The sequence below is a fragment of the Manacus vitellinus genome, unplaced genomic scaffold (assembly GCF_001715985.3).
Source record: "Manacus vitellinus isolate BGI_N305 unplaced genomic scaffold, ASM171598v3 scaffold_26_pilon, whole genome shotgun sequence".
Taxonomy (NCBI): Eukaryota; Metazoa; Chordata; class Aves; order Passeriformes; family Pipridae; genus Manacus; species Manacus vitellinus.
In genome coordinates this window covers 8,751,392-8,819,576 of record NW_021939960.1, presented here as the reverse complement: position 1 = coordinate 8,819,576, position 68,185 = coordinate 8,751,392, and the positions used below count along the sequence as shown (strand labels likewise).

Sequence of the window (68,185 nt, the reverse complement as noted above, 5' to 3'; positions counted from 1 at the left end):
GGCTCCGTTTACTGCTGCCTTTTCTGTCCAGTGAAATTGCTTTCGCATGAGAGCCTCCTCCTTCTTCTCCTCCTCCTCCTTCTCCTCCTCCTCCCCCACTTCGAAGCACTGGTTCTCCTGGCGTGGAACACTTCTGCTGGTGCTGCTCCTCCCGCAGCATTCGCTGCTCCAGCATTGCTTTCCTTGGATGCTTTCCATCCCGCCCGGGGCGATGTGCTCCCCTCCCTGCCACCATCACCAGTGGCACCCACCTGGGCTCGGAGGGGCAGCTGAACTCTCCCATCCTGGTTTGCAAATGGCCGCAGTGCCCAGTCCTTGCCCTGTGTCCCTGGTGTCCCACGGCTGTGTTGGGCCACCCAGCAGGAGCTCAGCTTCCCTCTCACTTTTCCTTGGCAGGTCCAACCGATCTCAGCATGAAAGGTGGGGCCTCCAGCACGGCCCCCTCCAACAGCACCAGCCGGGGCATGCAGGCGGCCCAGCTCAGCCCCACGGAGATCAGCGCCGTGCGGCAGCTCATCGCCGGATACCGGGAGTCGGCGGCGTTCCTGCTCCGGTCTGCAGACGAACTGGAAAACCTCATTTTACAGCAGAACTGACTCCCCGTGTCTGCGTCGCTCCTCGGTCGAGAAGACAATTTATACCTGCTAGAAAGAGGCTCCCGGCGATGTCCTGCTCAGGACCACCATCGTCCTCCCGCCACGCCGCGGGTACATGTAGTTTTTAGAAGGTGGAATTCAAAAGACCTGTTTTGTTTTACACTCCAAGCACCTGGGACTTCAGGCACAAGGACACGTTTTGGAAGCGTACCAACACCCGTGCGTCCGGCCGACCAGAAGCCAGCCCTGCAGCTTGGAAGGATGTGGGACTTTGAAGGGCAGAAGGGAGCCTGGGGAGGTTTGGGGCTGCAGATGTATTTAGAATAACCTTTGTGGACCCAAATGTTAGATTCCCATCCCCGGATAATTTCCAAGTCTTAGGTGAGCTGAATCACATATTTATTGAGAAATGGACCCTCCTCTCCCCTTAGTAATTTATTTTTCTGAAAATGGATTCTTTTGAGTTTGTACAGATTGCCAGTTTTTTGTCTGTCTGATCAGAAGGAATTTATTCCTGTGAAATAACACATTCCATATCACTACACTACTAATTTCCAGGCAGCTCTGCCTGTTTCTCTGGTGAACCCTTGTCCCACAGGGAGCAAGTTTGCCATCCAGCCTTTGATATCGAGGCTGCTCAGCCTCCAGTGAGCGTAGGTGGGAGCTGAACAGCAGCACAAGCTTAGGCTTTCGTTCTAAAGGGTTCCACAGCACCAGTGGGGTCTGAACCTCCTGCAGAGACTCGGCAAGCTCAGCAGACCTCCGGCTGGAAGGACATCTCGCACTCATTTAAGTCATTGCAGATAAGAGAAGGAAGGAAGGAGATACCTGAGAAACACTGTCTTGCGGTCACCATCTGTACTCTACCTCACACTCCATTGTGGGCTTCTTCCAGGACTGGCCGTGCTGGTCCTGGGGGACGGTGAGTGTCGCAGACATGGGGATCGTGCCGAGGAGGCTGGAACCTCCGGCTGGGGTCCTGCTGTGCCTGGCCATCCACTCCGCTCCGTCCCAAACCAGCCCCGGGGTAGCACCGGGAGACAAACCGCTGGGGACCCACGGGGTGTGAGGCAGGGCAGCGCCAGGGCTCACCCAGAAGGTGAGTTGGTGCCGTGACCACTCGCTCCTGCGGGAGAGACGGGCAGCATTGAGCAGCAGAACTGACCAAGTCCTCTCCGGGGCCCAGGAATCTTTCCCGCTCCCTGCTCACAGTCCTGGAACAAGCCCACAGTTCCCAAAGTGTGGAAGAACCATAGTCCGATGACCATTCTGCCCCGTTTCCACCCCTCTCCCCCATGATGCACTTCGTTTTGCTCAGTGCAATACCTACTGCCAGTGCTGCTAACCCAGGGACCTCGCTCCTGCCAGGGGTGCTGAGCCCAGCCCAGCAGTGCCACGTGCTCTGGAGCTGTGCAGAGACCGGCGGGGGTCCTGCTGCTCCCCAAGCCCCGCAGCCCCCCCTCCCGGCTGGAGTCTGCACCGTGAGGCAGAAATTCGATAAGTGTAAAGCTGTTTTGTAGGTAGAAACTTTCTCTCTTTGGAGCCAGCTTTTAGCTTATTTTTTGGCTGCTTGGAGCTGGCAGATGGGGGCTGCTGCTCCAGGGGCCAACGCCACTGACATGGGCTTGAGCAGCAGCTGGGCTGGCCAGGAGCAGGCCCGGGCAGTTCCCCTGTACCCTCTGTACCCCATGATGCTCCACACACTGGAAGAGAAGCAAAACTTTACCCTGCTCTTAGTCTCAGAACAGAAAAGGTTCTGGCTCCTGATGCCAGGTGTGCCTGGCCCGGCAGCAGAAGGGATCAACCATTGCATTGACTGTTTTCCCCAAACCTTAACCTTTCCGTAGCATTTGGAGAAAAGGGACCCAGCCCCTGGCCACGGGGTGCAGAGATGAGGTGGCGGCTCATTAGACCTGAGCTGGTGCTGGAACCGGGAGCATCGTGGCCACACCCGCCCCCTCCTGCCCGCAGGGTGGGGGCCCTGGGGATGCCAGCCCCCAGCCAGGGCTCAGACTCACGCTTTCCCCAGCACTTCACAAGCCTGCTTGGTTTGTCCACTGCATCCTCCCATACTTGGAATTTATGTAAATATTTATTTTTGTGTGAATACCATGAAGTAACAAACCTTTGACAAAACCTGTAACCGCAGCCATTTGTGAAAGTCTTACCGTTCAGGCAGGAGAGGCAGAGACAATCGCTGTCCCGGGATTCTCCCTCTCCGCAGTCTCCCACCCGTGCCGGTGCCTCCCTCCCCGGCAGAGGCAGTGGAACCTTTAGCCATAAGTTTGCCATCAGCGTACTGAAGCAGAGGTAACCTGGGAGCTCGTGGACAGACCACCAACAGCCACAGTGGGGTTAAGTTTTATTTATCCGAGGTTTAGCTGTCGTTCCCGATCACCTCTGAACCTGTCTCGGCACGCGTGGAAGTTCAGGAGCTCTTACACGTGGTCAAACTGCTGTAGAGGACACCGAGGCTGCGTCGCGTAGGAGGGTGCCCAACACCGCCCTGTCCCAGCACCTGATGTTCATAACCTGCAGCTGAATGGTACAGACTCAGATTCCCAAAGCCCTGGTGACAGCCACATCTGGGACAAGTTATGAAACAAACGGGATTGACTCCGATATTCTGTCAGGGATCTTTTTTTCTTTCTTTTTTTTTTGGTGAGCCGCAGCGTTAACGGTTCCTTTGGCATGAGCTCCACAGACATCTCCGTGCTCTGCAGCTACTCCGTGCTCCGCCACGGCTCCCTGTGCTCCAGGACTGTTCACAGCCACATTCCTGCGCTCTCACTGGGCAGGACGGGGTCAGGAATTGCTAGTCCGGGTTCTCAACGAGAAGGAACAAGCAGGAGCAGAATACACCGGCTTTCCAGATATCTTGAGAGGTGGAAGGAGAATGCTGGGTTAGCAAATGGTCTGGATGGTCTTGGGTTTGGTTAAGAAAAGCTGATCACTGGTCAAGAGAATAGATTTATTATTTTTTTTTTTTTTAAATTTTATTTTATTTTAACACACCCACCCTGTCCTGGATGTGCGGTTCCCATGACACTGTTTCTCCATGGGAGAGCGTTCCCGGGGTTGCGAGCAGACATAACTTGTACCTCCCTGATCCCAAGGGCCACTTCCCTCCCGGAGCGGCCGTCGGATTTAGTACCAGTTCATGAAAAAAAAAAAAAAATGCTGCTTTGAACTCAGAGGGTTAATATACTTTTGATTTGTAATTTTTTGTAAAACTTTTTACAAGGTAGCATAGTATTTCACCAGACACCAACTACAATCCGTCCATGGTCTGATTTTTATATAATTTAGTGGTGCTTTAGAAACTTTTGTTCGGTTGTTTCGGAGCTGCACAGCTCAGTTCTTCGCCTGTATCTACCTAAGACCAATGTGAACCTTTGTATTTTTGCTCCTAATTTTGGACTCAGTGAAAGTGTACTGTTTACATGTACAGAACTCCCGGCCCCCGTGTGTTCTGCCAGACCTGCTGTTGAAGAGGAAGCTGCCCCTCACCCAGTTCGTCTGTTTAACCCAGCCACAGCCTCACCCACCCACCGACACGCGCCCGCCCCGAGGGACACCCCACCAAACCTAGACACTCTTTAAGCAATTTTGGGTTTTTGCACAAGCTGTTGTATTTTTTTTCTTTCCCAATAGTCGTATGGATTGGCTGCAATTCCAATCGGGAGCTGATCCGGAGCTCTGAAGCGCCAGATCCTGGCAGTGCTGCTGCCTCCCCATCCTCCTCCTCCTCCCGCCTGGACGCTGCCCAGCTCCTCGCAGGGTCCAGCTGACACAGGGGAACAGGGGGAAAACACTCCTCAGCAGAATTGGGAATACTTTAGGGAAGGGGTGAGCTTGCCCAAGCCTGGACACTGGTTTGGGCTGGGGGGTGGGAGCGCGGTCCCGCGGGAGGCGGGGGGCTCCCAATGAGGCAGAAGAGGCTCTTTGGGAAGCTGGTGCTTTCCCGAGGACTCAGAAAGCGTATGGCACTTAATCCAGCTTTTAAGGTGACACTTTATTGCTTAATCAATTGATTCCTTTGGAAATGATATTTTTGCAGATAGGCACCTATGCAACTTCATGTGGCTCTTAAGCAGATGAGCACTTCCTCCTCAACGAGCTTGATAAGAGTTATTTGTGTTATATACTGTGGATTTTTCCAGTAAATGTGGCTTAATATTTTAATTCTTAGAATGTGTGTCTATTATATATGTGATGCAACTTAATTCTGTTCTGTTTGTGGAATGATTAGCACAGGCCAACTCCCTGTCCCCTCACTTAACAAAGACCAATGAGCTGTTAATCGAGCTGTTATCTCCATGGTATTACTTGCTAAATGCACTGATTTCATAAGTATGTGGAATCCTTTTTTTTTTTTTTTCTTTCGAATCTGTATATCATATATAAGACTGAATCTACTTAATAAACACTGTATAACAAAAAGGGCTTTCTCCTCCACTGTCGAGCCCCGCTGGGTGCTGCTGGCCCCAGCCCCTGTGTGAGAGAGGTCAGTGCCATCAGCCACCAGAGCAGGATCTAAATTTTGGGTGTTAAAAGAGAAAAAAAAAAACCAAACAACAAAAACTACAACCCCCCCCCCATCTTTCAATCCTGTTGACATAAGCTGTGCTTTCCATTCCGTAACAGACAGCGCGGGTACCAGAGAGAGCAGCGGTAGCACTCACGTGGGGGGCAAGGCACCAGTTTTATGCTTAACTTATATTTTGACAAAATTAATTTTGTGAAGTGTCTGGTTTTTGTGAGAAAAAAAAAAAAAGAAAAAAAAAAAGGAGTTTTCATTGAAGTTTGTGGAAAGTTCTCCCTCTCCCTCATGGAAAATACTGATTTTTCGTTATCAGCTTTATTCACTAAGTATAATAAACCTTTGCATCCATAAATGTTCCTCTTCAAGCGCTGTGTAGATACAATCTCCTAGTCTGACTGCCAGGAGACCCAGAGAGGCAAAGGGGGGGTTTGCACCTTCCTTGGAAGTGCAGCTGCCCACGGGTGTGGGGGCGCTGGCTGGGCGGGAGGGTGGGCAGCCCCTTCCCGGGATTTGCTGCAGCTGGAGCCAGGAGTGAGGCCAGCAGGTCCCACCTAAACATTTGTGCTTGTAAACCATCACCTGGGATGGTGACAGCACATCCCAAATGGAGAATCCCTGGAATTCCTTCATGTCTGGGAGCTCAGTGCTAATGCTCTGTGGTCTGTGACACCGTTGGGTTTATAACTGAGCCTCTGGCTGAGCTTTGCTCCCAAATTTCAAAAGCAGCACAGGAGACGGCTGCAAGCCACAAGGGTAAGCAGTGCTGGGTTCCACCAGTTGCACACCAGTTGGTGGTACCTGCTGAGGCTTCCATGGCCCCATAACTGGGCTGACTTGGGATGTCCCCTCCATGGAGCCAGGGTGCTCCAGAGCATGGCAGAGCTGGTCCCTAACAGCAGCCAGGCTGTGAGAGAGAAAATCAGTTCCTTAGCACAGAAATATCACAGAGAAAAAAAAATAACAGTGTGTTTGCTCTGTGTGAAATCCTGACATTAATGGGTTTTATTCTTGAAACCCCGTCCTATTCCAGAGGTAACTAATCCTGACACCACCACCTCCCACCCCAATAAAACAGGGAAGGATTGTTTATTAAGTTTTAATGCTTGGCTAAGTAATAACTCTACTCATTTTTTGCATTCCTCATTTTCAGCTTATTTAGATTATCTGGGATCTTTAACCATGCTGTGTGCAAGACAACCTGCCAGAGTCAGACCATCCAGTGAACTACCAAAAAACAAAAAAAGCCTTTTTTCTCCCCAAAAGCTGGTGTGGGATCACCCACTGTCCCAGCCCTTGCTCTTGTGTGCTGGAAGCACTATGAAATGTGAGGAAGTCCAGGACTGTATCACCACACAGATCTCAGCATTCCCACAGCCCCAGTCAGGACATCCCTGCTCACTACACAGAATGTCCATGCCCTGAGAACCCAGACATGTAATAATTTGATATTTCCTTACTGCCTAGAAAAGAGAAAGGACACAGCCATAAAGTAATTTTTCAGGTAGTTTCAATAAACTGTAATTGGCATCACGTGTTTATGCTCTTGAAAAACATTTTTAGATTCATTTATTCAACAATGAGGGCAGAAACAGCAGGACCTGCCATGACCCTGGGACCAGTCTCGGTGCTGCTGCCCACAGGCATCACCCCAGGAGGGCAGGGATGGCTGTGACCATGGGGGGCCCCACAGTGTCCCACAGCCACACTGTGGCTTCCAGAGCCTTCAGGGTGTCTGTTCCCCGAGAGCCTCACAGCATCTCTGCAGCAACTGCACCATCTTCAGTGTTCTGTAAGTGCATAAAACTGGATTTAATGAAGCCAAGCAGCAACACAGCCCCCCATTAGTGACCCGAGCAGAGCTCTGGAACACCCCCAGTTAAAAAAGAGGAGAGGAAAAACCACATTGCCTTACCACAGAGGAGGATTTCAGAAAAAAAAAGGACCGAAACCACACAAGCAGATTTTACAGTGTTTATTTTTCCAATAGCACAAGGGACAGACACGAGCAGGCCCCCCCCGAGGGCTCTGCCCCCAGACCAGTCCAAGCTGAACACTGCAGTGGCCCCCCAGGAGGCAGAGCCAGCCCCCCATCTTTGGTAAGCAGGTTCCACACCTCCGCTCGCCCTCCCTGACACCACAGCCCTGCCCGGGCCGGGGTGCCGCGGGCGCTGGGCTCTCATTCCCATGGGATGAGGCTGTTGGATGCATTAAGGATAAACCATCTCGGGGACTGAACTTGTTGCACCCCTCAGGCTTGTGTCTGAAAGAGGAACTTGCACGTCTGAAAAAAAGTGCATGGTGAAGGGAGGTAGGATGGAGCTGGAAAAGGGACAGGAAGAAACAAAATGAAAATAACCCCCCTAAAACTCTTGCCACTGCCCACTTAAATAAACCAGCGGCTTCTCCCCCTCACTGAAGCAATTCACTCTTGATTAGGAATTGCTCCGAAGAGGAAGAGGGTTGCAGTTTTGCTCTCCCTCTGTGGATGCACAAGGATGTTCACCTTCCTGCAGCACAGGTACAGCCTTTCCCTGGGAGCTCAGGTGCAGCAACAACCACCAAGAGCTTAGAGGAGGAACTGGTGAACTCGCTTGGGTTGGCAAATCCCACCTGGTCATCCTTGAGCCCGCACAGCACAGTCCACCCAGGCACAGGGAGGCTGTCGGAACCCAGACACCTCTGTGGTGAGCCTCACGTCAGGCAAGACAGAATACAGTGGCTCTGACAATAACTAACACCACTTTAATGCAATACTGCTGTAGAGCCTGAAAATCCAAGGGGGAAAAAAAAAAAAAAGACCCCTTTATGCTCTATGTACATTACATCCATTTACAGAGTTGGCCAGTACTGTGTACAACATATAAATATATGATCAAACAGATGCAGAGAGGATACTTACAGGAGCCAAATAATTCACTTTATACATCCAAGAATGAAAATATAAAAAAAGAAAGTTAAAAAAAAAAAAGAGGAAAGAACACTGCTTTAAATGTTAGGTGATGGTCACATAGATGCACAGCTCGATGCCTGCAGGAGCTCAGCTGCTGTGGGGTTCAGGTCCTCACCACAGGGCTGCAGTGCAGAGCTCACTGCCCACATCCCCGAGCTCCAGGGAACCTCCAGCATTCCACAGCAGTTTGTGGAAGTTGGCCAAAGGAGGCAGGCACAGCTGCTGGGCCACGAGTTCAGCCAGGCAGTTCCCCAGCCACACAGCTTCCTGCAGGCCAGCAGAAGGCATTTGCTTGGCACTTGCCCCGAACTTTTTTTCCTCTTCTTCTTGCATCCTCCACATCAGCTCCATCTGGCACACGGTGGGCTGTACATGGCTCCACAGCCACCTGCAGAGCATGTTCCTGGGCACCATGGTCTGCTGCAGCATCCAAAGACCACACAGGACCATCACTGCAGGGCAGCTCTCTGCTTACGCTCACTGCACAGCAGCACTTCCCACACAAACCAGAAATGGAGATGGCAGAAGGGGAGAGTGGAAGACTGTAGGGCCTCACCTCACACAGCCCTGAAATAGCAAACACCCTCTTCCAGTTCCTTTGGATGTAAGGATTTCCTCCACAGAGGGTCCATGGATTGCCACAGCGAACGGCCTCTCCCCCCGGCATCAGCCTCAGCACGGTACCAGAGCACAGGTGGCAATTCCATGACAGCAGGAAGCAGCAGGATCACTCCCATGGGGCACAGCCCACCCAGACCAGGGTGTCACGGTGAACAGGAACAGGCTCTGCATTGTCGATCTCCACAGGAAGGCAGGTCAACGTTTTCCTCACCAAAACAAAGTGTAACAGCGTTTCTACTATGAAGAGAGAGTACTTTGTGTACTTTTGTGTACAGGCGTTAGGATCAGTCATTATCAAAATACACACACTGAATATACAACCTGTCCCATGGCCATAATTTATTATCTCACCACAAGGCACAATACACAGAGCTTAGAGGGTCCTATACAGTCGTCGTGGCAGAAGGCGCCGCAGCCTTTGCACATGATCATGGCCTTCAGGCTGCACGAGCACTGGAAGGAGATCTCCTCGACGCTGCTGCTGTCAGCAAACATCTGCACAGCCAGGGCCGTGCCCCGGCCCGCAGCAAAGTTCGCTTTGTGGGTGAGCTGCACCACGCTCCCAGCAAGGCCTCGGGGGAAAGCCGGAGTGTTGGATGAATAATTAAAGCTGGTGGAATTGAGCTGCAGCTTTGAAAGCTTCCCATAAAATGCTTGCTTGATGTTGAGCTGAGAGGGGATGGACGAAGGCTCCAAAGGGTGACTCTGTCCTTTCCCTGGATCCCTTGAAAACTTAAAGAAAGGCCAGTCCACGACCAGTGGCTCGCTCTGTGTGTGCCCAGCCAGCTCCGTGGGGTGCTGGGCTGCATCCCCCCTGTTCTCTGCATTGCTCTTGGCTGGGCTGCCACACACCAGCACGTTCTCATTTCTGATCCCTCCCGGCGTGCTGCTGTGCTGCTTTGAAGTCCATTCCTCCCTGGCAGCTGGGATTCCTTCTCCCAGTGCACAGCCCTTGTCCAAGGGAATCTGTTTGCTGGGCGACAAGGTTCCCATGGTTGAACCGTGATCCAAAGCCCTGGAATGATGCAGCCTCATGCTGGGGTTGGAAGGAAAACCAGAACCAAAGAGCTTTTTGCCTTGAACTCCACTGTAACTTTTATTGACTGATGCACCTCCTGTCTGGTTTGGTCCAAGAGCAGTTACAGCTGGAGATAAAAACAGAGGCTCCGTAGAGGTGTTCACCTTCTCCGGGCTTTTACCTGCCATGACACTCGTTAAGGGGTTGTGCTGTGGCACCCGGTGGATCTTGGACAACTCCTTCTGTTCCTCAAAGCTACAGGAAGAAAACTGTCTTTCCCGAGGGCCCACATCTTCAGGCTTCGGAGAGGCACTTGCCACATTTGCCAGTTGGTCTTGGCAGCTTAAAGTAGAGCCAACCTTGGAATGTTTTTCTGGAACAGCCTGATCCTCTGCTCTAGGCAATGCTGCCGCCGATCCACATGTCTTTTCCTGGGGATCTGTGGAAGATCTCACTGAGTGGATGTCATCGCTCCTGCTTCGGGCACTTGTCTTTATTCCTACCTCTGGAGAAGATTCTTTGCCGAAGTAGCGACTGCTGCCTCTGTCCAAGTGCAGGGAGAGGCTTTCCGACTGCTTCTCCAGCACTGGCTGTGCAACTTCCAGCTTGATGTCGATGTGAGACACTGGGAGAACTTCTTCCAGTGGAAGCTTCCCCTTCAGCAGCTGCATCACCAGGGGGTTGTTGGTCTCGATGGAGGACAGGGGCCGAGCAGAGCTGGCCGGACACTCGGCCTTCTGGGGCAACGGCACGGGGGGTGCCCACCTCTGGGATGGGGGTGCAGGGGAGTCCCCAGCACAGGCTGGACTATCTGCCTCCACAGACAATTTTGACCTAATCCCATTGCACCTCTCACTGTTGCTGTGTAAGGAAGAGCCTTTCCCAGCCACCTCCCTACAGCTGACACCTCTGAAGCACATCTCCACCTCCACATTCTCATCAGCCACGTCCCCTTCCCAGTCGGAAGCAGTGTCTGTTGTTTCACTGTGTGTACTCTGTATTTCCTCATCTCCACTCGCCTTCAGCTCCTGCGTCTCTCCCAGGGGCTGGTGTGCGTTTCCTGGTTCTGTTCTGAGGCACCTCTCCCTTGGTTGTAGGAGCTTTTCAGAGGTATCTCTCCTGTTCTGAGAAATAAAGCCACCGTGCACAGAGGGCTGCACCAGAGCCTCTGCATTTTGTTCCTCATTACACCGTTTGTCATCACTGCCTTTCCCTGCCTGCAGCTGGGCAGCGTCACACGCCACAGGGATCACTTTCTTCACTCCAGCAGTCCCCGTTCTGGAGGTATTACTATCAGCACCACATTTTTCCATAAAAGTTTCAGAGCTGTTAAATCTAAATCTAGACACTGTCTCTGGATCATGGCGTTCTGTACCACCCAATGACAACTCTGGCAGAAAAGGATAACTGGAAGAATTTTCCTTTACATCAGAAGGATAATCCAGCTGTATGGTGGGAGCACCAACATCTCCAAGTTCCACCACAGCCCTGTCTCCCGTGGGACTGACCCCTGCTCCCTGCCCCCCAGAACACAGACCGGCCACCACGGGAACTGCACATCCCAGCTTTGTGCTCTCTGGAGACGTAGCACAAGGTGGGGGTTCGGTCCTTGGGTCACAAAGGAGCTGCTCAGGGCTCTCCTCCGGCCTCTCAGGAGTCACATTGTCCAAGGATGACTCAGTCACAGCATCACAGAATGGCCTCCTGGGTGACCCATCACCGGGCTGAGCGTCCCCTGAGCCAGCACCTGCAGCACAGCCTGGAAGGCCACTCCCCTCGCTCTTTGAGGAAGAGCAGTCTTGTCTGGAAGAGAGGCAGGAATTCACGTTGGCCTCCTGAGCAGCCCCCCCAGAGTCAGCCTTCCCTCTGCTCAGAGGAACAGGCGACTGTAGTTGTGCTCGTTGTAGATCTGACGCACGCTTTCCATGAGCTCTCTTGGATCTCCTGTGCTGGGAACGCCTGCCGGGTTCTCCTCCACCTCCTCCTTCATCGGTGCTTCTCCCCCCGCCTGGGCCACCCCCTCCTCCGATGGCGGCGGTGGCGGCTTCGCGCTGGGCTCGGGCTTGCAGAGCACGGGCCTTAATGTCTGCGAGGGTCCGGGCCCCGGGGCGGCCCCGGCCGGAGGGCTCCGTGCTGGGGATGATCCGGGGGCAGATCTGGTAAGTGGGCTGACCTTTAACCACCCAGGGTGGTTTAATACGTGAAAGTTGAATCTGAAAGAAAGGGAAGAGCGGTTAGTTCCAATGCCGGCCACCTCCAGTGAAATGCCTTTTACTGGCACCTGCTCATCACAGTTCTTCTCATCGCAACTCCTCTCACGAGAATTCAATAAAAAAAATTCAAATTTCAACTTGGGAACTACTTTATACAGAGAAGCAGCACGTTTCTGCAACCTCTGCTCTGTGCTCTGTAAAGCTCAGTCCACACTAATATTGTTTTACTGGAGCCCACAAGCAAGTACAAAGAAAGTTATTTACATTCACGTCTTCAGACATATCAAACTGTTCTGCCCTACACAAGGATGACCACCCTGGAGCTACCAAAATGGATATCTCTAGTCAAAACAGAAAAAGTCAGAAGGAATACTGAGATTCTGTCAAAAAAAAAAAAGGAACTGAGGAACTACACAGGATAAAGTACACGATTTGAAGGTCTTTTGCTACAAATCAGCTCATCTCAGGCAAAGTGCTTTCTGTATCCACAGAAATGCCAACCAAGGGAGCAAGTCAAGGTTACCCTGTGCTCTTGTGCAAAGACCTTGGGATGACTTTACATTCTTTGCCTGTCTAAATTTGACAGCAGACTGTGGCAATCAGAGGCATTTCACCAGCTCTACCAATGAAACCCTTCAACTCCTTCCTGTAAGGTGGCAACACTTGACGTTTTAGTAACGTTTTGATGCTGCTGAGCATGGCAGACCCGAGACACCCAGAAGCTCTAAAGCTCTTTCTTACCCGGATGGGTGGGACTTTGGGCTCCTCTTTAGTAGGCTGTGGCTTTTCTGGGTGAACACTTTCAATTGTGTTACGAAAGGACTGACGATCTTCAAGCCGGGGCTTCTTTTCGGGGAAGGACGCGGAGGCAGCCTCCTCAAAGCTTTTCCTCTTCTGCTCCTTGGACTCCTGAGCAGAGTTCTCCTGGGGCAAACTGGGAATTCTGTTCCCAGCTGCCAGCGACGGATCTTCCGATTTGCTGTGCGATTTGGAAGTCTCTGGAGAGAGGTGCAGCTCAGAACTCTCCGCCTTCAGTCCTGCAGCTGAGGGGCCGGTCAGATCATCTTTCTTCAGGTCTGTCTCAGGCTTTGGCTCTTTATGGAGGGAGGAATCTGGCCCCATGGGAGCAGGCTCTTTGGGAGCTTCTGTGTGCTCGGGTTCCCGCAGTCTGTACAGGCTCCTCCTGGCCCGGCACCGCAGGTCGGCCCGGGAGCGTTTCCGGAAGCGCCCGTCCCTCTGCCGCGTGGTCGGCCCGCGGGGCAGCCTCGCTTCTCCTTTAACAGACAGCTCTGTCCTGTTCTCAGCATCTTCCTGCACCGAATTCTGCTCCTGGGATTCTTCCTGGCTCAGGCCCAACCTGTGGGGCAAACACAAAAACCAGCTCAGACCCGAAGGCCACCCTGATTTCAGTGTTACTGAATAGCACCACCACAGGCAGAGACTCATCAAACCCTCGTTAACTCACCCTGCAAGGGGAGAACCCGCACATTCACCACATTGCTATCACAGGGGATGAGAAAAATAGGAAAATGTAAATATTTGCAAAGAAAAACAACTAATATTAACTTGTCTTGGACACAAAATATATAGGTTACAAAAGTCTATGACCCAGCCAATTCCACTAAGGATTTTCCCAGAGCAACAGCTGGAACGATTCACCTGACAACCCGTATATTTTGAGGAGTTTATGCTGCATCTGCTCAGGTATCATCAAACAGAAACACACTCTGCCACCTGCATAAACATGGATAAAACAGGATAGACAAGGTAAAATTTCTCACTTTTGTCCATAGTAGTCCTCAAAGAACTTCTCTTTCCATTGCTCCACTCTCTTTTCCTTTTCCATCTCCTGCCGGATTCGAACTTGCATCTCGTGGGTGAATTCACCTACATGGAAGCAAGAGACTGAAATTCAGTTCCAAACAAAACTGATTCTGCAAATGCAGCCTCTAGTGTTTGAACAGTATAGCAGCTGCATATATGAAGGACAGGTTGGTACCACCCTGCTCCCCACCCTACTCTGGATCCATGTGCTGCCTGCAGCTCCATAAGGATGGTGGTCACACAGTCTCAAGTAAGTGTGGAAAAAATCATGTTTAACCAGACACAAGCCACCATTTAAGGAAAGGTAAGTCTGGCACTACTTTATACCTTCACCACTTAGCTCTGAAAAGTCCCATGGCACCAAAAGAAATCACATCTTTGATTTTAAAGGAGGGAGGGGAAAAAAAGAAAAGAAAGAAGAAAAGTTGGGGGTGATATAGTTGGATAGGTAGCAAAGCTGGACTAAATTTCTGTTTGTTAACTGCAAAAGAGAAACAAAAATCCTGTGAAACGAGCACCTACTCCCCAGGAAAGCAGAGCCACTCACCGTCAGCGAGCCGCTCTCTCCAGCTCTGCGCGGCGTGGGTGAAGAACTCGTTGTTCAGAGCGCTGCCGCTGAGGCGCATCAGCCCGTCAGCCCCGACCTACCAGGACACACAGGACACGTCTGCTCCAGCTGTTCCACACTCAAGGGGCAACCAGTGAAGGGAAAACACCCGAGTGCTCATACCTGTCTGTCCACTTCGGGCAGGAGGTAAAGCAGCTGCTGCTGGAAGTGCGACGGGAGCGCGTTAAAGGTCCTGGAGTTGATCAGCGCCCGCAGGTTTGTGTTGACGAGGATGGAGCCAGGGGTTTCAAAGTCAATATCCTCACCCCTGTTCCGTTTCATTTGCCCTGGAGTTAAAGGACAGGCAAATAAAATTAACATTGTTGTATATAAGTATTTCAGCCTGATGGGCAGGAAATTAATTTAAACTACTACAGTGAAAGGAGCAAGAGAGAAGAGAAAGACTGCAGCATGCAAGTGTGAAGAATGACTCCAGCACAGTAATTAATAGACACATCTGGAATTTTAATATGAGGTCACAGTTCTGCCATATTCAGGTACAATTCTCGATGCTTCTCTTCAGACCAGGCAAACTTTTAAGCAACTGTCTCACTAATGTTCAGGGTGGAAAGCCTGGCTTGCGACCTCAGATCATCAAATGCCTCCTGAGAGAAGAGATCCTGGCGCTCCTTTCTCAGACTCAACATCACCGATTATTCTTCTACCTGTAACCAGAGGCACATACCAGCCGTGGGCTTTCGGATGCCCCTCAGCAGCTGTGGAGGATCCCTGTTTATCTCTGTCCTACTGCGCAGGCTGGTTTTGCACAAGGCCAAGGAGCTGCTGCTGCTGCTGGATGTGCTGCTGCTCTCTCCGTCAGCGTGCCTTCCTGTGAACCCTAAAAGCAAACCAACCTCATAAAAACACACAAAGAACAGCCAAAGGGAGAGTGGTTGAACATGCAGGAATTATCTGTTACTAACAGATCTGCTATTATGGGGTACTGCCCAACTATTTTGATGGAGTTAAACATACACACAACCCTCTGCAGTCACACTCATTCTCAGCAGGCGTTACAGAAATCCTCAGGCAAACACGGATGACTGGGAGGTTGAGAGAGATCTGTGAGGCCATTAGGAACCCCCTCCCAAAGCCATGCTCACCCGAGGCAGACTCCATGTGTGCCCCGTTTACTTTCAGTGGGGTTAACACCACCCGAGGCAGCATCACACCCGTCTTTTTCTTCTGTTTGCTTGTCTGCAGGCCAGATAGAAACCAAAAACAAAACAAAGGAATTGAAGGCATTAGGGAAGAGTAAAATGATCTTCTAAACAGCATGTTCTTTGGTTAAAGAACTAACTGGCTGGCTCCTAGGCAAATCTTCAGATGTCACTATACTCAGGACTAGCAGAGAATTCAACTTCGCCTTCCTGTACATGACCCCTCCCCATCCTGCCAACTCCTCATCCAAGGAAACAGTCCCTCAATTCTGAGGCACCTGTGCACAACTAGTCCCTGTCACACCACCCCACCAGCAACGAGAGCTCCCCTTGAGAGGCTTCACTCTTCCCATTAGTCCCACATTTTCCTACCTGGGAAGCGGTTCTGTAGCTCTCCCTGGTAGCAGGTCCCTTGCTCTGAGATTCTGTGGAACAGGAGGCGTTAGAGGAGGTTTCATCTAGAGACACTGAAAAAGATGGGCTCTCAGTCAGACACAGGAGTAGGCCCTAGAGTTTAGGGTTAATGCCACCAGACACTTACCATCATTGTCACCACTCACAGTGCTGGCTTCGTTGGACCCACAGCTTTCTGCGTCTGCTGTGTCCTCCAGCTCCTCCCCTTCTGGCACTGACAGGTTCCGGGACCACTGCAAGGCATCCTTCTAGAGGGGAAACACAACTCAGGTGGATACAGCCCTCCCTCCCTCCCAGACTTACACCAGTGGGAGCCTTTAACCTTAATCCTTGATGCAGAAAGATTATTTTAAAGTACATTTGGGCTCACAACAGAACAGAAGTCACCTAAACTACAAGCAGGTCATAGCGCCCTCCTAGATGAGTAACTCACACCCCCAAAATATCAGGTTAATAATAATTAATTCAATAAAAAAGATTAATAATTTGTCAAAAGTTTTTGTAAGTTTTCTTGCTAAAAAAGAACAGGTAGTATTAGAGGAGCCAAATACTAAGACACTAAGCTTAGGAGATTTTTCTTCTACTTGTACAAGCAAAGGCATTTCAATGCCACCTATTTTCAGCAAAATAAGGTGACTCAACAAGATTTTCTAACAACAGAAAAGAGATGGAAATGAAACAGCTGAGATACCTGTTGTCTATCAAGCTGATACTCATCAGGGAATCCAACAGTACAAAACAATGCAAAAGAAAAGCCCAGGACCAGAAACATTTTCAATATTTAAGATTACTGGGACAATAAATGAAAAATTAAAAAAACACATTCCAGAGAGACTGCAAGATTTGAGGAAAACACTCATGCTAAATAACACTGAATGTGGTGGAACACAAAACAACCAAACAAAAGAATAAATATGCATTTTCCTATCAAGATTTTACTTGTTGCTACAAGCTCTTGGACCAATTTAATTCCTTGGCTGGCTGTTTTCCCGCATGGCTGGCAGCAAGGGAATGCATGGGACTGTTCCAATAAGCAGCTGCCTGAGTGGACACCAGGTACTGCAATAAGAGGATTTATCTTGCTTGTGCAATTCAAGAAAAAAATAGGGTTTTTTTTTAAAGTTATTTATCATAGATGGCTGAATATAACTGAAAGGTACAAGTTCCAAGGAAATAATGAATTCCAGACCCTCTCTCACATGACAGTCCCACCTGCAGCACACTGCCCCTGATGCTCAGTGGCAGGTAACACTCAGCCCTGCACAAGGAGCAGAACTCACAGCTGGGAGCAGAGCTCAGCATTTACCTTGAGTGTGAAAAGGCTGATGCGTCCAGGCAGTTTGTAAAAGAGCCCGTCCCCTCCCCGGGAATTGGAGTGGAGCATGGCGTTGAGGCAGGCCAGGGGAGACGTGCCACTGGAACACAGGAAGGAAGAGAGGGAACAGTTTAAGAGGTGGGTTTATCAAGAAAACAGCCTGAGTGATCTGGTTAAAAGGGCACCATTTAGCTGACAGAGGGGAACAGAGGTGATGTCATAAACTTTATGGGACGGACACTTCAGTCAGAGCAGTGTCAGTGCTTTCATTCTGACCTGTACATCAGACTCAGCACATCACACCGAGCCGTAGGCAGCAAACAGGAAATGTGACACCAATTTTAAGCTGCCCTCATCTGGTTGTAGACATTTCTAACTTTTATTACCTGTTTCCTCCCCTCCTCTGCTTGAAACCTTCAGTGTTGGATTGACTTTACAAAAACCCCAGATTTATTCATCGGTAGAAAGACGTAAACAAATTGCACACACATGTGTTACTGGAATGTCTCCCTGACATGTCACAGACCAAACTGCACAAGCAGAGCTCGAGATGAAGGCTCTGATGCACTCACTCACTCACAGGTTCTATGTAGCCCCCTGGTTAAAGCCCCATCCTACACTCACACCAACGGAGCTGCTGTGCCACGTAATATTGTGTTTTCCGCTCAGTCCCACATGTACAGGCAGAAAGTTATCTGGAAGAGACATTACAGCAGCACTGACTGCATTTTTAGTAAAAGTGAAACCGAAAACTGGATTGAGATAAAATACTTCTAAGAAAATCATCCTCAAATCGAAAACTTAGAACGCTCTGTTTGCACCCTGAATGTGTTTGGGTTTCGGACATTCCTTCATAGGCCTTGGCAACAGGCAAAGTTACCCTGTATCACTTTTAGATAACGTGAATAAAATTTCCAGCCTGGTGTCCTGTTAGACAGTGTTTTCCCCTCTGTGTTTACCGGATGCTCCAAGCACACTCACCAGCCACAGAGCTCTATTAAAACAGCAAAGTAAGTAGATCTCCCCGAAACAAGAGAAAAACAAGCAGTTAAAACTCTGTTAAAGTAGCTAAACTCAGGATGGTGCTGGGCCCAGTGTCCTGGCTCGAGCACCAGCCTCATGGGAACATCAGTGTCCCATATGGAACGTGGCCCTCCTGGCAGAGCAGCGTGACCCCTGAACTGGGGAGCCCCACCTCAGGACTGATTCAGAGGGAAAAACATCTCGAGGCACTGAGCTATTTCCTTCAGGAAATGGAGTTTCAGGAAAGGCTTCTATACAAGCACCAGCAAGCCGGCTGCACGATCAACCAGGCAGGCTCACTGCCTTTATTCTGTGAACAATCATGCTCTGAAGAAAACAATCTTTTCTTACAGCAGAGAATTAATGACCGGGGAAAGAAAAGCAGATATCCCAAGGGAAACCACCGACCTTTAAAGGAATTAGTTAGCTTTGTGGGATTTAACCTGACACATGCTCTGAAGTCTGGTCTTTACTTATACACTGTGACAGGCCACTTGTAAAAACTGGGAAAGCACAGGATAATTTCTGTGTGTGAAGAGCCCTGCCATTACCTTTGGCAGAGGACAGCCTGTGCACAGAGATCTGCAACTGCCTGCTTAGGTAACAGGACTGATGTGAGAGTTGTAGAGGACTGACTGAAGCAAAACTGTATTAAAGTCCTTATTAAAATCTCTCTGAATTCTACTCATGGCTGTGAAACCACTACCCATATCTAAACCAGTGATGATGTCCTCAACAAGAGTCATAGAATCCGAAGATGGTTTGGGTGGGGAAGGGACCTTAAAGACCATCTCATTCCACCCCCCTGCCATGGGCAGGGACACCTTCCACTAGCCCACGTTGCTCAAGCCCCCGCTTCCAACCTGGCCTTGAACACTTCCAGGGTTTGGGCCATCCACAGCTTCTCTGGGCAACCTGTGCCAGGGCCTCACCACCCTCACAATAAAGAATTCCTTCCTCATATCCAATCTAAATCTACCCTCCTTCACCTTAAGGCCACTCCCCTTTATCCTATCACTATGTGCCCCTGTGAAAAGTCCCTCTCCACCCTTCTGGTTAGCCCTTGGCAGGTGGGCATTCCAACACCTCCAAATTTGATGCAGTTGCACACACAGGTCCTGCACCTCTCCAAACAAGGGCAGGTCCCACACCCAACACTTCTGTACATGTCACTGATTTTCACTGTTTAAACCACCCCAGCTGTTTCCTGATTTCACACAAATTAGGAGCAGAAACAAGCTAACATTTAGGAGAAACTAATTTACCTTCTGTAGGTGGGTAAAGTACAGGTTCGGGAAATGCAAACATCAGGGTGGAAAACAGTCCACAGAAACAAGGGGAGGGGGAAGCAAGACTAGAAACAGCCCATGCATCTGGATTCCCCAGAAGTCTCTCCCTGGGCAGCAGCTTTTTCTGTCTCTGGTAGTCAAACTTCCTTTTTTTTTTTTTGCCAGGCAGCACTAACTGAGGCATTTGGACTATCACAGTTACCCACTTTCTTTGAGCTGCAAGACACTCTGTATTTCTACTACTGTCATGGAAACAGATGGAAGCTCACAGGAACTTAACCAAGGAAAGCAATCTCCCACTTCTGCCCTTTCCAAGGCTCTATATCAGGTTCTTTTCCATATGAAAACCACCTTGAGATGGGCATCAATGTCAAGAGCCACAACCGTGTGAGCTGCACTCTCTCAGTGCTCGAGAATCTGAGCAGCAGCCAGTGTAGTGACATAAAATAAAGAAGACTGACTTGAGTCTCCTAAAACATAATGTCTGCTCTGGAAATGAAGCATCATAGGAGACAAAACTTAAACCATTCTCAAACTCGAGTCACAATAGCAGAAACTGCTGGGAGCTACTCATGAGACAACCACACGAGTGAGTGGTAAGTACAGCACAATGCAGGGGTCTGATCTGCAAGAGGCATTTATTTCACAATAGATGGGTGAAGGGACTCTCTGTGTTGTAAAAAAAAAAATCCACAAACAGCTTCCAGTTATCGTCAAAGAAAAAACCCCACAACCTGTATATAAATGTCTGTACCGTCATCTGAAATTACCAGGCTGGAAAAAGGGAAGCCAAGTGGGCTGGGGATGAGGCAGAACTGCACAAAGCAACACAAGCCTTCATACGCTGCCTCCCCCATGCTCCATGCTGGTTTAGACAAGATCATCAATACTAACCTCATTTCCTTTAGTCCTTCAGCCTCTATGACCTGCAGAATCTGTTTTGGGGTCATGGGAGCATCAGAGTAATTTTCCAGCACCTGAAAAGACAGAAAGACCATGTGTCATTACAGAATTGGCTTCTGCATTCCCAGCACTAGTCCATCAGCTGTGGCCCAGACCCAATAATGTGCCTCTTCAAACTTGATTCATCTGCAAAGACACACAGTAAAATTTCAGGCTACCTCAAGATCCCAGTGAGCATCACAAAAGGCTTTACCTTCATCTGGTCCCTAATGAACTGAAATACAAACATGGAGGAGAAAAAGCAGCAGAATTTGGCCTTGACCCCAGGGGAAGCTTTACTATAGACTATAGACGTCCAGTAGACTTCAGTATACATTAGACCAAGCTGCTGCCACATAAACCTTCAAAACTGAACATCAGGTCACTGACCTTTAATGATGTAGAGTGTTGTCCTACCTCTCCACAAAGCATCCAGTATTTTTCTGCCACTAGAAGTATTACTTTTAGCACAGTCATACAGTCCAATAGTGTACTTTCCTCGGATTACTGCATTCATTTCATCTTTGCTCCATCCCAAGAAGGGAACCAGAGCTAAGAGTCAGAATTCATGTCAGAGAAGGACAGAATTCAGAAAAGAACAAAATAACAGTAAAGGATTTGGAAAAAAAATAGGGCTGGAGACACTAAAAAGACTGAGTGCTTGCCTTTGATACAAAATGAGGAAAATCAGATATTAAAAGGCAACAAAATAAATAATAAATCATCCTTCCGTATATTATATGAAGAATAGAATTGCCAAAGAACTAAAGAGGTTATTACTCGATTTTCTTTTAAAGCCTGTGGAACTTAAGTGCTCTGAAATGTCTAGAAGCATGTCAAGGATTCAAAGAGAGGACCGGACATTTCTGTGGATAAGAAGATTACCCACATAAACAGGAAACAATGAGCAAAAATAAGCTGCAGTAGATGTAAACCACGCTGCTTCTCTGGGAGCAGATTACCCTACAGCTGCCGGCCACACGCCGGCTCCTGCCTTCGCCGGCAGCAGACAGTGCTGCTCTCGGAATGCAAAGGCACTGAGCTCACAGACCTGGGGCTGAGTGAGGAAAGACAGGGTGAGACAGGCACAGGACATGGTCTGGAAAAGCCACAGGACATGGCTTGGAACAGGCCCGAAAAGCAGCAATTCACTCGGGAACTTTTTTATCATAACTCTGGTCTAAATTCCCCCGATGCCGCGGTGTTGCCTGTCCCCATGCTGTAGGAGTCAGCAACATGGTGCTGTCTCTCAGTCTGACTCATGTAGGAACCGACTGGAGAGACCCAAACGCCCCATTTCCATCAGCGACATCTCGAAGTGAGTCACTGTGGCAGCCACGGCAACAGGACACGTGCAAAAACACCCCAAAGCTGTGCAGGGCTCCATTTTCACCTCCAAACCGTCCCCACTCTCCACCAGTAAAGAAGAACCCAACCCATGACACTCCAGTTCTGCACCTCAACAATATGTTGTGATAAGGCCAGGCTGGGCATGGTTTGGAGCAACCTGGAGTGGAAGTGGTCCTGCGCCTTGCAAGGGGTTGGAACGGAGATGATCTTTAAGGTCCCTTCCAATCCAAACCATTCTGTGATTCTATAAAATGAATTTCTTAAATCATATCCACCCAACAGGTATTTTGCAGATGCCTGAAACTCACAAGCATCTGAGAATGAGGGAAAAACCTGGATGGGGAAGGGAATTTGAGAACTAACCTGATTTGAAACCCAATGCAAACACAAAGAGTTTAAAGCAAAGATCAAAGCGAGTGATAAGCCATATTCAGAGACAGTAAACTAATTTAATTCCATACAGCTCCATCACACTTTTTCCTCCTTCCACAGGTCACAAGGTCTCCATGCTTCCCTCCTGAGCTGTCACCCCATCACTCAAAGGCAGCAGACAGCTGACACGGGGAAATGCATCGCTCCCGAGCCCAGCGAGATCCGCCAAATGCAACATGCCTGTTCCAAAAAAAATCAGGGAATTATTCAAACCTCTCTCTAGTGACAGACACAGCAAGCGAAATATGCGGCCTAGAACTGAGCACGAAGGAGCATTTACATACGGATAAAAGAATCTGCACTCAGGGGAACAATTTCCAATCAAGAGCTGTGTTAAGTGTACAGAGCCCTTAATGGAAGAACTGGGAGAGAGAAGATCCTGCAAGCTTTAGGCACCAAACCCAGGCCTCCAGAGCTGGCCCTCCATCCTTCTCCAGCCTGACACTTCCACTGCCACGTCAACCTTCCCACCCAGAGTTACAACTTCAGAGTTAGTTGTTAGCTATTCCTTACCCCCAAAACAGAATTTCCCCCCCTCCACTGTTTATAGCCAAGGATTCCTGTGCCCCCAATTATGGAAGTTTACATCACTTCCCCAATTAATTTACTGGACATCCAGTTCTGACAGCATTTGTGGGATAGTGCCATGGCTCTGGGCATCCAGATGAATCTTTAAAGGCTTATTTTAAGGAAAGTGCAGAGCTTTGGCTCTGTAGGAGTAGCAACCCTGAAAAGCACTTTTGCCTGTGATTCTCAGAAACGTTGAGAGGAATACAAAATATACCAGTGCACGTCAGAGAGGGAAATTAAAAGCATTTTGACAGGGAGCATGTGTAAGACTAGTGTGAAATAAAGGTCTATTTTTAGTGGATTTACAATCAGTCCTGCAAGCTGGAAGTGCAGCTACGCAACTGTAGGTCCCTCTAAGTGGATAATCTAGTATGAGATAGTTCTATTTCTGGTTCATCAACGGCTCTAAGATGCTGTTGAGGCTTAGACACCTCATGCACCCACTGTGCCTGAGGTTCTGGCCAAAAGACAGGTGAAGGGAACTGTGTGAAGAGTTCCTTTCCCCATCATGTGAGGCTGAGGAGATATATTAGGTGACTGCTTTAAAGTCAGTGTCTCGTGCTGCTTTGGGCAGCCTATAAATACTGATTTTTTTTCATCTGTCAGGGCTCAGGATGTTTGGATGAGCTGACTTTGTTTGAGGTCACATGGCACAGCCTCTGCCCCTGGGGTCACCTACCAGGAAAGCATCCCTGCCACCTGCAGTGACACACCTGGCTCACAGAACCTGGATCCCAGGGAGAAATGCACAATGGAGAACCCAGACCACCAGGCTCCTGCAGTGAAGTTCCACAGAGGCTGCCCTAAGCCCTTCTTTGGTTTTTCAAGCAAAGCCACGTGGGTCTAAAATATTATAATTTACACACAAAAGATGATGCAAGTTGCTGGAAGACAGATGCTTGTCTGATTAGGTTTCTTCCTGGCAAGCAGTAAGAAAACACTCCAATAGCCAAAGAAATCTTACTCGGGAGCACAAAGACTTAACATCCTCAGTACCAGACATGAGTCTCCCTGGACTCACCCACATTGTTCCTCTGAATGTTTATATGCTCCAAGCCATAACCTGGGCTGGCAAAACCAAAACACACACACGGCAACAGAAGAAAACAAAGAAAACAACCACCCTCAAGCCCTGTAGATCTGTTTCCACAGAAGTCCGTGGGCTACACAGGAGGAATATATGTACTGAACACCACTGACAGGGCTATGGGGAGGAAACCATGGATCTGTTCACCCCAACTACAGGCAGTTGGATCATCCATTACTCCGTGGACTGGCACTCCTGCACCCGCAAAGATCTGTGTCACTGTGTCACCAGGAGAAAACCAGCTCTCTCCAGCCAGCTCTGACCACCCAACTGCCAAGCAATCAGCCTAAACACCTCCACATGCAGCCCTTAAATCAAACATCTGACCAGCACCTGATTGTTGAACTGAAGTTATTTTTCTTGTTACATTTCCTAGTTCACAACTGGGGTCCAAGACAGATCTGAGTCAAACACTTCACAGAGGGAAGTCCAACAACAGCAGCATTCCCACAGACACCACTGGAGCAGGGCAGGGCTTGGAACTTGGAAGACTTCAACAAGGAGATTCCCTAAGACAAAAGGACTAAGACATACTCGTGGCCATGTCTCCCAACCCCCAAAAGTGACCAAATACGGGCTGATTCAGGGATGTTCCGTACAGCTGCTTCTCCGGGGCAGCCCAGCACAGGGAGGGAACCCGCACCCCCGCTAATTAAACCAGAAACTTTTGACAGCAGCTGTGCCCGAGCTCCAGGCCGGGCTCTCTCCAGAGGCTCAGGTTCGCTCCACGGAGCCTTAAACCATCCGAAAGGAGGAGAATGGACCAACCCGTCCCCACAACCCTGCCCAGCACACACCGACCCGCTGCGGGACGACACCTCCCGAGCCCATCCCGGGAAGCGGGAACCGGCGGGAGCAGGTGGCAGCACGCAGGGACCCCCCGGCGAGAGCGGGGCAGCTCGTTCCCGGAAGCCCGCCGGCGGCCGGGGCCGCCGCTTCGCACCGCGCCGGGGCGCATCCCCTATCCCTCGGGCCGGGAGAAACAACGGGAAGGGAGAATCCCCGGGCCCCGGTCCGGTCGGGCACGCGAGCAAAACCTTGCCGCAAACCCCCCCTTGAGCGCCCCCGGCCCGGCTCGCCCCACCGGCCCCGATGCGGCCCGCCGCCCCTTACTATCGGGAGGGGGCTGGCGCGCGGGAATGAGGCCCCGGGGCCCAGCCGCCGAAGCCCCACGCGCCCCTTCGCCTCGAGCGCCCCAACCCCCGGGCCTCACGGCGGGCAGCCTCGGCCCCACTGCGCTCCTTTTCTTCCTCCTGTCGCTTCATCTCCTTCATTCTCCTCCTTCCTCTCCTCCCGCCGGCGGGCGGGCGCGCGGGGCGCGGGGACCGTGGGCCGCAGGCGCGCGGCGGGCGGGCGGCGCCGCGGCCGGGCCGGCGGGGCGTGGCATGGCGGGGCGCGCGCGGGCGGGCGGCGGGCGGGGCGCGAGGGCGGGGCGGCTCCGGGCGTACGGGAGGGCGCCGCGCGGCCGGCGGGCTTTCGGCCCGGCATAAAAACGGGGTTTCAAAGGGCCGGAGCGGGCGGGGCGGGCGGGCCCGGCGGACGTCGCCGCGCGGGAACACGCGGGAACGGAGGGCGGGGAGGCGTGCCGGGATATTTAAGGAAAAACCAGACCGCAAGGCCGCCGGAGTTGTAGGTCCACCGCGGCGGGCCCGCCTGGAGTGAGGCGGCCGCGGACTGACAAGATCCCGGCGGGCGGGCCCGCGCGCATGGCGGAGAGCCGCTGCCGCCGGCATGCCCGGTGGAGGGGCGCACGCCCGGGCCGGGGGCGGCCGGTGGACCGGGGCTAGGGAGGGGGACCGGGCAGGAGACCTGCGATAGCCCCCCGGGTGAGAGCCTCCACTGTTCGCGTTCTGGCATCGGGGTTATCACAGGATCAGAATGATTTAGGTTGGGAAGGACCCGAGGTCATCGGGTCCAAGCTGTGACCGAACGCCACCACATCAACCACAGACCATGGCACCGAGTGCCACGTCCACTCTGTCCTCGCACACCGTCAGGGACGGTGACTCCACTACCGCCCTGGGCAGCCCATTCCTATGCCTGAGCACCCTTCCTGTGAAGAAATTCTTCCTGATGTCCAACCTAAACCTCCCCTGGCACAGTTTAAGACTGTTCTCCTCCTGTCGCTGGTCACCTGGGAGCAGAGCCCGACTCCCACGTGGATACACCCTCCTGTCAGGGAGTTGTAGAGTGATAAGGCCACCCCTTAACCTCCTTTTCTACAGGCAAAACACCCCCAGCTCCCTCAGCTGGTCCTCATCAGACTTGGGCTCCAGACCCTTCTGGACCTTCTAGCATTTTCTACTCATATTTACATATATATATATGTATATATACACACACACACACATTACAAAATTCACTGCAGTTCTGCTCACATTTAACTACTTAGTTTACCCAGAGACTTTTTTTTTAAAGGGAAAAACAACACAAGGCTTTGTAAAACATGGAGTTGCTGAGCCCTGCCCCAAATTAACAATGAAAACCACACGTTTTGATAGATGCAATAAATCTTATTGACTTTATTACATGTCATATTTTAGGATCACTTTACATTCCTAGACAAAAGAGATGATACAAATAAATATAAGCTGTAAAACTATGGACAGAACTATGGACAGGTTCTTTTTTTTTTCTATAGATCACCTAAGAGAAGGCGGAGGTGGGTGTATCTCCAAGGAGCTGAGAGTTCTCATGGACAGCTGTGCCCACGGAGGGGATTCTGGGGCACCTCTTCAAAAAGAAAGGGAGCTGGAGAAGGCAGTAAGTGCCTGGACCCCGGAGAGTCAACCCCCTCCTGCACACTGCAGCAGGCAGGACCGGTGTTCTCATTTCAGTTCCATCTCCCCAGCTAATTATGGCTTTTGCAGCTTCTCTTTTCCCATTTGTGGAAAAGGCTCCGTGGAGCGAACACAGCACGAACAGACCCCCCCAGGAATCACACTGTTTAAAGCCTGGTGCACGTTAACCAGCACAGACAGGAGAGAGGACAGGTCCAGAGGCGTCTCACTGGAACTCCAGCGCTGCCTGTTCAGCGAGGGCAGAGTTAAACACCTAAAACTGGCTGAACACAGGCCTGCTCTGATCTGTATAAGGCACCGGCGCAGCCCCGGGTGCTCTGGCAGAGGTATGTGTGTTTGAGAAGATTCAAGCAGCATGCAAATGTTTTTAAAAAGGCGCTGGACTTAAGGATTTCAGAAAGTGCTTTAATTCCTATGCGTCAGTGTCACACGGCGCTCGCTCCAGCACCAAGGGCCCACCCCTGCCCCATGCCACTTCTTAAAAAAAAAAGATCCCATTATACAGATCAGAGCAAAGACAAGGTTGTTAAACATTCCTATGAAGAAAGGGTGGCGGTGCACACTGTCTCAGGGCCTCTTCCAGGAGTCTGGCTGGATTTCCTGCCTTTAGTTAACCAGCAGGAAGCCCAGATGGTTCAGATATCACCCGGAGAGGGGCAAACTCGGCAGGAATGTTTCTTAAAAGCTTCAACCCAGAGCTCAGTATGTTTCGTACAGTTTAAGACAATGTATCTTAACTTAGTGTCAGTGCCACCGAGCATCTGGTGAGGATAAATCCATTGGAATGAGAATCCAAAAAGCTTCTGTAAAAGGCCGAGATTGCCAATGAACACACTGACCAAATCTCCACCGCAGCCCCAATTTACATACAATGACTAAATATGCAGATTTATTCTTTTTTCCACCCTACTGAGTTTCTTTCACCTCGCTAATGAATTTCTACAGAGTTAAAAGCAGAGCCTTTCTGACACATCACCAGCTCATCAACATGAAAACAGGTTTGCACTGCAGAGTCCCATGGCACCAGCCCTGCCACGAGGGCAGTTTCCAGCATATGAGTTTAATATAGAATTCCCTATGGAATAGTAGCAACTGAGGAAGAGTGTGCACATGTGCAGACACAGAGGTGTCCCTGTTTGCATTATTCACATAAAACATGTGTACACAGGTATGTACATAGACGTGGTTATATACTGTGCTGCTATTTCAGGGTTTTAAACCCTGCTTGTTTCATTTCCATTCTCTGAGCACTTACTCCATACAATCATCTTTTAAAATGTCCCAGCACAGAAGATTATGTGCTGGGGAGAAAGAGGGAGGAGAGGGCAGAGAAGGTGATGTTATATTATGCAACAAAAACCAATTAAAAGGCTCTCTGGATATAAACAGTGCTTTATAAAAAGGAAGATTATGCCGGGATTCCATGTTCAGGTTGAAAGAAATTGGTCATGTGCCTGCTCTCTCAATTATAAGCAAATTCCTCCTTCCTCCACCAAAACTAATATATATATATATTTATATGTGCATATATGTGTATCCATATATTAACCTTGTGGCCCAGGGAAGCAGTCCATGGGTTGCAGCAGCCAAGTTGGTGTTTAGGGGCCCACCTGGGCAGCTGGCTCACCTGGGCACCGTGCCTGCAGGATGCAGAGGTGAGCTGTGCTGAGCGCTCGGTTCCTCCTGCTCAGGGGGTCAGCAGAACGGAGTTCTCCAGCCTGGGTGAAGTCACTCCATGGACACTTAACAAGCACAAGGCAGAGTCCACACATCAGAGCATTTCTACAACCAGGCAAGTCCTCACACACTCACACGTGTCAGTCTGGAGGAAGTCGTCAGTGAGGGGAACAGGTAAAAACGTTCACAGGATGACAGCCAAGAGCAACCAGAAAAAGTAACATCCCAAGTCTCAATATACAGCGAACTAAAACTTACAAATGAGCTGTGGGACACTAGACAGGGACACCTTACTCTGTCCTCAGTGTGGAGTTCCACCCTCCTCTAGCCTGCTACACGAGCCTGCGGCATTACAGGAGGCTGCTTTAGTCATAGGGCAGCTTTGCAAGGAGACCATCAAAAGCAGTTCTTCCTCCCTTGTTTTCAAAGTAAAACCCCTGGAATTAAAACCAGCTTCCATCATCCAGCCTCAGTTAGATCTGCTTTCACTCCCAGTGGGCTCTGCATGGGCTGGGATGTGCAGAAGGAAAGCTGCTCAACCCTGGAACAGGTGAGGCACAAGAGGCACCAAATGCTGAACCTCATTAGACACCAAGGGAAGGGACCATACTCCCAGGAGTGTACTCAAAGGCAGCTACATGTTCCAGTGCTCTGTCCAGCTTACAAGAGAGCCTGAGCCTGGCAAGAAGAGCTCTGAGCCAATGCTACATTTCCCATGAACAGCGAGAGACATGAGAAAATGGCCATATGCCATTAAAGATGTCATATGGACACTGGTTTTAAATGCCAGGGGTAAAGTAGGAGGCAAGAGAGAGGAGGAAAGCTGTGGAGCTGGCACTGGCATGCAGAGGTGTTCCTTGACAAGGTGGTTCCTGTTGGTAGGGGTGAGGTCTGTAGGAGGTCAGCACAGAGGAGCTCTTACTTATGCCTGTAAACAAGGAAAGGACTTCAGATTCTACTGCTTCCTTTCTAGAGAGCACAGAATTGTTTTCAAGACCCCTTTTTGTCCTACAGCTCTAAAGGGAGGCACAGCTGTGCGTTTTTGAGGACACACTGGCCACTGCCATCCTGCCTGTTCAGACCAACACCTTAACCCCAGATCTCTCAAGCAGGAAGAGGAAGAAATGTGCACCTTGTCAAGTTCAAACAGATCCTCTGCTTTTTAGCCTCATTTGGTTCTCACTGGGTAGCTCTGGAATGATGGTTCTGTTGAGATGACTTTCAACTCTGTCTTCTTATTGCCCAACAGCCAAAAAGCCCAGTGCAGCAGAAGGGCTGGTGCAGGAGGAGGACGGTGATGCTGTGAGGTGATCCCCATGCTTCCCATTGCTCCTAACACACTTTAACGTACCTCATGCATTTTTGATTTCCTAACTAAAATCCATTTCCCACAGAGGCCAAATGCTGAATTGCAAGCACGGATCTTCCCGTGGCTCAGTGCCCCTGGACTGGCCCGAGTCAGTTAAACAGCAACAAGGCCATCTCCAGGGAAAGGGGCTGGAGGCTGGCCGGGAGCTCTCTCTGCAGGTTTTTATTTGTCTCTGCTCCCAGAAGGCAAAGGCTGTTCCCTCCCTGGAGAGGAGCTGCTGGTTTTACTTTGGAACCAGCCCTCGTGACTGTGGGTAGAGCTGAGAACTGTGGGAGCCTGCTGACGAGGATCCCGACGATTTCCTTCCAGTTTTCGGCCTAAAGGAAAATGAAAACATAAACAAAAAGAGCTCTAACAATGTCACCTGTTACTTTCCAAAATTAATCTTCAAAAAGCCAATTCTTTTACTGGATTTATTCTCTAATCAGTTTTAGCTTTCTCTTCTGTCCCATGTCCTACACAGCTCCCGGAAAGGAGGTTGTGGCAGGGTGGGATTGGCCTCTTTTCCAGGGTAACAAGTGATAGGACAAGGGGAAACTGCCTCAATTTGTACCACAGGAGGTTCAGTTTGGATATTAGGAAAAATTTCTTCGCTAAAAGAGTGGTTAAGCATTGAACAGGTTGCTCAGGGCAGTGGTGGAGCCACCATCCCTGGAAAATGTTCAAAATACAAGCAGATGTGGCAGCTTGTAATACAGCTTAGTGGGCAGGGTGGGATTTGGTCGAAGGTTGGACTTGAATCTTGAAAGTCTTTTCCAATCTTGATGATTCTATGATTCTATGTCCCTTTTTTCTCTCTCCCTCTTTGCTTTGCAGCCAAGCTTGGCTTCACTTCACTGACAAGAAGCCCTGACAAACAGCGGCTGTACTCGCACCTCTCCCCATGGGCCAGTCTGCTCACCGGAGGCCTGACTCACCTGGGTTTTGATTTTTTATTTGAAGTGCTCTCAAAGGTCGAGGCGTCCACCTGAATCTCATCTTCATCCTGCAGAGCTGCTTCTAGAGCTGCCTGAACTTTGGGAGCGATGGCTGGACCTTCGTAGTCCCTCGTCGTTCGGCTGGGCCCGTCCAGTTCCAGTAACACGATGTTCTCTGCCTGAGACGGGAAAAGCAGAATCAAAGTCTCCGTGTTTTCACACAAAATGTAACTTTTCCCTCCAGAAACTTATTCTGAAGTACGTTATAAATGTATGCAGGACATTTTACATCTCACAGAAGAACATACAATCCTCTGGGATTCACCTGATCGGGAGGGTAAAGACAAAAAGGGAGCTTACCCTGTACCGAGCCTCTGGATGAATCATCATGGATGTCCTGGCGTGTTGGCTCAGGGGCCTTTTGTATCCCACAGCAGATACTGGTCTTTTCATCATCTGCTGGTTACTAGAGAAAAATAGAGACTCAGTCTGTTATACCCCAAAACCAAAGGCCCCTCTTGAAGTTTATGAGCTGCAACATCTCCAAATTCCACACAGAAATCTGTTTCAAGAGAGCAGAAACTACCCAGGCTGCATTTGCAGGAGCAGGAAAGAAATATGATAGGAATGTACTGCTATTTTAATGGTGAATCCACTGTTATATATATTTTACATATGATTATTGGGCTCACATGGAAGAAAAATCCCAATCTTCCAAGAATTTTCCTAACTTTACATTTCTATTTTACTGAGGTACTAAGAGGAATAAATTGTTTTATTTCATTGTGCAGCAAGAACCTGTGAACTCTAGAGGGCCACTTTAAATCCCAAATTTAATCCCTTGTTCTTGACACAGCTGGAGGATTTCCTGTCACCTGTAATTCCATTCCAAGAAAAGAGCAGAAGTACACTCACTCCAGACGGGTTATGGGATGCAGTTTCCAGTGATCTTCCTCTTCATCAAAGAATGATCTGTTCATGATCTTATTCTTTTCTTCCAAGGGAATAAAATTTTCAATAATCAGGTGCCTACATGCAACCACAAAAATGAGAAATACACATAATTAGCAGATGACTTTCCTCACTGCTCCTCTCCTGATGATGTAATACAGCCCTGGAAAAGGAGGAATGGTTTAGTTCCCTTATGTTTAAATCTTGTTCCACAAGTATGTGCAAGGCAGTACCTCCACTCCCTACCCAGGGAAGCCCTCTCTGTTACAGTTAATACAGTGAGGGGACTTACTTTAGCTTTAGTTCCCTGGTAAGTTCATTCTGGGTCTGTTCCAGTTCCTGGCGCTCCTTGATGTGCTCTTCTTGGAGATCATGGATCTCTGCCTTCACAGCTTGCAGCTTGGAAAATAACTGGAACAGACAACAAGGGCCAAAATTTATCACTTGCCAATGTTGCTCTCACTTTCACACATGAGTTGATTTTGTTCCCAGCCCTCTAGACAAGGAATAATTTATTATTTTTTTCTTACCTTTTTGAGTTTTTTGGTCTTTATGTCCACCTCTTGCTGAAGGGAACTATAGGTCTCCTTCAGCTCTAGTGTCTCCTCATCCCGACTTTCCATCTGTTGCTGGATTTCTCGCTCCCGACGTTTCTGAAGAAGGTGACATAGGGAATTAAAGACCACAATTACCTTGTCACCTCCAGCTGACACACATGAAACCAACACTCAGCATGGGTTTACTGCCCTGCCTTCCAGGGCTTTTCCTTTGGCTTCCAGTTCTTCCTATCTCTTGCCTTAGAAATACCAGAAGCATTAACAACTCTTCTTTGTCCTTATTTTGCTACTTAAGTCAGATAGTGTGAATAAGTGCTCAGGCTTCAATTAAAGGAATGTCATCTTTAGATTCTGGTGGGTATTTTAATGTTCTTTTTATCAATTCATACTAGTCGTTGCATTTAAAAATCACCAACAGAAACTGCATAAAAATAGAAAATAGTTTATAGAAAATAAACTTTTTAGCCCAGAGTAAACATCCCTCCTTTGAGCTGATGGCTGAACTGGTATTCTTGGAGGTCTTACAATTATTTCTTCACCTACAGACAGCTCCAGTCAAGATAGGACATAAGTCTTTAACATGAAGAGCTAGAAGAAAATGATCATAAACCTTCTCTACATATTTCAAACAATGACAAATAGGACACAAGCCCTTCCCCCTTCTTTTCAGATAAATGATTGCTATTAAACCAATTTTAGGGTTAACCCTGGGAAAATTTTCTGATAGCTTCCCCTGATACAATGTTTTATAAAGGTTCCACAGCAAGGATTTTTATACAAAATAACAAATCTCCTTCCTTGTACCTGTTCTGCAATTTCCTGTCGTTTCTGTTCCAGGATTTTCTGCTGTTCATTTGTGTGATCCACAATATTTTTCCCTCCCACCAGGAGCTTGCTTTCCATTGTCTGAAAGGAAAAACCAAGGTCAGAAGTTTCTCTCAGGGACCACAGAATGTAACTTTCTCTTCTATGGATACAACTTCTTCAGGGCAGCTCCCTTATTTAACCTTCTCTTTCAAGGCAGCTGAATTGCTATATATATAAAATTCCTATAAAACTGTGAGATTAACGAAACAGTAACTTGTTTAGAATTAGGCACTGCTGCAACGTATGGCAAAGCTGGAGAACCAAAAGGTGTACTCCCCTGTAAAGAACTTTTTAATGATCTGTGACAGAATGAGGCATGTTTTGTGCCACAGCTTGTAAAAAGATGCATTGTCACATTCTGTTGTGCCAGTTTCTTAAGACATAAGAACAATGAAACAACTCGTGAATATTAAAACATGAAATTAATGGTGGAAATTTCAACTTCTGGCTAGAAATAGCTTATTTTAAAATCTTCCAATCTAAACACAAAATCACTATCCCGGAAACTTTTTGTGAAATATATTTCCAAATTGGGAAACCCTCCATTCTCCCCAAAGCCCTAGAGAAATTACTTTCAAAGAGCATCACAAGGAAGAATTCTACCTTGATTTTAGCACTCAGCATTTCTGTCGCTTCCTTCTCTCGCTTCAGGTCCTCCATTTTCTTCTCCTTCTCTTTCAGCAGCCTCATTTTTTCTTCTGCTACCAAGCTGTGATCCTCAACTATAGCTTTCTTCTCAATCTCCAGCTTTTCTTGTTGCTCCCTCCAGTAGTCATCTTTGTCATCTCCTTCATCCTCACCCTCTTCAGTGTCCTCCTCCTCTTCCCCACCATCTCTCCTCCTTTCCCTCCTCTTTCTTTTGCCAATAGACCGTTTTTCCAGCTGTGCCTTGAGTCGAGCAATCTCCTCCTGGAATTCTCGTAGCAGAGCCTCCTTAGGATCCTCATTGACCTGTGGCTTGTTCTTGATGTTTTTGGCACGGTTGGCATACCTCAGTGTGGTCAGTGTCTCCTCCACGTTGTAGGAGGCAGGGCCTATATTGGCCACCATCACAGTTTTGGCATTGCCACCTAACGAGTCCTGGAGTAACCTGGTCAGCTTGGAGTCCCGGTACGGAATGTGTGTGCTTTTCCCATCTACCAGGGCAGAGATGACGTTGCCCAAAGCTGAGAGAGAGAGGTTGATTTTAGTAGCTTCCTTTAGCCTCTCCCCCTGTGCCCCAGTCTTGGCTTGCCGCTCGCTGCCTGCGAGGTCGACCAGGTTGAGCTTCCCGACACGGATGTGATTCTCCCCGTCCAGTCCCAGCTCGCTGCATTCAATGGTGATCTGGAAAATGGCGTGAGATCGAGAGCTGTGCTCGTTCATGTTGGTGGCACCAACGGAGCGGTTCTGGTTTCCCAAATTCATGATGTGCTCGATCTCTTTGACGCTTTTCGTAACAACGGTGGTCAAATCCTTCACAAACACCCCTGTGTCTGGTCTCTCCTTCAACTCCAGCCGCTTGGACTGATCCTTTGATAACAAGTCTCTGATTTCTTCTTGGTATATTTCCAAATAAGACGCTCTAACTAAGTATTGCTGATTTTGAGATCTAGAGATGTGGGTGAAGATGTGATCGAATGAATTGGGGATGACTCCTCTCTTTTCGGGATCACCACGCACCCCTTCCATCGTATATGTTTTCCCTGTCCCAGTCTGCCCATAGGCAAAAATCGTCCCATTAAACCCTTGCAGAACAGAGTCCACAAGAGGTCTGAAGGTCTCATCGTAGAGTTCGACCTGTTTGGAATTCCAGTCATACACGGCATCAAAGGTGAAAGTTTTAGGCAGTTCATGAGATGCTCCCCGCGGATTCTTCACCGAGACCTGCCCTAACTTGACATCCACATTAACAACTTTTTCGTAGGAAGCAGTTTTCTCCTTGCTGTTCATGGGCCGGCAGCGCACCACCACCCGCACGGACTCGGAGCTCTTTGGCTTGGACATGACGGTGGGTCTGCGGCTGGTGTGATCCGATGGGTGGATGATCCCGTGCTAGAAACCTGAAACAAAAACAAAGCAGGAATGTCTGGAGGCAGTTTTCTGCACAAAGCCGAAGGCTCGACTCATCTACTCGAGCAGCATTTTGCATTCATTAAGTTGCAAGGGATTTTGGAGAATTAAAATAATGGACAAAATGAAAACTCTGTAAAGGCCTGAACTGAAACACTATTATTTTACCAAAGCTTGTGCATCAAATGGTATCACTTTTACAAGCTCTGCTGCAAAAAATCGCCATCAAATCACATTTTTACAGTTGGTAAAGATTTTTTTCTTGACCCTTAAAAATAATCATAATGCTATTTAAACTATTTATAAAGAGAATACTTTGCCATTTATTTTCTTTGCAGTCGAGCCTTTTGTTTCAAATCTCCTGTTTTGAAAATCTAGTACAGCCTTGCTCTCTCTGGCACACAATTCCGCTATTATTTTTTCTTTTGGCATTATACTTCTGCCAGGATTCTCCACAAAAGCCAGCCCTGCCCAAGCACACTGACCTATGACATCACTCCACGCTCCTGCTCAGGAGGTTTACAGGATTCAGCATCAACCTAAATTTACGTTGCATAAACCCAGTTCAAAGATCATGACTCTGGGTAGAGAGAAAGGACACACTTGTTGCATCCCCCAGTCACCAGCCTTTGAAAATGGAACAAAAAGCCTGTGTTCCTGCTAAAGCAGTCCCTGCTAAAGCCTCAGAAGGCAGATCTCAATGGCACAGCTTGGGGAATGCCGTGTGGTTTCTAATAAGCCTTTTTATTTCCAAAACATCTTTCAAGAAGAGCTCTGAGGTCCTTCTGGAACTAAGTGTAAAACCAACACACACTGGGAACCCCAGGTAGAGCTGGCACATGTTCAGGTGTGGCCTCCCTGGGATGTGCTCGCTGCTCCATTCCCATCTGGATGCACAGGAAACATGGATTTTGTCCAACTGTTTTTTTACTTGATAATTGCACATCTCAGGAGAGCTCCTCAAACAAAGTGACAGAGAACTTCAGAACTAGAGGATGAGAAAAGAACCACAATGATTCTCACCCAATATCCAATCTCGGAAAGAGTAACACAGGAATAACAAATAAACATGGTTAAAACCATGTTTAATAAACCTCAGTAAAGCCTTGGGAATTTCCTTCAGTTTGTGGGAGGAAACTCCTTGCTCCTTGCTCTTCCCAGAGAAGCACACAATAGCTGACAGGGAGATGAGGAATATGCATCGAATTGACCAAACTGAACACTCATCCAGAATTCACTTTACACCCTGCACAGTGAATTCACACTGCTGCAGGAATCTTGGGTAGCTACTGAATAAAACCATTTCCCTCCTAAGTGACAGCTCCAGATAAAGGTGACCTTCCTCTCCCACCCACAGCAAACACGAATTCTAGAGCACCAGCACAGAAAAAATATGTTAAACGAGGACAAATCTTGGCAGAATCACAAAAAGCAACTCTCCCTCCTCTCATCCTGAGGATTTGTATACATCAACAAGCACTTCTCCTGCCACAGCTACCAAGGATATTCCTGTAATTCAAGTTCACAAGAGACAATTTTTTTTTGGACAAGGTCACATGACAACCACTGTGTGACGTATCTGCACGTTCACACTGGTAAATACTCAAATTAGGCACCAATTCTGAAAAGCAGAACACAGATTTATTTTATATATTGAACATCCAAAATACTATTCTGATGAGAAGTGCCACTTTTGTAAGCAACTGTGATAAATATTACATGATGAGAATGAAGTTAGTCTTGCCAGAGGTATACATTGAACAAAAATTATGTCGCACATTTGCTGCTCTTCTGGGTGTATCTCCTTAACATGAGCTTGAGCAGCTTTTAACACCTTTCCACATTTCACTTGCAAGTCTCTTTTTATAGTCACAAACAACTGATTTCACCCCTGATTTGGGCTATTTTCATAACAACCTATCACGAATCATCTCCAATTATTTTAGCTACCGCAGTGAAGTTTACTGGAAGCATAACAAATTATGGTTCTTCTCAGACTTACCCAAGTGTGTAACTGGACAGTAAAACCAATTAGTTGGCAGTGTTTCTACTCCCTAGAAACTCCAGGGCAATGTTTGAGCTGGACAGGAATGGGCAGAAAGCTGGGAATGCTGCCGTGCCATCCACTCTTCTCCATCAAAGAGGGGAATTCCTTCATTAAATTAGCTCAGCCTAAAGTGACCTGGGCCAGGTCCCTGTGTCAAGGTCAAGCTTGAGGTGGATGCACTTGAAGATGTGCCCCAGGTGCCCAAGAGGGGAGGGTGGGCAGAAATGGAAGCATTTTTATTTCAGTAAACACAAGGTTGTGCATGAAAAAAAAATAAGCAACGTCACAACCTGAATGCAAGCTGGGGTAGCCACTTCTCCTCAGAAACTTCCAGCATTGGGAGGTGCTGGCTTGGCTGGCTGTGCCCCAGGCACACTGTCCCCAGCCACCTGCCCTGACAGGTCCTGACTTCTCTCCACTTCCTACCTTGAGCTTAAACGTCCCAGAAAGATTTCTCTGGAGGTGCCCAAACCCTTCCCTTGCATCTCCGCACATCCCCAGATATGCCACTCGAAACATTCCATTGCTCCTCGCCGTTTAAATCTTTCAAATACTTGTGGGTTCACAACGCCCTGGTTATGGACCCTCCAGACCCAAACCCTCCCTTGTGCTGCTGTTTCTCCTCTCGCCTCCCCTCCGAACCCTCCGCAGGCCGGGCGGGACTGCCACGGGCAGGACCCCGGTACTGCCGCGGTGCGGTCCGGTTACACCCAGCACCTGTGGTCACCTCTGGTCACCTCTGGTCACCTCTGTCACCGCTGTCACCCCACGGGTGTCCCCTCCCCCGGGGAGCTGGGACCGTGGCGGATCCACCCGAGCATCACCCGCCGCCCTCGCGGCTGCGACACAGGGCGCTGCAGGGAAAAGGGGACCCGAGGGCGCTCGGGGGACGGGGACAACGCGCAAGGAGGAAAAGAACCGCGGGAGGGAAGCACCGCCAGCGCGGGGCACCACCCGAGCCGCCACCGCCCGCGGCATCGCCACCGCAGCCCGCCGCGGGCGAGGCCCGCCGCCGCTCTCGCTCGCTGCCCGCCGCCCGGCAGCGGGCCGGCCCAAAGGCTCCGGGCTGATGCCCCCGCGCCGGCCGGCGGGGTGTCGGGCGCTCGGCGCGGCCGCCGGGGCCGGCCGGACTCACCTGCGCCGTCACCATGGAACCGCCGGCCGCTTGGCCCGAAGCGGCGCGCCGCCCCCGCCCGCCCGTGACGCGCTTCCCTGCAACGCCGCGCCCGCCCCGCTCCCGCACGGGAACCGGGACAAAGGGGCCGCTCACCCCCCTCCGCCCCGCGCCGCCGGCGATTCCAACAACCCCCAAAGTGCCGGGGCTTGCCCCCGACCCGGCGCGTCCCGCTGGAGCCTCCGAACTCCTTCGGAGCTCAGGGATGGTTCCGAGGAGGAAGAGACCACCGTAAATAGAAGGCATTTAGAGTGAAGCCTCCCCGCCCTCCTCGTAACAGCGCTGTCTGGACCGCAGCAGTGCCTCCAGTGCACTGCCACCACAGCCCTGGTACCACAGACTCCCGTGATGGAGGAAGGAATGTCGGGGCACTACCAGTGAATAGAAAATCAAGTTTTTATTAGTACAAAAAAATACCTTTTTTTTTCCTTTTTTAATTATTTTCTAAAAATACCCCACCCCTAACGTTTTAATACTTCGTCTTCCCAACAGTGCAGGGCAAGGCTCCCCTTGCTCTGAAGCAAGGCATGGCAGCCCTGAGGGCATCACTCAAGATCAGTAAACTGTATGAAACACCAAGGAGGAGCAAGGTCTCCAGAAGCCTGGCTCCCAGAGGCCCCAAAACCAATGATTTTCCCCCAAATCCCATGATTTTTGAACCCAGCCCTGAGGAAATAAGAGATGAGCCTTTGCCACCCTGACACTTGGGGGATCGTCTCAATTAGCCCTTTTTTGCTCCCTTCCTTCAGCCTTCAAACTCCTTAATGCTCAAGAGTGACTCCAAGGAGGAAAAGACCACCATAAAAAAAAGATATGTAGAGTTAAACCTCCGTAACAGCACTATCTGGACCACAGCAGGGCACTGGAGACAGCAGCTCTAGTACCACAGACTCACACAAGTGGCATTTTTAAAAAAGGAACAGTTCTGTATTCAGTCTTTGGACCAAAAAATGAAGTCACAGAAGCACCAAAAGGCATTGGTCAAGTTGAGTCTCACCATGTTGGGATTGTCAGTGTTACCAGCACCAAACTGTACTGGGCCAAACGGAGAGGTCTGGGTTGCTGCTTCCCCATCAATGAACAGCAACGTTCCAGAGTTATCTCCCCTGGGAACTGCCCCCCAGACAAGGGTGACGCTCTCAGAGGGGTTATTTTATAAAGTACAAAACCAAACAGAAACCACTACCATAGACCCAAGCATGACGTACCCAACCCAACTACAGCTACTTTAATAATCCTGGCTTAAAGTTTCGCTCCTCCCACAGACCTCACCGACATCAACAGCTACAAAGCTACAAGCCCTAAATCTCCACCTCTGGCCTGGCTGTGACAGATCTCCTGTGTCCCTGCATGTGCCTTCCCCCATGTTGACACAGACGCTGAAGAGGCAGCTGCCACTGTGCCCCACTCTGCTCCTCCAGCACTGCTGAAGGGATCCAGGGCCCCCCAGCACTGGGAATGGAATCTCTTTGGACAGGGAGAGGGACACTGAGGCACTAAAGCGACAGGCATCTGGTAAGGCAACAGCTGCCCTCAATAAACTTAGAGCTTTTTCAGCTCCAAGCTTCACCTTGCACACCCTTTCCAGGGATCCTGATATGCCTGACAATACTTTTGCAATTAAAAGAACCAATTATGGTCAGCTTTGAGCAAGAAGCTTCAAAACATCTCTAGGTAAGAGTTAAGAATTAACGTTAAAAAAAAGAAGAGGAAATCTGAGCAGCTGCTTCATCATGATCGCTGGTGAGCCCCAAAGAGTGAGAATGGAGAGCTATAAAAAACTACATCTTAAAAAACTATATGTAGTTTACAGTTCCCTATAAACTATAGGATTTAAAAATTCTATCTGACCTCACGTTGGAAATACAGGAGATGACAGAGAGAACAGTCTAGAAATGACCGTGAGGAGCGTCAGAGGGCAGGAGCAGGTGTGGGCAGCCCAGCAAGTGACTGCACACGGGGGAACCTGCAGCACCAAGGGCTGAGCTCACAGCCCTGAGAACCACAGAGCCTGTTCCTCCTTTGCTCAGAACTCATCCCGTAACCTGGGGGGGTGGTCCATGCCAAAAAACGAGGAGGGTTTCCCGTGGATGTCGCGCTCTCTTTTCACAAAGGCGGTGAAGGAAGAGACGCAGTTCCCGATGAAGTGATCGGACTGGCCAAGGATGTACAGATCAACCTGAGGCACTTCTGGCTGCAAGCTGACAACCTTGAGCTGCAGAGAAACAAGGGAAGCAGGTAAATCCAGTCAGCTATTGTTGCAATCCAATGTCTTGGCGTAATAGATTGTATTAGAAATGGGAATACACAACAGAAAGAGGGGGGTTTGTCTTTCACTGCCCTATAACTCATTTATGATTAGATCAGTGTCAGAACATTTTTGAAAATCACTTAGGTTTATTTAATTTAAGCCCTTTTCAAGGAGATATTTACTACCATGCCAGATAATGCTCTTCAACCTCCAGGAAACAAAGAGTTTTACATGATAATTTTTATTGCTATGAGTCAAATTCACTTTGAGATGGCAACGTTTGGCTGTGCATAACCTATTACACACAGCAGCCACGGGCCAGAATCCCAGGGAGATTTTTGCCAAAGCACTCCTGCCAGCATGGGTTTCTGGAAGACTCACCTTTCCTTGGAAGAACTGCTGTATTTCCGTTGTGTAGGGCTCGGAATCAGTAGCGATATAAATGGATTTAGCTTCAGTCTTTGTCACCCAGACCTTGAGAGCACGCTTGATCTCCCTGAGGTCTGGCAGGCACATGTCCATGGTGAGAGGCACCGCAGCGCTCCGGTCGTAGCCCACACACTGGGGTGAAGCCATGAAGTGAGGCCCGGCCGTCCCGTCCTTCAACATGTTGCAGGCGTTTTTCTATTGGAAGAGGAAAAGAGAATCATAGAATTATTAAGGCTGGAGAAGGCCTCCAAGATCATCAAGTCCAAACTTTGAATGAAATACCCCCATGCCCACTAAACCATATTGCAAAGTGCCACGTCTTCTTGGTTTTTTGGGCACTTCCAGGGATGGTGACTCCATCAATGCCCTGGGCAGCCTGTGCCCAGTGCTTAACCACTCTTTCAGTGAAGAATTTTCCCCTGATATCCAACCTGAACCTCCTCTGGTGCAACTTGAGGCTATTTTCCCTTTTCCTGTCACTGAGAGAAGAGGCTGAACCCCATCTCACAACAACCTCCTTTCAGTTTCAAAGTACCACATTTAAGTGGCAAGTGTGAGAAAATGCCACCACATTCCCAACCTCTGCCTGTTTGAAAGAATTCCAACGGCACTGCCAACACACAGGAAGCTCCTGAATGCCAGCAGGGATCAGGTGGCTGTCCCAGCACAGCTTCTTTCTGGTCAGCTTTGTCCCCACCCCAGTAGCCACCAGTGCCGGAGCCGTACCCAGTCCGAACCGATCCTCAGGTGAATCCCAACGTAGGGCCGGACCAGCAGAGACTGGATATAGGCTTCTCCCTTCTTCACCATTCCATCAGACCACTCCATGTACTTCTGGAGGGGCCGGTGCTCCTCCAAGACAGGGAACTGGGCTGGAGCTCCAGGTAAGGCAAGGACAGGGTGCTCAGAGGGTGGAAACCTGTGGAAAAACCAAACCCCAGCAGTCTGAAACACGGCATAATCCTGGACACTCCATCCTGCATTAAGACTGAGGTGAAGGTTAGAAAGGAAACCAGGAACATCACAAAATATGCACCATCTATTGCTCCAAATTTAGATCAATTTTAACCATTTTGCCATCTGACAAAGCTCACTGACATTGAAGAAATTTGGATTGCTGTGTTTTACCTCAGACTTTTTAATCAGACAGACAAAAAGTTAAGAACCTCATTGACTCAGTGAGGAGCTACCAAGCAATGGGAGGTCATATTTTCCTCCCAGACTAGAGCAATTCTTTCACCCAAACTTACTAAAGTCGCTCATATCTCTGACAACACAAAGTAACCAGCAAAATGATGATCAGCAAATGAGAGCCAAATTACTTTTGAAGATTAATTACATATGAATAATAATGAATAAACACTGTAATTAAATATTACTGGCTCAGAAATCAATCTGATTTGGTGCAATCACACCTAATAGTGCCCACAGGAAGAGCTGAGCAAATATTTAATGGAAAAAACATTAAGATTTTTAATTACATTAACTAAGCATTTCAATCTCTCCCCCAAAATGTAAATTCACAATACAAAGTCATGACTGTTTTCATGAGTGACTCTAAATGCCCACTACCTTTGGATCCAATGGTCCTTGTAAGCAGGACTGAAGGAAATTCCCTTGAAGAGCTCAGACTTATCAAAATCCACTTGGAACTGATCCCAGAACGGACCGAACGGGTTTCCATCCTGCAAAGGAAAGACAAGTGTTTGTTCAGTGCATTCACAGAGCCTGCAAGGCAGATCTAGCAAGATCCTGGAGTGCAAAGCTGGAGTTTTTCTGTTCTGGGAGGAAAGCAGCCAGAATACAACAGCCTGTCAGTCACAGGTCAGGGCCACAGAAAGGAAAATTACCTGAGAACTACTGCAAAGGCTGTCTTAAAGAAGGACACTACAGCCTTGTAGTTAAGAGAGGTTGCTTTAACACTGGCTGGAAAACTCTACCACAGCTGGGAAACAGAGAGCAGTCACAGTCAAGTCTGAAGCGATAAAATCTACTTGCACAGACCATCTTCCCATCCCCAAACACTGGGAGACAAAGAAAAGGATGAAGGATGAAAAGAAAAGCATGCCTCTCCAAAAGCGGTGAAAGGAATGCCACAAAGACCCATTTGCGGTGGGTAACTCCCAAATTTGCAAATCAACGGCGACCTGAATGCGTCAGTCCTTTCCTTTGGAACCGCAGCGGAGACAAGCCTCGCCCGCGGGGCCGAGGAATAACTCACCTTCATGGGACAAGTGCTTTTGTCCGCGCTCCTCTGCGCCGCCGCCTCGAAGCAATAAGCCACCCGCCGTCCGGGCGGCCAGTGCAGGGGGGCCAGGTGCTCCATGAACTGCTCCAGGCTGAGGACGCGGTGGTACCGCTGGAGCGGCTCCAGCCTGAAGTGCTCCGAGTAGGGGACATGCAGCTGCGGGGGGGACAGAGCCCGTGAACCGGGGGCTCGGGCCGTCCCCGCGGGAACGGCCTTCCCGGAGCCCGCAGCCTCATCCCCGGGAATCCCTCCCCTGGTGCCCCGGAGCTCACACCTTATCCCCGGGAGAGATCCCGGCTCTGCCCTCCGCCCCCCCGCTCCCTCCCTGCGCCCGCCGGGGGCTCACGTTGGTGTAGGGCGGGCGGTGGTGCCGGTACTCGATCCAAGGCGGCACGGCCAGGGTCCGGTTGAGGGCGCGGGCGAAGGCCAGGGCTCCCAAAAAGTGCTCGGCCTGGTTCCCGAAGCGACCTGCGGGAGGGACGAGAGCGGGGATGGAGCGGCGGATGGAGCACCAAGGAGATGCGACTGGAGGATGGAGCAGGGGATGCAACCGGGGAATGGGGACCGGGAACCGCACCGGGGGATGAACCAGGGAACGCACCGAGGGATGCAACGCGGGATGCGCCGGGGAAGGAACCCGAGAGGATGCACCGGGTGAGGCATCGTGGGGATGCACAGGGGAGACACCTCGGGGACCGCGCCGCGGGGACGAAGCGGGAGACCCTCACCCATGCAGGGGCAGTAGAGCAGGTAACCGGCCGGGTCCCAGGCGGGCGTCGCGGCCGCTCCCCGCCGCGTCACCGGGAGGAGCAGCAGGATAAGAAAACGAGCAGCCCCGGCAGCGGCGGCGCGCCATCGCAGCTTCCCCTCGTCGGCGCCCGCCAGTTCCGGCGCCGCCATCCGTTCGTGCCCCGCGGGCGCGGCGCTCTGGCGGCCACCACCGAGGCGTGGACGTCAACTCCCAGAAGGCCCCGCGCAATGGCGCCGCGCGGGGCCGGGGCGGCGCGCTTGGCGGGCCCGGGGAACGGGGTGACGCGGGGAGGGGGTGGGGAAGACGGGGCCGGCACGCAAGCGAGGGCGGCGGCACGGCCGCACCCTCCCCTGGGCGGCGGGGTGCCCTCAGGGGCAGGGGGGCGGTGAGGAAGGAGGAGAGGATGCGGGGGCGGGGTTTGGGGGGGGGGGGGGGGGGGGGGGGCGTAGGCCGGGCCCGCCTCCCTCCCTCAGGGCTGGGGGTGAGGGGGGCGATGTGTTCGCGTTCCACCGGGGGTTGCTTTCGTCACGGGCGCTCCGGGGGTGTGCGTCTCCGTTTGGCTCCCGAGGCAAACGGCGGAGGCGGCGGGGGGGTGTGGAAACTCGCAGGGCCCCCCCCGCCGCCTCCGCCGTTTGCATGGCGGTTGCAACAGCACCTTAAAACGCCTTATAATTTACTCGGAAACACACCAAAACCCCAACTCCGTCTTCTTCCAGGTAGCTTTGAAACTGGCCCAGATGGCCGAGCTCGTTCGGAGGAAAAGGAGCAACGACCTGGCGAGAGTGGCAGAGACTCCCCGGAGACCTGTGGAGCAGGAGGTAGAGAAACGCTCGGTTTTGTTTTGGTTTTTTTTTTTTACAGAGGTGGAAATATTCGTGGTTGCAGCACCTAGAAAGGCCAGGCTGCTCTTGAGCCACGGGGGCTGAGGAGGGGTCGGGCAACAGTTTGTCACATCACGCTGGCTCGTCCCACAGTGGCACCTCAGCACTTCTGGGTCCTTTGTTGTTCTGCTCTGCCCACGTAGGTTGAGCGTGCACAAAACCATAGCTCTGTTCTTAGTGGGCATTCCCAAACCTCATGGCAACACCTTTTCTTGTAGTCATCCCACTTCCAAGTGTTTCCCACCCCATACTGGGGCTGATGTTTCACTCACACTAATTCTTATTTCAGCTCTCCACAACGTTCCCTGAGCACTTTCTTACCAGGGGTTGGTTTGTTCCGTCGCAGTTGCACATCCTGCCCACAACTGGCACTCGTGCTGATGTGCAGCAGGAAGTTCCTCCTCTGAAGCAATCCTGGAGTGAGAAAGAGCTTGAGGGTTTGATGCTATTTTAAGAAGAGTTTCTCGGGCAGCCAAATTAAGTGAAAGATCGTTTTTATTTCAGCTGGCTGTTTAACAGTCGAGGTGGTGGTAGAACTGTTCAAAAACGTTGTACTTCTCCAACAAGACACACACAACTCAAGAACAACCTGCTAAGAGATGTTAATGTAGATCTTCATCAACATGAAAGCCAGCAGGGCTCACAGGAGCCTGTTATTTTTTGAACAGGAAACAGTTTGAGCTTCCATTATTAATGGAAGAGAGTGTCAAAGAAAAAAAAAAGGATTAAGAATTGCTCATTCCTGTAGAAAACTTGCTAATCCAGAGAGGCAGAATCTGCCTCAGAGTCGAGAAGTGAAAATGCAGTGAGTAATCCCACCCCGAAGAGGAGCAGCATCTGTTGCCTTCCTGGAAAAGGTGTTATGTTGATGGCAATTGTGAGTTTTTTTCCCCAGCCCTGTTCACTCACGTGTGATGGTTCAGGTTGGTTTGCTCAGAGCAGCAAGCTGGCAGCAGAATGGATGTGAAAAAAAGAAAAAAATACAAGAGAACCTTTGTTTCTCTGAGAAGCTCTAGGAGGGGATTCTGTGTAAGCAGAGACCAAGAGCAAGAGAGAATATGAAAAAATGGGATGAGCAGCGATCCAAAAAACACATGGGGGAAAGTATTTAGAGCTACAAGGAGACACCTCTCTACAGTGTTTCAGGAGAAAATACATGTAACAGGTAACACTGGCTTTTGACAGTTGCAAAAAAACATAATTCAGAAAAAGCTTAACGTGCTTTTATTCAGGTAACAGGTTAAGGGAAAAAAAGAAAGAAAAACTTAGTGGAGACCGTGTCATGTTCATAATGCTTGTTAAATGCTTCTCACACGTGTCTGTGTGCAGGGGTGAAGGATGCAGTTTTTTAACACCAGCCTTCTGTGATTTCAGATGAAGAAGTTTGGCTGTTAAAGCAGTTTGGTCACAGAGGGCTCCAACAGAAAACTGCACCAGGACAACACCCCAGCGAGCCGCCCGCAGGCTCGAGTTCTGCTTGACATGGCCCTGCTCTACTAGACCTGCCATGACAGCATTTTTTCCCAGTGTTCCCAACTGGATTCAAGATGCAAAGCAGGAGGAGGAAGAGACAGCCTGGAAATTAGTCCCCAGACCAAGAGGTGAAGAGACCGAAAGTCAGGGAAAATGCCAGTGTGAACTATCGGAGCCCTCCTTCCCTCACGTGGACAAGCTGAGAACTCACACGCTTTCCCATTCGGAGCAGAGACCCTACAACTGCCCCCAGCTGCACTGTGGCAAGGCCTTTGCTTCCAAGTACAAGCTCTATAGGTAGGTACCTGTGAGTGCCTCTGCCCAGCACTGCCAGAAGACAGGGGAAAACCCCTCCCTCGTGTGTCTTTGCTTGAATTTCTGAGAAGCTGGAGGAGGGGAAATGCCCTTTTACCTTGCAAAGCAGTTGAGTCCCAGACATTACCATACTTGGCATCTCTTTAAGCGCCTTCCAGAGAACCTCAGATAACTCTTTATCCCGAGCTTGAGCTGTTTTCTGTTTTACTAAATAGGAAATTGAAGCAAAAAGTGAAGTTCACAGATTAAAAAACAAAATGAAAAGTAAGAATAGCATTTGCATTCTTAAGCCCCACCTCTGACTTTAACCACAGGGATAATTCCATGGCACCTGTTGCTCCAGCATGAAGAAGTAGAGTTGCCATTTATGTACTGAAGTAGAACATAGAATAATTAAACTGTGATCAGTAGGAACTTGAAACTAGATGAACCACAGTGTCAGAAAGCGTGAGATCTCAAGGTGAAATCAGAGCACAGTGGCTGTCAGCAGACCTGGCCACAGCCTGATCCTCCTGATGAGCTGAAGTCGTTCAGAACCTGCAGACGAGCATTTTGTGTCACAAACTACTGAGGTTTTCTTTGCCAGTTGCCCTTTGGCAGCCTCAGCAGAGGGCAGGAGCTGAGGAGAGGTGGCCGCAGTGCCCCTGTGCAGAGGTGATGCGTTCTGGGGAGGACGGGCACTGCTGGGACAGACTCTGTAACTGCTGGGACAGACTCTGTACCTGTTGCCTGAAATGTTGTGCTCCTGTGCCTGACCTTTAGTGGCGGTAAAATGCCATCTGGGATTTTTATGGCATAAAGCGTAGGACATGAGGAAAATTTTGGAGAAGTAGCCTGTGTCCCCCCTCAGGGGCTGGACGCTTGCCTAACCTTTCCTGCTTTTCTCCCCAAAGGCATATGGCCACGCACTCTGCTCAGAAGCCTCACCAGTGCATGTACTGTGAGAAGATGTTTCACCGGAAGGACCACCTTCGGAACCACCTCCAGACCCACGATCCCAACAAGGAGGCCCTGCACTGCCCCGAGTGCGGCAAGAACTACAACACCAAGCTGGGCTTCAGGCGACACCTGGCCATGCACGCGGCTGCCAGCGGTGATCTCAGCTGCAAGGTGTGCCTGCAGACCTTTGAGAGCACCCAGGTCCTGCTGGAGCACCTCAAAGCTCACTCCAGGCGGGCGTCCGGCGGGGCGAAGGAAAAGAAGCATCCGTGTGACCACTGCGATCGGCGCTTCTACACCCGGAAGGACGTGCGGAGACACTTGGTGGTGCACACGGGCAGGAAGGACTTCTTGTGCCAGTACTGTGCTCAGAGGTTTGGGAGGAAAGATCACCTGACCAGGCACATGAAGAAAAGCCACTCCCAGGAACTGCTGAAGATTAAGACGGAGCCAGTTGACATGTTGGGTCTGCTCAGCTGCAGCTCCTCTGTCGCAGTGAAGGAAGAGCTGAGCCCCGTCCTGTGTATGGCATCCAGAGACATGATGGGTGGTAAGAGCTTCCCTGGCATGCTGCCTGTGGGCATGTACAGCACGCATCTTCAAACCATGCCAAGCTCAGGCATGCCCCATTCTTTGGTTCCTAATTCTCTTCCAATGGGAATGAGCTATCCTCTGGAGTCTTCTTCTCCCATCTCCTCCCCACCGCAACCTCCTCCAAAGTATCAGCTTGGATCTACCTCATATTTGCCTGAGAAACTACCCAAAGTAGAGGTGGACAGCTTTTTGTCAGACTTCCCTGGCAGCCTGTCTCTCTCATCTGGTGAGCCTCAGTCCTCTTCGCCTCAGCCACCTGCCCTGGACGAGGCTTTGCTTTCCAAGAGCCCTGCTAACCTCTCAGAGGCTCTCTGTGCTGCTAACATGGACTTTTCTCATCTTCTTGGCTTCCTCCCCCTAAATCTTCCTCCTTGCAATCCACCTGTATCGTCGGGGGGATTGGTCATGGGCTACTCGCAGGGGGAGGCGCAGCCACTGCTCACCACTTTGCAACATCAACCTCAAGAGTCTCCCGGAGCCGGGGCCTCGCTGAACTTTGGGCCCCTTCATTCACTGCCCCCCGTCTTCACCTCCAGCTTGAGCACAACCACGCTGCCACGGTTCCACCAGGCATTCCAATGAGCTGGAAATAGCACTGGAGAACAGATCTTTCAGCCACCCTTTTGCGGAGATGGAGAGCCTTAAAAACGCACAACTCTTCCTTCCCTGGGGGTGTGAAAGCTCTGCAGAGCTGGGTCAGACGGGAGGTTTCTGATCTCGGAGGGAGCACTTGTAGACTGGAACAGCTGACATCCCGTGTGAGTCCCAGTCCTGTACAGAGGAAAGATTTCAGCTAATAGACTGGATATATTTTATCTAATTTTTAATCTGTGAATCAGGAGCCGCGCTTAGCACTGACCTTCCCTGAGAATCCTGGAGCTATGTTCCTCTCTGGGAAGGGACTGTCCCTGAGGAGGAGTTGAGGCTCTTTCATCTTGGGCTAAACTTTTGAAGAGTCCAGCTTCCATTTCATGTTATCACACTGCAATTCTGGCAAACCAGCCAACACCTCCACATGGAGAAGAAGTCAGGATACCCTCTCTGTATGAAGCCAATGGGGAAGAGGCTGTCCTTCCCCACTACCTCTCATCCCATCACCCAACACAGCTTACTCCACATCAGTGTTAAGCAACAAGCCCGTTTACATAGTGAATTCAGCTTGGTCACCTCATTCTTCTTCAGGAGCCATTAGGTTAAACTCGTTACAGTGAACATTGTTTACACAATACAAATCTGTTTCTGCCAGCCATTACAAAAATAGGAGGCACCAGAATACACTGGGTTCATCTCTGGTGTAGCTAGAACACTGTTTACACAACGAAGTCAGGTTGCACTGATTTCTCTTCACTTACCATGTTCTTCCCCCATGGGGAAATACACTGCTTTCGGACCACTTCAGCCTCTGCCCCTGTAGGCAGCAACTTCCCACCTTTTCATGCTGGCTGTTCCACGTGAAGGGGATGGAGCAGCTCTCACAGCTTAGCTTGGTGTGTGGTGTATGGACAGAGCCCTCTTAAATATCTCCCCCAGGAAAAGAGATCTGGAAACCAAAGCATGTGAGAGAGCTGGGTGAGGAGCTCAGGACATCGAGCACTGGCATACCAGGCATGGGTGAGAACTGGCTGCAGGCCCTGCTCCCTGGGTTCCCTTGGGATGAGGAACAGAGTATGAGCTTCTGGGGTTTGGGGTTATTTACCATAACCATTCAGCGAGGTCAGCACCCTTTTTGGCTTATCCAGGAAGCAGTCTCGAGGTATATTTTGACCTCAATGGTGGTAACATCCAGAAATCGAGGAAAAATTGGTCCCACCTTCAGGTACACTCTGTCAGTGTATCTGAAGCATTTTCCCCAACACCAGTAGTTCTAACAGATGCTAAGGGTTTTGGCCTGCAGTCACCCTTTCACTTTGGATTTGGTTCCACTGGCCTTTTTCGTTCTCTCCTTCTCAAGCCTTCCCTCCTGAAGTTAAAAGTCCTCTATCCCTTGCTCCCTGCCCCACCTCTTAAACTCTTCCACGGGCTGACTACCTACCAGGGCAGAAGGGTTACACTGGGAAGTGGCAGCCAGCTACTGATGTCCTTTAGCATCTGCATTGTCTCCTGCTCCCCTTTTCCTGGGCACTTGTACTGCAGATGGGGACACACGGAGGTCACTCACTGTGCATTGATGCATGCTGATGTCTATGGACAGGGAGATCTTCATACCTCAGCACGGGGGAACCACTGTAGGTCAACATAAACCAGGAAATCTGTCAATATTGTTCTCCATAAATCTAGAAGATGCAAAATCTACCTCTACTCTGTTAGCTCCTTGGGCAAAGCCAGATGCTGTCCTCCCTCACCTCCCCAGAGAACATCCCCTTCAGTCGATGCAGATTCCTTCCTGCTGAGCCATGATCCCACCGTGTGACATCAGCCAGGCCTCATTCGGTCACAGGCTTGTCCCTCTTCTGTTTTACTCCAGAATTTTATTTTTAATTTAGCTTAGTAATTCTTCCCAGAATGACTCTTTAGCGATCCATTGATTCTCCAGAACATAGATCGGTTGTTTTAGGTTAGCCAGCAATGCTGCAAATAAGACTTTTGTATCAAAATGTAATATAAGATTTATTTACCTCAGCAATATCCTGTGGCAATGATCTCCCCGAGTTGAATGCAGTACTTTTTTCCTTTTCTCCACTGGAAAATGTTGCCTTTCCAAGTCCAATGAGTGCCTTCTTGTTCTCTAACCTAGCAAAGGTAAACAGGGCATTGCAGCCAGTCTGTTTACCGGCATTGAATACCTCAGGCCTGTCTTCTATTGCTTTGCTCTTTGCAAATTAAAAGAGTTTCACACTGTTACCAATTATATGCAAGCCTTATCCCTGTCTTGAGTTGAGAGGATTATTATTTTTTTGAGAAATAAATGGTCAGAACTGATCACTCACTGCCAGTGAGGATTATCAGATTTATGCAATGCCATCACACACCTTCTCCCATGCAGAACATTCAGCTTTCTTGCTTTCTGCCTGCATTGTACTCTGAACAGATGTCATCACTGGAATTCCTTTAGCAGTGGTAGCTAAACTTAGAGCCAGGCATCTTTTTCCTACCAGTAGTCTGTCAAAGAATAAATGGAATTCATTTTGCTATGATTTGCACGTGTGATTTGCTTTCCACAGCTACTCTAACAAGCAGAACTGCCATAACCTTTGTCAATGCAAGGAGAGTCTAACCCAGCAAAGGCAGATGTCAGATACAGCACTGGAGCTGATTTCCAGGAAAACAAATTCCAAGTTCCTGTTCCACAACAGAGTTTAATCTGCAAGTATTTTATCAGCCAGCCTAAAACCAATGAGACTAATTCCATTTGAAATACTGACTGTGCAATTCACAGAACAGATTATATTATAATTAACTTTTACCTGTTCATAAGAGAAAACTTTGAGCATCTAAGCTACAGCACTTGAGAATCCCAGTCCATTAGGAAGTATGTACCAAGCTATTAGGAAAACCAGTGGAAGTCAGCTTAGCCAAGCTCCTGCCAGTGCAACTGGAGGTAAGGGACAAGGGTTAACTTTGGCATGCTGTGAGGGGGATTGCTGCAGCACAGCCTGCAATCTGTTCTGTGGTGTATGTGCAGGGCTTTGTGCATGAGGCAATGGCAGACACTGTGCTGGTTATGTGATATAAAAAAAAGCTTCATCCCACGAAGAGTTTGGTTTTGGTTTTTGTTTGGTTTGGACCACGAGTTTGGGGACAGGACGTGGCTGTGAGTCAGCCCAGCAGAGCCCTGTGAACCACTGCACTGTGATCTCTATGTTCCTGGCACACCTGTATCACAGGTAGCATCAGACTGAGCCCAAGAGGAGTGACTACAGCAAGTAAATGGTCAGGAGGGTTTAGTTAAATAAATATTTTAAAGTGTGGCTGACTTGGGGGATGTCCAAGAGCAATATGAAATATCAAGACTGCACTATATTTATATTTATAATATATAAACCAATTTTGCTCCAGTCAGCAAAAGAACAGCATATGAACTTGCCAGCCTTTATAAATCAGATCCCAGATTCTCAAAAAGCCAAGGACTTAATGTCCCACTACTAATAATGATTCCAGCTCGCTCGCTAGCAAATAGCCAAGCCAAGCCATTCCCTGGCAGCAGAGGGTTAACTCACCTCACCTGTCCTCCCAGGCTCAGATTGCCAGAGCCCTGTGAAAGGCTGAAGATCTTTTCCCCCACGGGATTACAGCTCACTCAAAATCCATTTGTAGGAAGGAACAGCATGTTATCTTGCATTTTCTTCCACTGAATTTCACTTGACAGAATACCCACACACCGTGTTGTGACAGAGCCCGTTCTGTGTCTCACAACAGCACTGCTCTTTACCCTCAGTGTTGAAAAATGGTGTCACTTCAACTGGAATCCCTTTTCTCCCTCCAGTAGATTGATGATTTCAGTACTTTTGTTGTGAGCTCAGCTCTTTGTTCTTTAATTCCTTCCTTGCTGACAGGTGAATAGCAGCTGCTGGGAAGATTTCCTGCAGTTCACTGAAAAAAATCCCCATTTCTTTTCTCTGCCACTGCACCACCTATGCTGTCGGGACAGAACAACCCCGAGGAGGCATTTTCTGCTGCCTGCAATTAAAATTTCCACAAAGAAATCTTCAAAGATGCTTTTCCCATCACCCGACCTTCTTGCTTATCCTCTCTAATCCCGGTTAGTCAGGCTGACTGAATTCTCCCTCAGGTGCCTATTTTTAGTTAATTGCCTGCCCAAGCCCTGGAGATATTCTGCCACCAGAGTGAGGTGGATGAATGGCTCAAATAAAACCACTTCAGGTTTCCAACCTCATCCAAAATTTGCTTCTTTTCCATAACTTATTTCTCGTATTTTTCCCAGTTCTCGGAGATGGGAATTGCCTTGTGAAGCTCTGAATCCCATTCCACCAGACCCCGGTGTGGTAGGAGAAGGCAGTTTGGTTTAGCCTGATCTACTGGACTAGGACTGGCAAAACCTGGGCTCTGTTTTCACCCTGATCCCCAGCCCTGGCACCTCTCACCCTTTCTGTGCCTGCTTCCCTGTAACAGGCCACAGCCATACCAAGCCTCCCCTGGGAAGCAGCTGGAAGCTGCCCAGGGGGGCACTGTTACCACTGACTCAGCTTCCTTACAGGACCACTATTCCTGCTCCCCACCATCACCACATCCCTGGTGTGAGCAGACCCCCCTCAGGTTCTGCTGTCCCTGCTGCACAATCCATGCACACATAGGGCTCACCTCTGGCTATTCCCTGCACCCAGGGGCAGACTCACTTCGTTCTGCTGAATAACTGGAATCCTTTAGGAATCCTTCCACGTGTTTCAGCCATTCTTGTGGCTCCAGGTAAGGAGTCTCATTCCACAGTGCACTCTGCAATCTGCCAGCTCCACATGTTCCCACAGACCACTCGCCACTAAACGCTTCAGACTGGCACAGGAAAAAAAATGGAACTGGTGATCAGAAATGAGACCAGAAAACAGATCACATTCTGCTTCTCACAAATCCACATCAGGAGATGAGCTCAGCTTTTCTGTCCAAAGTACATACTATTTCATTGTGCACAGGGAGGCTCCAGGAGGAGCCTGAAACACCTTCACTGTGTGCTCATGGCTGAAGCTTGGTCTGTGCCATCTTTTCCACCAGTGCCTAAATATGAGCATGCACAAAGTACATACATGACACAGAAGGAGCTTCTCTGTATCAGGAGATCACAGTGACAAGGAAAGTTAAAGGCATTGGCAAATGATCAAAAAATAGAGAATTTGGAATCTGGGTATTTTTATACTATTAAATAGGTCAGTTTTTCATTTCCAGTTAGGGGAAGAACCCTCAACAATAAAGTGTCTCATTAAAAACCAGCTGTCCCTCAGTTTCACCCTCTGATCACAAACTGTGTCTTTGTTTTAAACTACTATGCAAGTGGATAACCAGCTCTACCACAGAATGTACTGAGTGGGCAGGGGACAGCTCCAAAGCCTGTGGGACAGGGACAGACACACCTCTGTCATCCAGGTGAACAGACCACAGACCTGCCTGCAGCCCTTTTCCCTCTGTAGTCAGTGTCTTGCACTTGAAGGTAACACAAGCTTTGCTCATGGTCCTCAGCAGCAGCCACTTCAAGGTCAGCAGAAGGGTGCAGGAGCCTGCAAACTCCAGCACATCCCATAACTTCTGCTAGAAGCCTCTCTGGAGTTTGTGAGATCTCCTCACCCTGCTGAGTGCCTCAGCCTTGATGCTTCGTGGGATTTTCCCACTCATACCTAGGAACAATTTTTAGAAAGGTTGTTTTGTAACATGTGTACCAGTGTTTTTCTTAAATGAGGATACTGATGAAGAACACAAGAGCTGTCTGCTGAGGTGCTCCAAGAGGCACAGAAAGGAACCTGTGGAACCACGAGGACTCACCCTTGGAGCAACTGAGCTCTGAAACTGTTGCTGGAGGAAAAGCTACTGAGCGACCTTTGCAACCACAAGTCATTTTGAGAACCCTCTCCCAGGCACAAGCTCTGCCATCTGCCCCAGGAGCCAGTGGACATGCCCTTGGAAGGTGAAGGGTTTGGGGATTAGCCCTGGGAGTGGGTGGAAGAGCCGTGGTCTCCCTCCCCGAGGCTGCTGTTCACGCTGTCCCTTCTTGTGCTGGATCTGGACAGGCCCTGTGCCTGACCTCCCTCCCTGCAGCTACAGCTGCCAAAGCCAGAAACTTCCCATTGTTAAAGCTCAATTGGTTTTCTAAAAACAAACTTTCTAGCACTTTTACACACAGTGAATAACCTCTTTTAATGGAGTATTTTGGGGGCTGTAAACAAGGTTTTTAAATTGTAATTAAGTGCCATTAGGAAATGTACGGTTCATCACTAAAATTAGCTCTTGCAAAAGAAGCTCAAATTGAAAGCATTTTTTTTATAATGAAGTTGTTTATTAAAAGCATTTGGATGATCTGCCCCGGGCATCTTCTTGGGGAGGAACTGGGGTTTGGTTGGTTTAAGTAAAGACAGAATCATAAAGCAGGTCAAAGACCCAGTTCCCTGCATGAAGCCACACGGGTTTGTCTTTCAAGCAAAGAATTACACCCCTGCAAAAAAAGACCCAGCACCCCCCTGGGGATGCAGCCACAGCCAACACCATAATCCCCTGTCAGGAGAATAATGTTTGTTAGACAGAAAGTTCTGGTCACTTGGTTTCACTAGAATTTCCAGCCCATGTGGCAGCATTTCAGACGAGTCCAGCCCACACCCCCTCCCAAATAACCCCGACATGCTCCACTCCCCAGGGGCAGCAGAACCAGGACCAAACCTTAAGCTATGAGCAGCTGCAGGCACCGGCAAGCATTTGGAGATGAAAAAGGGTGAAGCACACCCTCCCCTCTTGGGATTCTCCTTCAGAACACAGATTAAGAGCTGACAGCCACGATCAGTGTTCAGGTGCTTTTCTCTAGGTACGATCTGGTTTTCATTCCTAAAGCAGCTGCTGGTGAAACGTGCCCTTTCCTCAGCAGCTTTCCCCCGGAGCTGAGGGCTGTGACAGGACATGAATACACTCAATCTGCCAAAAAATAAGAAAGAAGTTCAGCACAGATTGTCCTGTTGGTGGAGCTGAAGCTTCCTTTGCCTTTTTTAAAAGGAAAAGAGACTATTCTGATGATTTCCAAGTTTTGATTCAAGCATTTGCCTGCTCTGGTCTCAGTCACAGACGTTCAGCAGCCCCTGACATTGGCACCTCTGTAACCTGGGGGAAGCACATTCATTGCTCTGCTGGGCAGAACGTCTCAGGAAAGGGGATTTCACTCTCCCTCCCTCAGGCAGCATTCCAATGGATGCTGGCTGCTCTCCTGCCATGCATTCCCCCAGCAAAACACACAAGCTCTGGGAAGCCATGGATGACAATGTTGAAGGCTCTGCTTCCACAGCACCAGCACAAGTCCAACCTCCCATTTGGAAGGAAATGGCAGCCCCATTCTGAGCTGTCCTCTCACTTCTGCTGCTCAAAAGCACCAGGTATCTGTCCAGCACTGCCATCCAACAGTCCTGCTGCTCTTCCCATCATTGCTACACACATCAAATAAGGTATCTCACACGAGAGACAAGTTGCTCAAGGGATCTTACCCTGCAGCACATCCAAATGCCTCAACTGGTGGCAAAATTACAATATATGGCAGCATTCAGCACATGCCACACTAGGAGAAACATACTGCTCAGTCAAGTTTACCAGGAGAAAAATATTGCAAAGAAAACTGAAGTATTCCAAGCTCTGCTTTTGTCTGAAGCCACACATCACAGACCACGTGGGTGTCAAACAGGCCAAGTGTTACAAAAGGAAATTCTCCAGAGGTGGCTTAGGAGAACCCAGGAGAGCAGGATGACAGGACAATGGCAGATTTATTTACAATAGGACACAAAGAATACATACATTAATTAAAAATTACAAAGAATACAGAGAAAACAGTTCAGGAAAGGGAGAGAAATCAATGCTGGCTGAGCCTCTCCACTGGGGCAGGGGCAGAAGGAAAAAAAAAGGAAAAAGAAAACAACAGACCGATCAAAATCTCAGAAAAGGACCTCAAATCAGAACTGACACAGGACTCCACAGCACAGCTGGCTCACACATCCCCTGCACCCTTTTTCCATCCATGATTCCTGGCTGATTGGACTTTGGCATGATGAGCAAGGCTGACGGGAAGGGATATGGGCCCTTGTGTGGACCTGGTGGAAACTTATGGCAATTAGGGTTAAAAAGAGCCCCAAAGCCCTCAAGGGTGCACATCAGTGCTGGGAGCAGGGAGGGCTTTGGACAGTTCTGGGTAGAAAGAGTGTGACCTGTGGCAGCTGGTCATCAGGAGACCTTACTACAAGAAGCAAAACTTTCTTAGATCTCACTAAAAAACCTCTCCCCTGTAGCCCTGACTGAATCCAGCTAGTCTGGGGATGTAGGGAGTCTGCACTGCAATGTGGAACCTTTTTTACTGATAAACATCATTGAAGTGACCAAAATAAAAAACAACTTTAACCTCTTTTAAAAAGAGCTTCCCGTGGGCCAATTCAGGCATCAAGCCATGTGAAAAGAGCCCACATCAGCTGTCCTGGAGGGCTTGGACTGGTTTTTGTGGAGAAGAACAAAGTACAGCTTAGGGGCATACACTTTTCCTGTTCCCTGGAGGTAGAGAATTTCAGAGGAGGAGCAGAGAGCAGCGAGAGTGGCCGGCCCCGGAGGGAGGGCTGGCAGGGAGACAGCCCCACTCTCAGGCCATGGGAGAGCTCCACAGGGCCACCTGCTCTGTGCTCAGCCCCTTCAGCAGGGCCTGCACACCCCTCGGGCAGCTCAGGCCCAGCACTGCCTCAGATTGCTTGGCACTGACCCTGCAGAAGTGTCTCCACAGGCTCTGCGTGATTCCGGCAGCGTTCCCAGGATGGAGCCTGCCCCGTTACCTCATGCATATGGAGCAGAGCTATTGACAGAAAAAACCCTTGTAGGTACCTCACACATCCTTCCAGTCCTGTATTCCAGCACAACCACAGACGTTATATCCCGCCTTCTGAAGGAGAGGCAATCCCACCCTCCCCTCAGCCCTTCCAGCAGAGGCATCCGCAGCGGCCCGTGCTGTCCGAGGCTGCAGGGAGGGAGCAGCGATGCCGAGGGTTGCAGTTGTCAAGCTCTCTCAGGGTGAAATTGCACTTCCCAGGCTCCAAATGGCACCTCCAGCAAATTGTAAACAAGCCGAAGCCAGGACTTCGGTGGTCGGAGCACACCGGACTCCCGCTGGGTGAGCCTTTAGGCTCCTGTTATTTTGCCACAGTCAAGCTCCCTCTTCTGTGCAGACACGAAGGCAGGAGAAAAACGCAGTCTGATGCTCATCTGAAGAGTCTCCCTGAATCCTAGAGCACCCCAGGGGCTGGAAGAAAACGTTTTCACAAGTGTTTCTACTGCTGTTTCAAATCCATTCGTCATCAACATAAAAAAAAAAGGATGAATTAGCAAAAAAGGGGGTTTTACTTATACAGAGGGATATTTCTCTGCTAAAAAACTCCCTCAAATATGGAACAGGATAATAAAGTTAAAATGTAAGGTATCTACAGACCCCTTTTCCCCCAGAAGTAGCCCAGAATCCATGTACACTGTGCCAAAGTTACATTCCAAATCGAGGAGTTAACTGTTTCTCTTGTCACTCTCCCACTGGATTTCGTTTCCTTAAAAGAGCTGGGAGATGATGTCCACGTCACTCCCGGGAGGACACGCGTTCGGAGGCGTCTGAATTCCTGCTGGGGCTCTGCAGCTTCAGTCGATCTTCACGGCGGCGTAGATTTTCCGGACGAACATGTAGGCTGCGTAGAAGCCGATGGTGCCCGTGAGGAGCCAGAAGGACAGGACCATGAGGGCGGTGTAGCCAAAGTACAGCAAGGAGGGAATGAACTCAACAATATCCAGCTAAAACAGAAGAGAGGAAAAAATGAGCAGAATAATGCACAGTGGTGATGGGAGTCCCCAACCCAGCGCAGTGCCCTCTGCGAGGGGACCTGTGTGCCAAAGGGAGGATTCGTTTTCATCCAGCTGAACAGATTCCCTTCGAGGTGGGGTTGGGAACATTGCTCTGCACAGGTGATCTGGGCAGGGTCCAGACCTACACCTTCCTCTCCCCTCTGGCAGGGCTGTCAGCACCACTGGCTGCTCAGCTGCCTTGGGCTGGCATGGGACAGACTAGGACTCTGCAGTCCCACTATTTCCTTTCCCAAATCCCACAGTCTTCCCCAGAAAGGCAGCACTTTCATACAGGAGGAATAACAATACCTTGTTCACAAAGTAGAATACAGCGTAGATCAGCACATAGAAGGCAGATCCCCCTGACACCAGGAAGGTCCTCCACCACCAGCGGTAATCCTGATAGGATAAAAAGCCTTATTACCCCACAGGCTTTCTTCTTCTGTGGGATAATAATCCTTCTCCTGTCTCAGGGGAGCTGTGACCATTCCAGGACAGGGAGAATATCACACATTTTCCTTCAGAGGAAACCCACAATTTGGGGTGGGGAACTGTTTTGTCACAAAACTGTCTCCAAACCAAGAGGACACGAAGCTGACAGTGAAGCAAAGCCAGGTCAGCTCACAGCACCTCTGGCCCTGCATTTGTTTTTTATGTGCATGGAATGAACCAGTTTCTTTGAGATGTCAGCTGAAAACACCCTGCACCCAGCAGAATTCCTAGTACAAAACCACAGTTCCCAGCCTAACAGATAATCAAGGAGCTTCAATTCCCCTTGAAGCCAAGAGGTGTTGGGAGCAATCCCACCCGTGAAGCTGGGCCACACTAATTTTTGCTGAGCAGCAGCAACAACACGACCTGTGCTTTTCCAGGAGCAAGTACCCTGAGCTACCCAAACTACAAACATGGGAATCTCACCTCAGCACAGAGCTGGAAGTACACCATGACAATGCTGATCTGGGAGCAGGATACCACCAGAATTATAAACACCAGGAAGAGAAAGCCGAAAAGGTAATAGAACTGGTTCTCCCAGATTGCCTGAAACAAAGACACAGCAGGAATTTGTTTCCATGCTACTGTGATCAATCACTGAACATGGGACTAACTTCTGGCAGCCAACCAAGGGAAAATGAGAAGCCCCTCAGCTTCATGGAGATGAAAACACAGATCTAATGTGTCTCACAACATCGCTTCAGAGGATTCAGGTTACAAAAAGATGCACAAGGACAGCTCTGAGGTAGCTTTTCATTCCCCTGCACCTCCCAAGCAATGGAACAGCAAATTCCTCCCTGTCCATACAAGGTGAAAAATGGGCAGCAGCTGAAATAGCGACTGTATTAAGACCAGGACCCCTCCTTGATGTAATATTACAGTAAATTTCATCTTTAGCACAATCCTTCAAATCACCAGGCGTGTCCCATAGCTCTCTCTGGAAACTACCGAATGGTCTGGAGGGAACAGTTCCCTCCCTTCAGTGAGTACAGGAATAGGACACTGCTTCAGTGGAAGCCCCTTCCCTTTCAAAAGCTTTGGCATGAGGGGAATCCTATTCAGGAGCAAAGTGGGTTAAATGCTTACACTGAAAATGAAGAACAGTTCGATGAACATGGCTCCGAAAGGCAGAATACCAGCCATGAGGATCCTACAGAGCCAGAAACAAAAACCATAAGCAGCACAATAAAACTGTTCAGACATTAAAAATTCCTTGTAACCACATAGCACACGCTCCAAAGGATCTACAGCTCCAGATTACTAAAACAAATTTCACAGGCAATGGCACAGCTGCTCCCACTGCTGAGCACATACCACTGCTACAAGCACCCCTCACACCACATCCAAATTACCAGTATTGTCTCAAGGAACCCCATCTGTCCATGTCCAGAGACCAGCAGAAAGTGATGTTCAGCAACCCAAGAGGACAAAGGGGAGGGGGCTTAACTCACCATATTTCCCAGACATTCATCACTCACCCCACAAATTTATTCATGTACCACCTCTGCTCCGGGATCTGCCTGGGAATCTGATTTGTCCGTACAGGATTGTCATATGGCTGCTTGCGAAATCCAAAGTAGTAACCCAAGTAGACCAAGGGCAAGGAGATCCCAAACCACATGCAGAGCAAGGCCACCATGGTAGGGAAAGGCACCTGGAATTACAAGAGTCACAGAACTGAGGCTGACAGTTCACCTGCCCTGGAGACTGATGTCATCAGCCATGCAAACCCTCCAGTCACCCACTACAAGGATACCCATATTTGGAAAGGTCTGGGAAGACAAGTAAGGCCCTGCCAGCCCAGTCACCCCCTCCCACCCAGCAGGCCCCAGGCCGAGGGTGGTACCTACCGCACCAGAGGAGTGTTTCCCCCAGATGAAACAGTTCAGGACGAAGCAGATGCCGAAGACGACGCCCGGGTACAGGGTCGCTGTCTGTAAGAGCAACCACAGCACAAGAGAAGACACATGACTCCATCAGCCAGATGTTCCTCTGTAATGAGTCCAGGGCTGGGATAAGGCACATGTGGAGTAATGTCCCTTTTGCTACAGCACGAGGACACAGGGCTGGGCTGTGGGGAGGATCTTGGACAATCCTCTCTGCTCTAGAACATGCTCTTGTGTTTGCTCTTTTCCGTAGAGCTACAATGACTCAACCCAGAGCAAATCTGAAGCACAGCCAGGCTGTGTCCAGCTGCCACAAACATGTGGAGCTTATCCACAGATCTTGCTATCAGCAAAGCTGGATAAACAGCACGGAACATCCAAGACTCACACAAAAGGCTCCCTTCTTCCACCGATGGCCTTTCAGAGTCCGGTACAAGCGGCCAGCAAAGAATCCACCAAAAACCCTGGGCAGAAACAAGCCAAGACAAAGAGAATGAGCTGTTCTGCTGGGGAGGTGCAGGACAGCACTGGGGGTAAGCCGTGGAGGCACCTACCCCATGAACATGAAGAGGAAGCAGGCAGTTGTCATCAGCGCGCCCCGGCTCGAAGGCGACAGCATCCCCAGCATAGCAACAACTGCGGAGGGAAACAGGACAAGGAACAGCAGCTCTGAGGTACATGGGACAGGGGCCTGTCCCATCCACAGGCCACAGCTGCCTGGAATCTCTGCACAGGCTTAATTCCCTTCACAGCATAACACATCCACAGCCTCCAGCACCGGCCAGAGAGAGGAAGCTTTGATCTCAGCTACAGACCATGCTCCAGCCTCAGCTTCCCCAGGGATGGGAGCAGGTGCAGCTCAGCAGGCAAGGCACACCTGTGCAAAGGTCTCTCAGCACACTGTCACCCAGGGCTCACAGCTTGGCAACACAAAATATAATCACACAAAGCTGCCTTCAGCTGGGAAATGCCATCGGGCAGCTCAGCAATGCTGAGCCCGGGCCAATGGAAGCAGCTTTATGGGCCTCACTCCAGCCAAAGTGAGCACAGGGTGAAGACAAACACCCTCAAGCATCATCCTTATTACAGCCACCCCATGCAGCATGTGCCACTTACAGATGACAATCAGGATCATACAAAAGAGCTGAATTCCAGAACCCAGGAGAGAGCTGAGGATCATAGGATACTGTGGAGGCCTGAAGACATCCCCATGCACAAGTTTCCAACCTGATTCCTCCATGGTATCTTCCTGTAGCAACAATAGAAAAAGAAGGTTAGTTAGATGCGATATGCCAGTGGAAACTGAAGTCCTACCACAGTCACTCTAAGAGGGTAACTTCCCTGGATGCAGCTCTTCTCCAGAATTTTACCACTCTAGCCAAGAAACTTCTTTCCTCTTGGACAAACACAGCTGAGACCTGAACTGCCAGTGCCAGGGCACACATTTCCAGAGCTGTCTGCAGTCATTACTGAGGTCTGAAGACATCTGAACTAGTAATGTGCCATTGTACACTGACAGCCAGAGATGTGTGACAGAACAGCCCCTCCCACGGCCAGGGCTCGAAGCAAAACAGGGGCAAGGGAAGAGATTGCACAAGAGATCCCTCCCAGTCTGCGCTTCCCTCCCTCTCTGATCCCAGCCTCAAGAACAAACACATACAATGTCATCTTCCTTGTTGTAGTTGGCAATGTCCTTCCGCAGAGTCCGGATGATGATCATGCTGAGAATCCCTGAAAACAAGCACAAACTGTGTTCAGCTCAGAGGCTCCTACATGGCTGTGCTGCTCTCACACTGTGCAACTACATGGCTCCCACTAACACACTGTTCTGTCTGGGAGAGGAGGCCTTGAGTCATCAGCAAAGACAGAAACAAAACCCCAGGGGAGTAGAGGAGGCAGTATTCCAGCAGGAACAGGGCACTGTGGCTTTCCTGTGGCTTTTTTTTTTATTTAAATATGGACATGGAAGATGTGCATTCACCACATACTCCCTCAGTGACCCCAGCCAGGCGGGTAACTGCCTGACCCCACAGGGCACTGTCTGAACCGGGAGGGTTTAAGTGCTGTGTTGGTTTCCTGCCCCGTCTGACCAGGTTCAGACATGGCCTCATCCTCCTCGAGCCACCTGCAGCTGAGGCTCAAAGCAAATTCCTTGCAGACACCCGTAAAGGCCTCCCCACCCCACACATCCCCTCACCTGAAAGGAAAAACACGACCACAACTGAGTTGATGATAGAAAACCAGTGGATCTGCACGTCACTCATGGTCAGGTACGTGTCCCAGCGGGAAGCCCACTTGATGTCACTTTCCTGAAAGAGCAGGGGAGTTCTTCTCACATCACCACATTCCTAATGTCTTCCACAACACCTGTGACACACACCTGGAGTATCACTGCCAGCCAGCTCCCCAGTACTGCCTTACCTCCCAGTGCACAGAGTAGGTGAAGAGCAACTGGTTCTCTTTAGTGGGATCTATCTCCTGAGGGGCAGAGCCTGTGGCTTCGGGCAGGGTACACATGCTCTTCTCATCAGCCTTCAAGTCTGTAAGGGAAAACATGGCACACACAGTCAGCCCTTCCCTCAGGCACCACCTCTCCCACGGAGCATCACCTTTAGGGCACTGGGCTGCAGTTATTCCAGGTACTGTGGGGAACCACTCGCTCCTTGCTCACCTGCTCTGCAGTTTGCAAAACTATTCTCCTGACCAGCAGTGGAGCATGATTAACAAACTTTCAGGAAAGCTATGCACAGGGCTCTCCTTAACTGGAAGGATAAAAGCCAGAGGTTCTGAAGCCAAGGATCTAGACCATGAACAAATCCTCTATTCCACATGACATGCTGAGAAAAAAAGACCTCTGCAGCAGAGCCTGCTCTGCCAGAGGAGAGCTGCCCAGGGTGATACACACCATAAGCAACTGCCCTTTGAGACCCTTAACTGATGTAGGAGTGTTTTCCCCTAACCATTATTTTTAACATTCAATCCCCCTGGAACTGTTCCAAACATCCTGTGTGTCCCTGGAAAAGCACACACTGTCCCAGTCAGGGAGATTGCACCACAAGAGCTACATGCCCTGCATGCTTCATACAATGCAAAAAAATGCAACCCCAAAACCTCAAACTCAGGTCTTTTTACAGGAAATTATTTTTCCATGGATTGCACTGCAAGGATATCTCTCTATTGTTGGTACTTCCTTAACAATAAATGGGTTTATTCTTAAAATTGGGACTCTTTCATTTCTGTGCCCTGTGAAGCAACAACTGCCATCCTGATACATCAACGGTATCCAACTCTTGTTCCTATAGGAGACTCTTCCCCCTTGCTCCTCCCCAAGAGTCTCTTACCTTCTAGTTTAATGCTTTGGGGAATCACCTCAAAGCGCACCACCCTGTAGGTGTGCTCCTGGCTCTCTTCCACATCCTCTCTGTGGTAGTAAAGGATGAAGGAGAGGTGGTTGTGCAGGTAGAACTGAAAGAGTGACATGAAATAAAGTGTCAGCACCCCAGGGCAGGAACAGGCAAAGCTGAGAAGCAACAGCTGCAGAAAACAGTTCCAGTGAGGAAAACTAAAGACACTCCAACATCAGAGACCAGCCAGTCTTGGAGGCACAGTGGTTTTGCTCTGCTGAGGGGAAGCCACTGCATGAGCATGTCCAAAGTTACACAGTGAGTCAAAGGAAGGACTCCTGGCTATCGTACCAACAGTCCAGCACCCATCCCCTGCTTCCCACGAGAGACCCCTCTCTCATATTTCCACTCTTTATAAAACCTTTTGGTTGCATTCCCAATTCTGATACTCTCTGGCAGACCTCTAACACCCTCTGACAGACACCCAGATCTCCTCCAGGCACCCTCAGACAGCACCTCAATGCTCTACCTTGTTACCGTCCATAAACCCAAGCCTATATCCGTGCTCGAACTGCACATCCTTCTCCTTCTTCTTCTCCTCTTCCTCACGATTGGAATAAAACTCCAGCCGTGTTGCCACAGGGAGGTTATCAGCAATGCTGAAAACACAGATTTCAGATCAAATTTGTCCATAGCACCAAATCCCCTCTGACACAAACCCACGCCAGAGGTGACTCACAGGTGGACGTAGTAATCCTCCCTGATGCGCTCGGCGATCAGCTTGCTCTGCTCCACTGTCAGAACGACTGGCTTGTTGGGAAAGTTACACAGAACTTCACATTTCTTCTCCACGTTCATGGAAACCTGGAAAGGTGTATTTACAATTCGGTCCCCACGAAGAACCTCACCTGGAAAACAGGAAAATAGGGGCAGGGTTGGAGACTGCCAGGCTTCCTGCCAACCGGGCACTGTGCAGCTGGAGGGACCACAGCAAGTCTCCTTTGCTGCCATGGATCAGACTGAAGGACAGTTTAGCTACTTTGTTGGAAGTATCAAGCACTACTTATGAGGCAGGTTATATGCCCTCCTTCAGTAAAGGCATTTCCTCTGTCCAACACACGGACACCACTGTTTGCAAACAGCCGGCACATAGCGAATCAGAGGAATCAGGTTCTCCTCACAGCTCAGCAGAGGTGACATTTCCAATTGCTTTTAGCCCTGTAAACATCCCCCCACGCTGTGGGACTGCTGTCTGACAGGTTACACACCGAGGTTCTCAGCCTTGTAGGTTATCTTGCTGGGCTGGCAGAAGGGCAGCGAGTAGTACTCGTAGGGCAGCTGGGTCCGGGAGCTGGTGAGCTTCACAGCCTGCAGGAAGAACGGAAGGATCATCCCCAGGAAAGGACTCAAGATAATTTCCTGACCTCTCAGCATCAGCCAGAAGCTGACACTTGAACTCCAAGACCATAAAGCTCTCTTTTAGAAGATACTACTACTAATATTAAAAATAATAATAGAGACAGATGTTCCTGAGAGACCTCCGGCTTGCTTCCCTTTTGCACCATTCCCAGCTGTACATTCCCTGCATTACAATTTAGTAGAAATTCATTCACAGAGAAACACTGGTGGTTTTGCAAATCCATGTCCCAGTGGAGTCCTAAGAGCTCAAAAAAGATTCAAGAATCGCAATTCATACAAGATTTCCTCAAAAAAAATAATTCATATCCCACTGGACTTCCTGGGCCCTGTCTGGCCTCCAGGGCTATGAAAAGTTCAGCAATTTTAATCCTGCAAGGAAAGCCAGAGAGCCATCAGACTGGGAGAAAAAGGGTTGGTGACAAACCCCAAACATTTCTGGAGAGTTCCCACAAATCACAGGGCACAAGGGAAGTGCAGAGACACACCACAACAGCCAAGGCCACAGTTGCTCTGAAAAACAGAAGTGTTCTGTAACACAGCCAAGCTCGTTTATTGGAAGAGCACTGGCAAACACACCGACTTGCCTTAGCAAGGAGGGAGCATTTGGCTCCTGAAATCCCTTTGAGAACAGCCATTCCAATACCCCCTTCTTCTGGGAAGCTTACTGTAGCCACAGGCAAGTCTCATTTGCTTAAAAATAGCCAATGTCTGGCAGCCTGTGGCCAAAGAGAAAAGTGTGCTGTGCTTCACGTGGGAGCAGCCAACCTCAGCAGCCCCCAGGGTGCTGGATTTGCTGAGACAGAGGCCACAGCTTTAGAAAAATAAATGAAATGGGCTATAAATCACTGATGTCTGGAAGCAAAGCCTGGCCTCCTTCTGGATGGGTGTAGCAGCTCTGTCGTTCAGTACCAGCAATGCTGCATGGAAACAGCTCCCAGCAAGGCTGGGCTCTAAGATCTGCGAGGCTCAAGGACAGGCACCTCCACTTGGGAAGGGCTTATCACAGGTTTCCCTAGTCCTGAAGACACAACACGAGCAAACCAGGTAGAAGAGAAAATTAAGAAGGTGTGATTTAAACCACTACTTTATTCCATACCTTCCACCCCAAGGCCCACCTCTGTAAGCACTTTGAGAGTCAGTATAATGTTAGAGAAATTGAATTCACTTCAAAGCCACAGTGAAAAAGGGGCTCTTTTTCCACATGGAGCAACATCTCAGGGATTTTAGTGCAATTGCTGAAGGAATTTGGTAGAAGGTATCAGGGGCAAGAACAAGAATCATGTTGGGAACCGAGTGTAAGATGAGGACAGTGATCACTTGAGGGTGGTCCCAACCACCTGACACAAATGCTGTGAAACAGAGAAAATATCTGACCCCAAAATTGTAGCAACAGGATCCCCAAATTTGACTTTCCATCCCCCCTTAGCTGCTATGATATAAAAAAAAAACCAAACAAAAGATAAAGTACCCCCAAATCAAATGGACTAAGAGCACCAAGTTCATCCTACCTTTATTTCTACAGGATCATTGCGGTGGAAGTTGATAGGAGCCACCCCAGGTACATAGAATGACTCTGTACCATGCAGCAACAACAGCAAGACCAGCATATACCTTAGCCTTTCCTGAAAAAAAAAGGAGAAGAAACAGTAAAATATAATAGAAAAGGCAAGAACAACATTAGAGATGGACAACAACACTGGAAGCATTCATCCCAGACATTAGAGAGGCTGCACTGTCAGGTGATTAAACAGAAACTAAATTCACAAAAGCAATTAGTAGCTTTGTTTTGTGACTCTCACCAGGTCACTTTCTGCTCTAGGTGTCTCTGCCTCTTCATCTGCAATCAGGAAAACTCTGGCTTTGCTAAACCACAAGAAAAATGCACTTTTTAGCTGCACCACGGGGCACTGAGCAGGCTGTCACCGGACTTTTCTGCTCCCACCCATCTGAGCTCCCCGTGTTGGAAAACTCCAAGGATTAGTAGAGAAGAGGGCTGTAGCCCTGGCACTGGATGCCTGTCAGCTCTGCACGGCAGCAGTTACCCTGGAGCCAATTACAGATGGATGCCCATGTGCTGCTACCTGCAGCAGAGTAGTTATTGTGGGCTCAGGTGTGACACCAAAGCACCCAAAGGGATGGTCACAGCACTGCTCCCTCCTTTCCTCACCCCTCCAGGCCACAACACAACTCAGTAATACAGAAAAGGCTTTTCCAACTCTTTTTCAGGCAGCAGGAGGACAGGTCAGGCTGGAAGGCTCAGTCTCCACGAAGGCTCCAACAGAACCCAAGCCCCGCCAGCAGCA

General features: G+C 49.6%; 6 protein-coding genes across 9 annotated transcripts in view; 2 read left to right on the top strand and 4 right to left on the bottom strand.

Moving 5' to 3' along the window:
* Positions 1–5,494, top strand: part of NOL4L (nucleolar protein 4 like) — a 48,156-nt gene extending 42,662 nt beyond the window's left edge. Inside the window, exon 11 of the mRNA XM_018074014.2 lies at positions 397–5,494. Coding sequence (XP_017929503.1) covers positions 397–596 — 200 coding nt within the window. The 3' untranslated portion in view covers positions 597–5,494. The remainder of the gene's footprint in view (positions 1–396) is intronic.
* Positions 5,495–7,099: 1,605 nt separating this feature from the next.
* Positions 7,100–25,690, bottom strand: ASXL1 (ASXL transcriptional regulator 1). Its single transcript, XM_029960410.1, has 14 exons — positions 25,171–25,690; positions 24,759–24,924; positions 22,330–22,390; positions 20,471–20,553; positions 17,256–17,364; positions 16,077–16,197; positions 15,908–16,002; positions 15,479–15,572; positions 15,061–15,213; positions 14,499–14,662; positions 14,316–14,412; positions 13,726–13,831; positions 12,686–13,301; positions 7,100–11,944 (listed from the first exon to the last, which is right to left on the bottom strand). Exons 1-14 carry the CDS (start codon positions 25,688–25,690, stop codon positions 9,056–9,058), a joined length of 5,274 nt encoding a protein of 1,757 aa, XP_029816270.1. The 3' UTR covers positions 7,100–9,055.
* A 2,454-nt stretch (positions 25,691–28,144) lies between these two features.
* Positions 28,145–38,368, bottom strand: KIF3B (kinesin family member 3B). Of its 2 annotated transcripts, none has more exons than XM_018073964.2 (9): positions 38,331–38,368; positions 33,700–35,138; positions 33,034–33,135; positions 32,203–32,325; positions 31,965–32,083; positions 31,637–31,750; positions 31,082–31,187; positions 30,722–30,900; positions 28,145–30,121 (listed from the first exon to the last, which is right to left on the bottom strand). In XM_018073964.2, exons 2-9 carry the CDS (start codon positions 35,080–35,082, stop codon positions 30,028–30,030), a joined length of 2,220 nt encoding a protein of 739 aa, XP_017929453.1. In that variant the 5' UTR covers positions 35,083–35,138; positions 38,331–38,368; the 3' UTR covers positions 28,145–30,027. The 2 variants fall into 2 exon arrangements, with proteins under 2 accessions (XP_017929453.1, XP_017929454.1); XM_018073965.2 differs by lacking the exon at positions 38,331–38,368 and adding an exon at positions 37,151–37,363 and having other exon boundaries at positions 29,572–30,121.
* A 1,138-nt stretch (positions 38,369–39,506) lies between these two features.
* Positions 39,507–44,686, bottom strand: POFUT1 (protein O-fucosyltransferase 1). The gene is given in 10 exon segments (XM_025895227.2): positions 39,507–40,584; positions 41,002–41,244; positions 41,776–41,968; positions 42,622–42,734; positions 43,271–43,453; positions 43,644–43,765; positions 44,026–44,119; positions 44,122–44,150; positions 44,153–44,224; positions 44,578–44,686. Coding segments are annotated over 10 exon segments (1,347 nt in total). The 3' UTR covers positions 39,507–40,395.
* On the top strand, positions 39,929–56,235 carry PLAGL2 (PLAG1 like zinc finger 2). 2 transcript variants are annotated; one of them, XM_008919990.3, is made up of 4 exons: positions 39,929–40,607; positions 44,765–44,866; positions 46,304–46,699; positions 47,611–56,235. In XM_008919990.3, exons 3-4 carry the CDS (start codon positions 46,437–46,439, stop codon positions 48,830–48,832), a joined length of 1,485 nt encoding a protein of 494 aa, XP_008918238.1. In that variant the 5' UTR covers positions 39,929–40,607; positions 44,765–44,866; positions 46,304–46,436; the 3' UTR covers positions 48,833–56,235. The 2 variants fall into 2 exon arrangements, with proteins under 2 accessions (XP_008918238.1, XP_029816207.1); XM_029960347.1 differs by lacking the exon at positions 39,929–40,607 and adding an exon at positions 44,301–44,326.
* Positions 55,175–67,499, bottom strand: TM9SF4 (transmembrane 9 superfamily member 4). 2 transcript variants are annotated; one of them, XM_029960344.1, is made up of 18 exons: positions 67,391–67,499; positions 65,732–65,831; positions 65,203–65,371; positions 64,993–65,122; positions 64,461–64,584; positions 63,541–63,659; positions 63,317–63,428; positions 62,780–62,850; positions 62,236–62,368; positions 61,674–61,755; positions 61,508–61,583; positions 61,084–61,167; positions 60,712–60,887; positions 60,320–60,383; positions 59,660–59,779; positions 59,051–59,140; positions 57,743–58,690; positions 55,175–55,813 (listed from the first exon to the last, which is right to left on the bottom strand). In XM_029960344.1, exons 1-17 carry the CDS (start codon positions 67,487–67,489, stop codon positions 58,541–58,543), a joined length of 1,899 nt encoding a protein of 632 aa, XP_029816204.1. In that variant the 5' UTR covers positions 67,490–67,499; the 3' UTR covers positions 55,175–55,813; positions 57,743–58,540. The 2 variants fall into 2 exon arrangements, with proteins under 2 accessions (XP_029816204.1, XP_029816205.1); XM_029960345.1 differs by lacking the exon at positions 55,175–55,813 and having other exon boundaries at positions 56,628–58,157; positions 58,344–58,690.
* Positions 67,500–68,185: the final 686 nt, after the last annotated feature.

Coding starts and splice junctions, on each gene's coding strand:
- TM9SF4 (XM_029960344.1), bottom strand. CDS start 67,489: ATGCTGGTCTTGCTGTTGTTGCTGCATGGTACAGAGTCATTCTATGTA. Junction 63,660..64,460: donor CCAAAGCATTAAACTAGAAG/GTAAGAGACTCT, acceptor TTTCCCTTACAG/ACTTGAAGGCTGATGAGAAG. Junction 62,851..63,316: donor GGTCGTGTTTTTCCTTTCAG/GTGAGGGGATGT, acceptor GCTTGTTTTCAG/GGATTCTCAGCATGATCATC.
- PLAGL2 (XM_008919990.3), top strand. CDS start 46,437: ATGACAGCATTTTTTCCCAGTGTTCCCAACTGGATTCAAGATGCAAAG. Junction 46,700..47,610: donor TCCAAGTACAAGCTCTATAG/GTAGGTACCTGT, acceptor TTCTCCCCAAAG/GCATATGGCCACGCACTCTG.
- KIF3B (XM_018073964.2), bottom strand. CDS start 35,082: ATGTCCAAGCCAAAGAGCTCCGAGTCCGTGCGGGTGGTGGTGCGCTGC. Junction 31,751..31,964: donor ACCAGGGAACTAAAGCTAAA/GTAAGTCCCCTC, acceptor GGTTGCATGTAG/GCACCTGATTATTGAAAATT. Junction 30,122..30,721: donor AATAAAAAATCAAAACCCAG/GTGAGTCAGGCC, acceptor ATTTTCCTTTAG/GCCGAAAACTGGAAGGAAAT.
- ASXL1 (XM_029960410.1), bottom strand. CDS start 25,690: ATGCCGGCGGCAGCGGCTCTCCGCCATGCGCGCGGGCCCGCCCGCCGG. Junction 14,413..14,498: donor TGCCCGAAGTGGACAGACAG/GTATGAGCACTC, acceptor GTGTCCTGGTAG/GTCGGGGCTGACGGGCTGAT. Junction 13,832..14,315: donor GAGAGAGCGGCTCGCTGACG/GTGAGTGGCTCT, acceptor GCTTCCATGTAG/GTGAATTCACCCACGAGATG.